General features: G+C 47.8%; 2 pseudogenes; both read left to right on the top strand.

Annotated features, from left to right (window-relative positions):
• The first annotated feature begins 39,553 nt into the window (after positions 1-39,553).
• On the top strand, positions 39,554-40,321 carry LOC122475796 (annotated as a pseudogene).
• An 8,907-nt stretch (positions 40,322-49,228) lies between these two features.
• Positions 49,229-50,164, top strand: LOC122475793 (annotated as a pseudogene).
• The last annotated feature ends 21,925 nt before the right edge of the window (positions 50,165-72,089 follow it).

Below are 72,089 nucleotides of genomic sequence, written 5' to 3'. Positions count from 1 at the left end.
TGGACAAGAAACCTGCTGAAACCATGCCAAGGAGGCCACTTAGAAGTACAGGTGAAAAGCAGGGGCGCCTGGGTGGCGCAGTCGGTTAAGCGTCCGACTTCAGCCAGGTCACGATCTCGCGGTCCGTGAGTTCGAGCCCCGCGTCGGGCTCTGGGCTGATGGCTCGGAGCCTGGAGCCTGTTTCCGATTCTGTGTCTCCCTCTGTCTCTGCCCCTCCCCCGTTCATGCTCTGTCTCTCTCTGTCCCAAAAATAAATAAGAACGTTGAAAAATAAATAAATAAATAAAAAATAAAAATAAAAAGAAGTACAGGTGAAAAGCATAGCACGATGTAATGAAAACACAAGGCTCCAGAAACTAGATCAGGTGACATAGAGAGCGGCCACTGGAGCACACAAAGATTTCCCAGGGGCTCAGAAAGAGCTGCTGCCTGGTTTTCTTCTGGGCCAGGTCCCACGAGCCTCCCCAGCGAGTGGGAAGAGAGTGGGTAGATGGACCAAGACAGCCAGGCAGGTGGCTTGTTGATAGCAAAGGGAGGCCAAACACGTCCCTTATCTCCTGACTTAACCACATACTTTCCATTCACGCTACAGCTCCATAATTTTATATTTTGAATACGAAGAAGAAAAACAGGTACGACCCTACCTATTCTATTTAAACAAACGTAATTGGTTTAGTCTATTTAAACAGATGTAATTTTGCAAACCTTAATGCATTTTTAGTTTCTCCTCTAAAGCATCTCCCCTGTGCAGCCTCCCTCCCGCTAAGCCACGTGATAGATGATTCCAGGGCAAGCGTGCTCTAGGAAGATGAGTTTAGTGGGAAGATAAAACGTTTCCTCTAAGAAGACTACCATAGATAATACGATGCTCACCTAGATCTTGCACTCCTGTTGGAAGAGCAGACTTCTGAGTCCTCTTGCCAGAAGTCAGGACCCTGCTACTAGTTCAGTGACCATGAGAAGGGTCTCATGTCACCTCCTTGCAGACATATTCAAGAGGAGGTGTGAGATCTCCAGGAATTCTCTCCCACTCCCGTGGGAAAGTCTACCAGATGCACTCTGGTGCAGCTACAAGGTGGCACCACCATCAGCCTGGATCCCTAAGTGATGACAGTGAGCCCCCCGTCTCCCAGTTTGTATTGAATATGCACTACATTATGTAGAACCTCAGAGACTCCTGGTACGATGATAAAGACCAACTGAAGACAAAGAAGAACACGTTGGATGTGTATCCTGGCCATTCACTCCGAGCTGCCTCCCTCATCGCTGGAATTGTCCCAGCAAAGTGAATCTGGTGGCTCGATCTGGTTAGGAAGACGGACCTAGAAATTTAGCTTAACTTGTGATCTTTGTTTCCAAATGAGAAAGACAAGACACAGAAGTTCCCCCCCGTCAAGGAGAAAGCAGACCCTGACAGTCATTAAAGCAGAAAATAGACCTTATTCAGAATTATTGGAATAGGGGAAAGAGAGCTCGGTCCAGAAGCGGGCTCAATTCTGAACGCAGCACGAATGAGGGAGATTTACAGCCAAGGGGCAGGGTAGCCGTGAGGGGGTGGAAAATTACCGAGCAGAAACACCAGAAGTAGGAGAGATTCTGGTGCAACCGACCTGACAGGAATCTTGCTGAAGGCAGGCCAGGGTGATCGCATACATACCAAGGGTAGAGGAGGAGGATTCCGGTCAGACATTAAGGCTAAGGGAGCCTCTCTGAACTGACTTGACAAGATTCCTTCCAGAATTGGGTGGACTGCAGGCTCTCCAAGGACTGACCCTGAAGCCCAAAGCCAAAGCCTAGTGGAGAAGAGGGCTTAGAGAAGCCAGACTCAAGTCTGCTCAAGGAGACTGCCAGTCCCTCCTGTTATTCGAGAAGACCAGAGACTCTTCCTGTGAACAACGTAAGGCCATTCTTGTTCAGTTGCCTTTTGCTCATTGGGGGCCAGCTGAACGCTCTGCGGGGACTTGGTAGAAAATATCTGCTGAATGATACATCCAGCATCAGCTTGTAGACCCTTCCTTAGCCCCAGTAAGCATCCCCCAGGGGTCAGATTCTGGCTCTCAGTGGATCCAGGTCAGGAGAGTGGAAGAAAACATGGCAACGTTGGTTTGGAGAGTTGGAGGCAGATAGTGGAGAAAACTCGAACAACTGAGAATTTGGTGAGGGCTGGAAAAATGTGGAAACTGGCTCCAGTCCATTTCACAGATAAAGCCCCAAAGACAATGAACAGGGCTAGAACCTAATAATCCATGCAAGTAAATTACAGTTTTCTATCAAAACAGAAAATTTCTCTATAGTTACCTCCCTTTTTGATTTCCTGCTTATAAAGTAAGTCTGGGTTCATTAGGTCTGGTCTCTTATTTACATAAATGCAGCAACTGACACTGACCTCATATAAGGTTGTGCGAGTTGCTTTGCTAGAACTTTCCATAAGGACTCTCAGACTTTCAAAAGCCTCAGGTCTAGGTACCTGAGCCAACAACTCACCACCTGGATTCATTTTCAGTACCTATAGATACCGATAAATTCCTCTCTTCAAGATCCTCAAAATACCCTAAGCTTGTTGAGCTTAACAGGAAGTGACCTTCCTTACTCAGGTGGTGAGGCTGGAAAGCCTATAAGCCAGATACCAAGCTGATCTTTCCAAGAGGCCTCTGTGGGCACTGGTTCCATAAGGTCAACCTTAGTCCCTTCATACTATGTGGTCATATCGGATTCTATGTGCCATTTTCAAATATGACATTCTAGCCCAAGCCTTCACATAACCAGTGTCGCCAATCACATCCTGTTATAAACAGAACATATTCTTAGTGAATTTTTGCAGAAAACATGGCCATGAAAATAAGAATACTCAGTAAGGTTTTCCAAGGTCTGGAGGGAACAGGTAGAGACAAGAGACAAAGGTTTCATTTTTGTTCACAAAATTATAGTCTGATTGTTAGAGGTCTAGGTAACTTCGGAAACAGAGAAAGGGGGTTCTAACATCTTGGAAACAGATGTTTCCAATTAAAAATCTAGCAAGGCTCCGGGGGTGCCTGGGTGGCTCAGTTGGTGAAGTGTCCAACTTCAGCTGAGGTCGTGACCTTGGGTTTGTGAGTTCGAGCCCTGCACTGGGCTCCGTGCTGATGGCTCGGAGCCTGGAGCCTGTTTCAGATTCTGTTGTCTCCCTCTCTCTCTGACCCGCCCTGCTCATGTTCCAAACTGAATGCACCATTGTCTTCCATTCGTCCATTCAGTCCTATGTAATCAATTCTTGTTCTGCTTTATCCTGCCAGTTTTACGAACCCGTCAGCTTCTCAGAGTTCTGGAAATCTTTACGCAATCGAGTAGCGTGGTCTCAATGTTATCTAAGCAATGCCATCAGAAGCCTGGAAGCCCAGAACGTCTGCCACAGTCCTTTCCACGGGTCTGAGAAGAGCAAGCATTCTGACCTACAGCTAACTGCAAATGCTTTCAGGGAAGAATCAGAGTGAAATAAAAGACATCTGTGAATAACATGGACTGGAAATAGCCATGGATAAGAATATCTGGTTGTTTCTGTGACACACATTTTAAAATAATTACTAGAATATGGCTGATAACATTCCGTTGGACATATCATGGATAGAGTACTGACCAATTTCTAGCAACTTCGTACAATGTCTGAAACATTAATATTTATACATACAAATATAACCTATGGAAAGTTAATCTCTTTCTTATTTGACAACGTCTTTCCAGGCCATCCAACATATCAAGAAAACCCAATGAGATGAACAGCTCTTTTTACAAGGTACGAGAACAAATCCATTGTGATTTTCAAATGTACCTCTGGGAAATCTCAAAGCCAGTTTGAAGCCAAGAAGATTTCATTTAGGATTTGATTTGGGGAGAGCAAAATTGTCAAAAGTGTAAAAAAAAACCTTAGCTCTAAGAAGTGATAAGACTTGGCGTTCCTACATAATCAAGAACATGCACCATAAGGTTAACGTTAGCACAGGAAGTTGGTCTGATAAGACCTAGAATCTTTGTTTCCAAGGTGAATTACTTAAGAAGTAAAGAAAAACCTCTTACAATCTACTAAGAACAGGCCAATAATGCAAGAACATTTTGTTATTTTAACAGAGAGACAGTCAAATTCTAGTTTGGGATCAGTTATGTTTGAACTCTTTTTATAACCTTACAAATAAATCCATCCAATCTCCACCAGCTTAACCCCATATAAAATTACTTTTCCTCAAAACCTTCTACAACTTGCTATATCCAGTGAGAGGGTTCTCCCTGTATTTTTCTTCTTTCTCATTCTGAACCAGTCGCTTAACCTTGAGACAAAATTAGTCTTGTTTTCCTTTAATGAAAACACGTCCTTTACACGTTGCCAATTTCCCTTTGCAAAGAGATTATTTCCCATATCCCATTTTTCTTATGCATTTTGCCCAAAAGGTTCTTTCCCTTATTTTTGGTAGTTTTGTTTTCATATATTGATTATAATTCTTTAGCCATTAACTGTTTTTTTAATGTTTTGTTTTGGTTTTTTTTAATTTTTTTTTCAATATTTTTATTTATTTTTTTGGGACAGAGAGAGACAGAGCATAAACGGGGGAGGGGCAGAGAGAGAGGGACACACAGAATCGGAAACAGGCTCCAGGCTCTGAGCCATCAGCCCAGAGCCTGACGCGGGGCTCGAACTCACGGACCGCGAGACCGTGACCTGGCTGAAGTCGGACACTTAACCGACTGCGCCACCCAGGCACCCCTTAATGTTTATTTTTGAGAGAGAGAGAGAGAGAGAGAGAGAGAGAGAGACACTGCAAGCAGGGGTGAGGCAGAGAGAGAGGGAGACACAGAATCCGAAGCAGGCTCCAGGCTCTGAGCTGTCCGCACAGAGCCCGACGTGGGGCTCAAACTCATGAACTGTGAGATCACGACCTGAGCCGAAGGCCAAAGTTGAACACTCAACCGACTGAGCCACCCAGGCGCCCCAACGATTAGTAAATTTTAGAGAAAACTAGGAAGTAGACCATTGTGAATTGTCACATATCAGCATTATAGCATGTCTTATGGATATACCATCTCAAGTCTGTAGGTACATGCTTCCTCATTTTTCAGTGTTTAACAGCCTCACGTTTTGCTTCTCTAGACCATGCAAAATTAAGGAGCCGACAGTATCTAAATTTAAGTTTATGTTCAGTAATAAATGTCTCAGCTGTTCATCTTAGAAATGATGGAAGTATTTAATGACTATTACTTAACTTAGCGTAATTTTAAGGTTGTAAGTTACCAAAAGATTTTAGGAACGGTGTTTAGGAAGACGTACCGGTAAACGAAAGCAGCCGTGGTCTCAAGTGATTTCCCTCTTAAGTATTTGTACAGAACACGCATGTTAGGGAAGCCTCACAAAAGCAAAATAAAGCAAAACACTGAAAAAAAGCCAAACACCTGTTTTGTTGCTGCGGTTGATAAAGTAATGAATACCAAGCAGGGTGCTTTGACTGCGGCTTTTCTGCCCGTACGTTTGTTTTTAAATTGAATTTATAATTTTTATAATCTTAAACATCCAGTAAATACTACCTTATTTTATTAGTATATCCACGCAGAATAAAAATGTATGCCCATTTGATACTCACTGCTGATAACTCAGACATAGCTGCTTTTATGGACTCAGTGATGAAACTGGTCGCAAAGATTTGCTCACCTCTCATGTACCTGAGAAGCATCCAGGGTAGTTTTTGTATTTCTGGAAGTTTTCGAAAGATTCATACAAATACTCGTTTATTGCTAAGCTGATTTGAGTAGAGCTCCTTTACAGGATTTTATAAACTAACTTGGTAATACCACCCAGAAGTAGAAAAATACCACACATGCGTAACATATGTACACATAGGTACGAACACACAGCCAGATGCAAACAAACTTCTACCTTTCATTCTAAAATTTTAGCCATGAGTCAGGTAAATACAGTAACACAGAAACCTCACTGGCTTATAGCTCTGCTCTTTGTTTTTATCCAAATGGTCTGACAGATGGAATAACTTAAGATTACCTCCTCAACGTGAGGCCTAACTATTTCTGCCAATATTTGCAGAGGAGGTTAAAATTTTCTTTTGCCCTGATAAGTCATCTTACAGAGGCTCTGGGCTACAGTTTAGGAGAGAGACCGAGGGGACCCCAAGCAACCGTCTGGATGTCTCCAAAGTCTGAGTGGATAAAATATCCAGTCTGTTTCCAGTCGGCCTTTTCTTTTCCACCTCATGCAATTGCTTTTAGGGGGCCCCAGAATCCCTGGAGAGTCCTCGTGGGGACAGGGAGCACAAAGTTCAAGCACCTGCGGAGTGATGGGAGCAAAGGTCCAAGTAGGGTTGGACAGAGGAGGCAGGAGGTAGGGGCTTGAAAGGGGACAGATCGAAGGGTTCAGAGGAGCTGAAGGAAATGAAGGAGAAAGGAGTGGACACAATGGGAAGGGAGAGGTCTTAGGGGAAGCAGCTTGGGGGGAATCGTAAGTTTCTCAAGGAAGCCACTGAAGTACCATACTATCCTCAGTAAAATCAAGCCGGCAAGAAAGCAAGCAGAGTTAGCAGAACACATAGTCAGCAGGTGCGAGAAGAGAGCTTCAGTCAACTGAGAGGCTCTCACAGGAAAAGCAGGATCAAAAAGAGAAAACAGAGCTCACGGAGATCCAAGGCGGGGCGGGGGGTGGGGGGGATGTCCACAGGAGTCACCGAATGAATTCTCACTTGACAAAGATCCAGGAGGAATTTCCTAACCCAGGAAGTCAGAAAGTAAGTTCCCACTCAAAACAAAGAGCCAGGAAGAATTCTCCAGCCCAAGGAGTCAGAAAGTGAATTTCCCATTCAAAGCAAAGAACAAAGCTCAGGCGTCAGGGAGTGAATCTCTATTCAAAATAGAGAGTCAGTAAGAAAGACATCCTGGTAGGTGCCTTGCAGACAAAGGAGACTAGGCCCTTTAACACAGCTTCTTGACTACACTCCGAATCCGAAGAATCGAAATTTGTCAATGGGCTGTCATCTGGAGCACTGGCTCAGAGGCTAGACTCACCAACGAACCGCTGATCAATCAGACAGGAATAAAGGCGATGCTTCAAAGGTATGCAGGTAGGGCTCGAGTGAGAGGTCCTGGGGTCCAATAATGAATCCAAGCGTATTCAAGTCACAGCACCATGAATGTCAACAACAACAACAAAAAGAAAAGAAAAGAAAAGAAAAGAAAAGAAAAGAAAAGAAAAGAAAAGAAAAGAAAAGAAAAGAAAAGAAAAGAAGAAAAAAAACAGTGCCAGACTGTTCTCAAAGGAATAAAAGCAGACCTTATTTAGAACTACTGGAATAGGAGAAAGAGACCTCAGTATAGAACTGGCTCAGTTCCTAATACAGCATGGACAAGATGGGGGGATTTATAACCAAGGAGCAGGGTGGGAATCAGAGGGTGGAAAATTCAGGAAACACCAGGGGAGATTCTGGCTAGACGGACTTGACAGGATTCTTGATGAAGGCATCCCAGAATGAGCAGATATCAAGGGTGGGGAATTCTTTTCAGATGGACTTAATAGGATCCTTTTTTTTTTTTTATGTTTATTTTTGAGAGAGAGACGGAGAGACAGAGCATGAGCAGGGGAAGGGCAGAGAGGGGGGGGAGACACAGAATCCGAAGCAGGTCCAGACTCTGAGCTGTCAGCACAGAGCCCGACGCAGGACTCGAACGCGAGATCATGACCTGAGCCAAAGTCGGACACTCAGCCCACTGAGCCACCCAGGTGCCCCTGGACTTAGTAGGATTCTTGTCAAAACTGGGTGATGCAGGTCTGACAAGGACAGACAATGAAGCCCAAGGTCAAAGCCTACTGCAGCAGAGGGCTTAGAGGAACCTGACCCAAGTCTGGTCAGGGAGAGTCTTTGTCAGCCTGGAGCCTAAGACAAGTTCAGAAGGCAGGTGTACTCATCAGTAAGCTTCTATGGGACCTTCCTGGAGGGAGGAGGGACGACACCACGAGGAACTGAGGAATCTACTAACGTTCCCTTTTCACACCTGGCACTATCCTTGGCAAGCCCAGGGAAGAGGATGGAACCAGACACTGACTGATTATCCCAAAAGCCTACTGGGAACTTACAGAAATGTGTATGGACAAGGATTTTTTGAGAACAGGAAAGGCTGTTTTTTGTTTTACAGACCCGTCTCTGCAAAACACAGGGACGTTCTCAGGGTGGGTCATAGAATTTTGAGATCACATAATCGTTTCATTCATTCATTCATTCATTCATTCATTCATTCATTCATCTAATCAACTTCCTATCTCCTATGTGGCAGGCTCCGTGCCGGGCACAGGGGATACAATGCTGAGCAACACAGACGAACACCTACCCCAAGGAGTCTGGTCACTGGAACAGACTCCTCTGGGTCAGCAATTAACGAAGAAGCTAAATAATGGCTTCCGAGTTTTTACTTGTCTCCAACTTCCAGCTAATGCTGCGCCTTTCCTCCCAACCTCTCTAGCTGGAGAGGAGATTAACCTTTTTCAACAGTGTTAATTCCCACTGGGAATGTCTATAAGTGAAAATAGTCACATTTTTTTCTCAGCCAACCTGGCGGTGTTAATTGAAATGAAACATCTGGTAATCTTCCGTGGGTGCCTTTTCTAACGGTCAGATACACGGACAGCACGAGCAAAGGAAGAAAATCTCAACTGGAGGGAACACTTGCGCCATTAACAATCTGCCAGAAAGACGGAAGGATCCGGACAGCACAGAGGCCCAGAAACACAACTGGAGAAAGATCTAGGTTAAGGATCAGGCTAATTTCTCACTCTTCCCATTGACCTGGGGCCAATAAAGACCTAGAGAACAGGGGCGCCTGGGTGGCTCAGTCTGTTGAGCGTTCGGCTCAGGCTGTGATCTTGTGGTTGGCGAGTTTGAGCCCCGCACTGGGCTCTGTTCTGACAGCTCAGAGCCCGGAGCCTGCTTTGGAGTCTGTGTCTCCCTCTCTCTCTGCCCCTCCCCCACTCGTGCTCGCTGTCAAAAATGAATAAACATTAAAAAAAATTTTTTTAATAATAAAAGAAAAAGACCTAGAGAACAGATATACTCATGTTGCATGATAAATGTCCGGTGGACAGAGTTGCGATTACTAACATCAAAGTCTTTTTTTTTTTTTTTTTTTGGTCATCTGCTACATTCACAGAGGGATCTACTTCCTGTACAGGGGCCAACCTGGCTCCAGAATAAACTCCTTCTGTGGAACCCACTGAGGAATGTTCCAAGATAAAATCCCATGCAACACTACTCCACCCCCTACCACTGTATCCACAGTTTACTTAGGTATATTCAGCATAAATCCCTGAGCACGAAGTAGTTTACTTCAGCCTCCTGTAAAACTTAGCTTCAGATTGAGTTGGGGTGAAAGCATGGGAAAGATGTGGCCTGGAAGGGCTAACGGTTAGTTCCTTTGGAGTGTGAGCCTGAGCCTTTCACACGGCCCAAAGGGATAGCCAAAGATGGCCTCAAAAGAGAAAGCAGACCAGGATCACTTTTAACCATCAACTTGGTAAAGGTAACGGCCCACTTCATTGAGGTTCAGAATAGTCTAATACCCTCCAAGGCTACGCATCTGAGGTGGCACCACGTGAACTTACTCTTTGCAGTTAACACGCCCAAGTATTAGCCACTTCATGTGGTTCTACGCAGATGCCCAGAGAAACAGTGTCACAGTTGGGATGGTATTTGTATTCAGAAAATATAAATTAGGAAATGCTAACTCCCTGTAGCAGAAATGCTACAGCCCTGTAGCATTAGGGTTGACTGATACATTGCATGGAGCCCGTGGGCTACAAAAGGCGCATCCAGCATTACAGAGTGAGAAAGGGGTCAAACAAGAAGACATAACATTTGTAAATATATATACACCTAACAGGAGCACCAAAATATATAAAGGAAATGTTACCAGACCTGAAGAGGGAAATTGACAGCAATAGCAGGGACCTTAATACCCTCTTTGTGTCAACAGATAACATCATCCAGACAAAAATCAGTAGAGAAACATCAGCTTCAAATGACATTAGACCAGATGGATTTAATAGATATACACAGAATGGTCCATCCAAAAGCAGAATATACACTGTTCAAGTGTACATGGAACATTTTCCAGGATGGATTGCATGTAAGGCCATAAAACGAGTCTCAATAAATTTAAGATTGAAATTGTATCAAATATATTTTTCAGCCATATTGGTATGAAACCAGCAATCAGTTACAAGAAGAAAAGTGTAAAAATCACAAATACATGGAAATCAAACAACATGCTACTGGGTCAACAAATAAATCAAAGGGGAAATTTAAAACAAAACAAAACAACCCTTGAGACAAATGAAAAGGGATATACAACATTCCATAATCTATGGGATACAGCAGAAGTGGTTCTAAAAGAGGAAAGTTCAGAGTGATGCAGGCCTACCTCAAGAAACAAGAAAAGTCTCCATCTAGCTTTATATCTAGAGAAATTATGAAAAGAAGAACAGAGCCCAAAGCTAGAAGGAAGGAAATGAGAGCAGAAATAAATGAAATAGAGACTAGAAAGAAAGACAGCGAAACTAAGAGCCAGTTCTTTGAAAAGATAAACAAAATCGACAAATCTTTAGCTAGACTCACCAAGAAAAAAAGAGCACTCAAAATCAGAAATGAAAGAAGTTACAACCAACGCCACAGAAATACAAAGGATCCTAACAGACTATTGTGAACAATTATATGCCAATAAACTGAACAACCTAGAAGAAATGGATAAATTCACAGAAACAATCTTCTAAGACTGAAGCATGAAGTAGTTAGAAATCTGAATAGATCAATCGATAGTAATCATAAACTCCCAACACACACGTCTAGGATCAGATGGCTTCATTGGTGAATTCTCCCAAATGTTCAAAAAAGATTTAATACCTATCCTTCTCTAGCTCTTCCAAAAACTGAAAAGGAAAGGTTGCTTCCAAACTCATTTTAGGAGGCGGCATTACCCTCATACCAAAACCAGACAAGGACATCAACCCCTCGCCCCAAGAAAATTACAGGCCAGGATCCCTGATGAATTTAGGTACAAAAATCTCAACAAAATGTTAGCACAACAAACCTAACACTACATTAGAAGGATCATATACCACGATCCTATGGGATTTATTCCAGATATGCAAGGATGGTTCGACATACACAAAAATCAACATGATATACCATGTCCACAAAATAGGGATAAAAGTCCTATTATTTCAACAGATGCAGGAAAAGCATTTGACAAAACAACATCCACTCATGATAAAAGCTTTGAACAAAGTGGGTAGAGAGGAAACGCACCTCAACATAACAAAGACCATATATGTTAAGTCCACAGCCAACATCATTACTCAGTTGTGAAAAACTTAAAAGTTTTCCCTCTAAGATTAGAAACGCGATAAGGATGCCCACTCTGACCACTTTTATTCAACATAGTGTTGGAAGTCTAAGCCAGAGTAATTAGGCAAGAGAAAGAAATAAAAGGCATCCAAAGTGGAAAGGAAGAAATAAAACTGTCACTATTTAAGGAAACGATTTCATACACAGAAAACCCTAAAGACTCTACCAAAACACTTCAAATAAACAAATCCAGTCAAGGTACAGAGTATAAAATCAATACACAAAATTTGCTTGTGTTTCTATATACTGGCAAACTGTGGGGAAGAGAAATGAAGAAAAAAAATCCCATTTATAAGTTTATCAAAAAGAAAAAGAACGTACTTAAGGATTAATTTAATAAGACCAAAGAGCTATACACCGAAAACTTTAAGACACTAATGAAAGAAAGTGATGACAAATGAAAAGATAATCCATGCTCGTGGATTGGAAGAATATTGTTAAAATGTCCCTCTTGCCCAAAGCAACATATAAATTCAATGCAATCCCTATCAAAATTCTAATGGCATTTTTCACAGCAATAGAAAAAACATCCTAAAACTGGTACGGAACCACAAAAGACCTCCCAAATAGCCAAAGCAATCTTAAGAACAAATTTGTAGACATCGTGCTCCCTGATTTCAAACTGTGTTACAAAGCTATAGTAATCAAACCAATTTGGTACTGGCATAAAAACAGACTCACAGCCAATGGAACAGAATAGTGCCCCCAAAATGAACCTACGCATAGTCCATTTATGAAAAAAGAAGTCAAAATGCACATTTGGGAAAGGATGGTCTCTCCAACAAATGGTGCTGGGAAAACTGGACAGCCACGTGCAAAAGAATGCAACTAGACCCTACCTTACATCATACACAGAAATTAACTCAAAATGAATTAAAGACTTGAGTACCTGAAGCCATAAAACCGCCTGAAAGAAAACATAGGTGGTGAGCCACTTGACTTCGGTCCAACTCCAAACTCAAAGGCAACAGAAACAAAAACAAACGGTACTGTTAACATGAAACTAAAAACTCCTGCACAGCAAAGGAAACCACCAAAAACATGAAAAGGCAACCTTCTGAATGAGACCCAGCAATTCTGAGTATTTATCTGAATAACACAAAACCGCTAATTTGAAAAGATGCACACATCCCTAAGTTCACGGCGGCTTTATTCACAATACCCAAGGTGTGGACACAACCCAAGTGTCCGTCAATGGATGAATGGGAAAAGATGCGGTGTATACACACAATGGAATATTCCTCAGCCATAAAGAATGAGATCTTGCCATCTGCAACAACATGAAGGGACCTGGAGGGAATGGCGGGAAGAAAAAGAAGTCAGCCAGAAAACAAACACTGTATGCTTTCACTTCCACTTAGATGTAGAATCTAAGAGACAAATCAACGAAACAAAACTCAGATACAGGAAACAGAATGGTGGTTGCCGGGGCACAAAGCCAGTGATAGTGGTCAACAGGGTAAAAACTTCTAGTTAGAAGTCACATGGACGTCATCTACGGCAGGGGGACCACAAGAATATTGTAGAGCATGCTTGAGAGTTGTTCACAGTAAATCCTGAAAGCTAACTTTCCATAGGGATGGATGGGTGATCACCTGGCAGTGTGTACAAATATTGAACCATTATGTTGTACACCGGGAATCGAGGTTATAGGTCAGTTATAGCTCCAAATTTGAAGAAGTTTAAAACGTTTTTAACAAAACAAACCCAAAAAAGGCCCATTCGGCTATGTCCGACATTAATCGACTAGATTAATGTCCTCCAATAGGCCTCAGCACTGTCTTCTGTCGGTGTGGCCTTTTGGGTACCGTCCACCCCATCCCACAAGCTTGGACAGAAGAAGACGTTCCTAAACAAAGAGGAGAGAGGGAGAGAAAAAAATGGGTTAGGGAGGGGAAAGATGTTATGCAAATTTAGAGTGCTTTCATCTGCCCAGACCAGAACTCCTGCTGGACCAACAGCGGCTTAACAGATATTATTTCTAATGTCTCTCATTCCAAAAAGTTCAGAGTAGACAGTCCAGGAAGAAGTATTTTTAAGGATTCTTCCAAAGCCTGTTGGCTGTAACCTCACAGGTCAAAAATGGCTTCTGCGGCTCCAACCACCACGTTCATGCTCAAGGTAGGGAGAAGGGGAAAGAGCCAGCCCCCCAAAGGTCTATCGCATTCTTCAAAAAAGCAAGTTTCCCTGGCGTCCCTGCATGCCACCCTGGCCACGCAGACATCAACACGCCTCCTTGGCCAGAACTGCCCCGTGGACGCCTACACTAAAAGGATGCTGGACCCGCAGGTGTTTGGTGGTGAGCCGGGTTGGAGCAAGGCCGAGTTTCCTGAAGCAGCACCCTAGTCTCCAGGGACAGCTTCCTGGGTTTCAGGAGACCACTGTGGTGGCAGCTGGCAGGGAGGAAAAGGTATTCTAGAGTCCAGCCAGTAGCCACGCCGCTGCTCAAGAGTCCTTGCCCGGTTGCATCGACGGCTTCCGAGTCCTCACCGCTATCCGAGTGGCCTGCTCCCTCAACCGCCACCTTTTTAAGTAGGTTTTTGGTTTCCGTTTCTTGCAACGGGGCCCTAACGGACACACGAGTCTGCTGTCCTGCCACAGGTGGGGACGCGGGGAGCCGGGGACATGGGGAGCCAGCTCCGTGGGGCCGCAGCCCATGCCCAGGCCTGTTAAGATGACCCATGGGAGCCCACTCCCCTCGGCTACCCCACCTTCCGCAAGAACTCCTTACCTCTGCAGCCCAGCTTTAATCACCAACATTCGAATCTAAATATCCATGTGGTGGTGTTTTTTTCCCCATGAACAAATGATACTTCATGCACATCCTTCGGTTTGGGGTTTCTCTATTTTTGCCTCTGTTACGAAATGACTTCAGGACTAGTACTCTGAGGCATAGCTACAACACAGGGTATTCCTCCCCTGTAATTTATATGGAGTTTCGGAAGTTCTGTCTCTACAAAACACAACTTACGAGGACTTCACGGATTTCTCCTTCCGCAGAGTTAGAAGAGAGATTACAGGGAAAGACAGACGCCTAACGATTCTCCGCCGCAAGCGTGTGTTGACTCTGACCAGGACACAAGGACCGACCTGAACTCAGGGCCCCCAGAGCATGAGCTCCCGGAGGTACGGGAGTCTGTGTTTACCACTGTGCTTAGCACCTTCAGCAGGGGCAGGCACGTTGCGGGGTCGATAAGTGCTGAGTTACTGAGTGTGCGATGACAGGCCGGAACGCACTCCCCATCCTGCCTCCAGCACCAGACACCAGAGCAAAGTCACCAGAAATACCACCCTTGCTCACGTAGGTCTCCATGCTGCCCTGCCTCCCCTTACCTGGTGGACGTGCTTTGCTCTGGACGAGATGATCTGACCGTAAAGAAAGCAAAGGCCGTGGCTGAGCCCAGGACCCACAGGGGTCCCCGCATCCGCTGCTTCCCAGAGTCCGTCTCTGACCTCAGCGAACAGAGCCCTGAACCCCATTATGAAGACTTGCCTAGGACTGCTTTCCCCCACCCCCACCCCCAAAGGGAGGCAGATCAAGGCCTGGATTACCCAGGCAATTTTCCAGACTGCCAGCTCGAAATGGCACTTAAATAGCACTAACATGTGATGAGATGGGCAAAATTATAACATTTAAGCAAGTAGATAGGAAGACATATTCTGGAAGCCAGCGGAGGAACATGTGTGCCCCAGCCCACGTGTGCGTGATGAGCGGGAGGGCACGGCTGCTAAGGGACATGCTTAAGGAACAATAGATATTCTCTGAATAGCTGCATCAGTCGCCAGTTTAACACACAAACATTGATTATCTCGCATCGTATCTGAAGTCAAGAACCCGAGAGCAGCTTGACCGGCTGGTTCTGGTCCAGGGTGTCATGAGGTTCCCAACAAGGCATCACCCAGCACCGCTGCCTCGGGAGGCCCGGTTGGCTTTGGTGGGTCCACACTCCAGGGCAGTGCAGGAAGTCCCGCCCTCCAGAAGAACCCAAGAAGTTGTGGACATTTTAGAAGTGCCTTCTAAGGAAGGTGGACCTGGTTAGCTATGGGAGCAGGAGGTGGGGGGGGGGGGGGGTCTCCTAAATTTAGCGTGAAATTTTAGGGCCAGGGGTGAAATGCTCAGAGGACTGAAAAATTCCCCCCCATCCCTCCCCAAATGTGTCTCAATTTTCCTCCACACAAACGAGTGAGGACTCCTTCAAGAATGCTCCCTAGCTTGTGAAAGAAAGCACTCAAAAATGAGAAGAGAAGGCGATTACACAACTCAACCCCCTCTGGTGGTCCTTTCTCGCATTAGGAGAGAAAAAAAAATTTTTTTTTTCTGAAGGTCAGAGTCCACAAAACAAAACAGAAGGTTGATCATAGGAAGACAGAACAACTCTCCTCTCCAAAACATTGCCCCCACATCTGAGACCCAGCATCACCCTGGCTTGCGAGTAAGAAAACCCCAAGACACGCCTCGGTTCAGGAAGGAGTTTCTAGAGAAATCCAAAGACAACGCGGATGAAAACAAGGACATTAGGGGAGACACGCAGCTACAGCTACCAGGAAACACAGCCTAACTTCAGCCAGATAAATGTATCTGAAACCTCACCCTGAATATACTTCGGTTCCTATTACCTAATACATTATGTCCAGCTTACAAGAAAAAAAAACAAAGCGTGATAAAAGAGGAAATAAGTCTGAAGAGACAACATAGGCCTCAGAACCACAAGGATATGGCAGAGATTTTGCTATATTCTCAGACTGGGAATCTAAAATAACTGATAAGGGGCACCTGGGTGGCCCAGTCAGTAAAGTGTCTGACTTCGGCTCAGGTCATGATCTCGTGGTTTGTGAGTTCGAGCCCCGCGTCGGGCTCTGTGCTGATGGCTCAGAGCCTGGAGCCTGCTTGCGATTCTGTGTCTCCTCCTCTCTCTGCCCCTCCCCTGCTCATGCTCTGTCTCTCTGTCTCAAAAGTAAATAAAATAAAATACAATAAAGAAGAAGAAGAAGAAGAGGGGCACCTGGGTGGCTCAGTCAGCTGACCGCCCGACTTCAGCTCAGGTCACGATCTCACGGTTCGTGGGTTCGAGCCCCGCGTCGGGCTCCATGCTGACAGCTCGGAGCCTGGAGCCTGCTTCGGATTCTGTGTCTCCCTCTCTCTCTGCCCCTCCCCTGCTCATGCTCTGTCTCTCAATAATAAATAAACGTTTTTAAAAAAAAATTTTTAAATAACTGATTAATATATCAGTACTAATGACAAAGTGGAAAACATGCAAGAATAGATGGGTAACAGAAGCTGAGAGGTGGAAATAAAAAAACCAAAGGGAAAGGTTAAAGATGAGAAGCATTTTCACAGAAATGAAGAATGCCTTTGGCAAACTCCTCAGTAGACCGAACCTGGTCAAGGAAAGAATCAACCAGCTTGAAGAGGCATCACAGAAACTTCCAAAAGTGAAATCCAAAAAAATACATAAACTAAGTAAAAGAGAACATCCGAGTACCGTGGGACAATCACAAAGGGCATAATACATATAAGGGGGGACCAGAAGGAGACAAGTGAAAGGAGAAATATTCAAATAATGCCAGAGTTTTCCAAAACTATGACAGACACAAAACCACAGATCTGGGAGATGCAGAGAACACACACAAAAAAATAATAATACCAAAAACACTACACCCAGTCAGGGGCGCCTGGGTGGCTCAATCGGTTGAGTGTCTGACTTCGGCTCAGGTCGTGATCTCATAGCTTGTAGGTTCAAGCCCCACGTCAGGCTCTGTGCTCACAGCTCGGAGCCTGGAGCTTGCTTTGGTTCTGTGTCTCCCTCTCTCTCTGCCCCTAACCCACTCACATTCTGTCTCTGTCTCTCTCAAAAATAAATAAACATTAAAAAAAAATCTACACCCAGGCTATTATATTAAAACTGAAGAATATCAGAGGCAAAGAGAAAAATCTTCAAAGAAGCCAAAGGGAAGAAAAATTCCTTTCTTAGAGAGAAACAAGAAGACTCACATCGGACTTGACTTCGGAAGCCATGCAAGAAACTAGTCATATAGTATTAGGGGAAAAGACACCACCAACCTAGAATTCTGCATCCAGTGAAATTATCCTACAAAAGTGAAGGAGAAATACTTTCTTAGACAAAGAAAAACTGAATTTGCCATCAGACCTATCTTCCAAGATTATGCTAACTTTCTTCAAAAAGGAAAATGATAGAGGTCAGAAACCCCCATCTACATAAATAAAGGAGAAAGAGGGGCGCCTGGGTGGCGCAGTCGGTTGAGCGTCCGACTTCAGCCAGGTCACGATCTCGCGGTCCGTGAGTTCGAGCCCCGCGTCGGGCTCTGGGCTGATGGCTCAGAGCCTGGAGCCTGTTTCCGATGCTGTGTCTCCCTCTCTCTCTGCCCCTCCCCCGTTCATGCTCTGTTTCTCTCTGTCCCAAAAATAATAAAAAAAAAAAAACGTTGAAAAAAAAATAAATAAAGGAGAAAGAATAAATGAAGGTCGAATAAAATATTTTTCTTATTCTTTATTGATTTAACAGATAACTTCTGGGGTGCCTGAGTGGCTGTCGGTTAAGTGTCTGACTTGATTTTGGCCCTGGTGATGATCTTGTGGTCATGAGATAGAGCCCGGCATGGGGCTCTGTGTTGACAATGTGGAGCCTGCTTGGGACTTTTTCTCTCCCTCTTTCTCTGCCCCTCCCCCACTTGCACGGTCTTTGTCTCTCTCAAAATAAATAACTTAAAATTTTTTTTAAATACATAACTTTCTTCAATATAATGGTAACCACACATTACGTGACCAGAGCTTATGGATGGGTGAAGTGAACAGCAGCAATGTGACAAGGGACTTGAGAAAATGGGAACATGGCTATAAAGTACCTGAACTGCTCATGAAGTCGTACAGCATTATTTGAAAGTGGACCTAAGTTATTTGTAAATAGATACCGCACACTGTTCGATAACCACTAACAAAACCTTTTTATAAGTACAATTGAGGGGTGTCTGGGTGGCTCAGTCGGCTAGGTGTCCGACTTCAGCTCAGGTCAAGATCCCACAGTTTGTGGGGTCGAGCCCCACATCAGGCTCTGTGCTGACAGCTCGGAGCCTGGAGCCTGCTTTGGATTCTGCGTGTCTCTCTCTGCCCCTACCTGCTCGCTCGTTCTCAAAAATAAAATTAAAAAATAATTTTTTAAAAAAGAAGTACGATCGACAGGCTGATGGAACAGAAATGTCGTCACATAAAATGCTCAGTTAAAACCAATGAAGGATGGTTAGCAGAGGGGAGGTGGGGAGGTGGATGGGTGTGATGCGTGATAAGGACGAAGGGGTGCATGTGCTTTGACGAGCACCGAGCATTGTACAGAAATGTCGCATCACTGAACTGTCCACCTGAAACTAGCATTACGCTGGACGTTAACTGGAATTTACATCTAAAGTTAAAAAACAAAACCAGGGGCGCCTGGGTGGTGCAGTCGGTTAAGCGTCCGACTTCAGCCAGGTCACGATCTCGCGGTCTGGGAGTTCAAGCCCCGCGTCGGGCTCTGGGCTGACGGCTCAGAGCCTGGAGCCTGTTTCCAATTCTGTGTCTCCCTCTCTCTCTGCCCCTCCCCCGTTCATGCTCTGTCTCTCTCTGTCCCAAAAATAAATAAAAAACGTTGAAAAAAAAATTAAAAAAAAAAAAAACCAATGGAGAACAAAAAGAGGAAACTGTTCAAAGAATTGATGCAATGGATAAAAAATCCTTACCAGTATGGCAGACAGTAATCCGACTATACCAATAATCATTTCAAATGTGAATGGTCTAAATATACCAACTAAAGAAACAGTTGATCAGAAAAAAAAAAAAAAAAAAAACCAAACAAGAGATCAACTGTAAGTTGTCTACCAGACACCAACTATAAATAGATTAAAAGGAAAGGGATGTAGAAAAATATGCCAGGCTGACAATAATCCAAAGAAGGCTGGAGTCGCTTGATTAACTGGATACATGTAGACCTTCAAAGCAAAGAAAATTAACTAGGATGAGGAAGAGCATTACGTGATGATAAAAGGGCTGATTCTCCAAGAAGATACAACAACCATTAATGTGTATATGCCTAACGACAGAGCATCAAACGAAAGGAGGCCAAATCCGTTAGAACTAAAAGGGTAAAGAGACAAATCCAGGATTAACCCCCCCTCCATCAGTAAACCCATAGATCCAGCAGGCAGAAAATCAGTCAGGACATAGTTGAACTGACCAGCACCATCAATCAACTGGAAGTAACTGGCATTTATAGCCTGGTTCATGCAAGAGCAGAATATACAGCCTTTTCACACTCAACGGACTGAATACATTTTGGGCCATAAAAAACACATGTAAAATAATAAAAGTCATACAAAGCACGCTCTCAGACCACAACAGAATTAAACTAGAAGTAAGATAGCTGGAAAGTTCCCAGATACACACTTCTAAAAAAACAAAACAAAACTGAGTCAGAGAATGCTCAAGGGGAATTTTTTTTTTTAATAAAAACTCCAGTTATCAAATTTGGTAAGATAAGGTAAAAGCTATATTTCGGGGGAAATTTGTAGCATTCGATGCATGTATTAAAAAAGATGATCCAGGGGCGCCTGGGTGGCGCAGTCGGTTAAGCGTCCAACTTCAGCCAGGTCACGATCTCACGGTCCGTGAGTTCGAGCCCCGCGAGTTCGAGCCCCGAGTCGGGCTCTGGGCTGATGGCTCAGAGCCTGGAGCCTGTTTCCGATTCTGTGCCTCCCTCTCTCTCTGCCCCTCCCCCGTTCATGCTCTGTCTCTCTCTGTCCCAAAAATAAATAAATGTTGAAAAAAAAAATTAAAAAAAAAAAGATGATCCAGAATCCGTAAACCAAGCTTCCACATCAGGAAACGAGTAAGGATGCCAATAATAACCTACAGAAGATAGAATAAAAGTTAGAGAAGAAATCAATAAAATTGAAAACAGTGAAACAGAGAAAGTCCATAAAACCCAAAAGCTAGTTCTTTGATCAATAAAAGTGATAAATCTCTATCCAAGCTAACCAAAAAAAAAGTCAAAAATTACCAATACAGTGAAACCTTGGATTGCAAGTAACTTGTTCTGCGAGTGTTCCACAAGACGAGCAAATTTCTAATTTCTATACATTTTAAGTTGATAAATGAGCAATGTCTTGCAATGTAAGTAGTACGTGACACCGAATGTCATGTGATCCCAACTGAGCCAGTGGTTCTTCTCTCTCTCTCTCTGCAGGATTGTGAGTGATAGTCTCCCATGCTCAGATGCTGGGTCTCAGGCCACAGTGTTTGGTAGAAATCAGTGAATTTCCAGAATTTTGGAAAGAGCCCCCCAACTGGCACTCGTGTATTCTTTGTCATTTCAAAGCACCTATGGACAGTCCTTTCCTTTTCTATACAACAGTAAATCTAGGAATGCTTTGCTTCATTCTAGGTCATTGGATAGGTTCCTTGTTAAAGTTGCATGAAAAGAAATAGTTTCAAACACAGAGAGAGCAAGAGTTTCAAGTGATGATTGTAGGGCCGCCTGGGTGGTTCAATCAGCTGAGCATCTGACCCGATTTGGGCTCAGGTCGTGATCTCAGGGTAGTGGGATTGAGCTCTGTGTCTGGCTCGAGCTTAGCGTGGAGCCTGCTTAAGCTTCTCTCTCTCCCTCTCCCTCTGCCCTTTCCCAACTTGCATGCCTGCTCTCAAAACAAAGGAAGAAAAAAATAAGCCTCAACCTTTTAAATTAAACAACAGCCTCCCAGAAAAGAAAGCAGGAGGCCTAGAAGGTTTCACTGGTGAATTATACAAAACGTTTAAGGAAGAAATGATACCAATTATCTACAAGGTCATCCAGAGAATAGAAAAAGAAATACTCCCTAAGTCGTTCTTTGGGAATGGCATTAAACTAATACCAAAATTGTATAAAAATGTTACAAAAAAGGCAAGCATCAGAATAGTAGCTCCCATACACAGATTCAAAAATCCTCAAAACCTTAGCAAAATCAACAATGCGCTAAAAGAATTTAACACCGGGGCACCTGGGTGGCTCAGTCGGTTAAGCCTCTGACATCGGCTCAGGTCATGACCTCAGAGTTTGTGGGTTCGAGCCCCGCGTCAGGCTCTGTGCTAACAGCTCAGAGCCTGGAGCCTGCTTCGGATTCTGTGTCTCCCTCTCTCTCTGCCTGTCCCCTGCTCACACTCTGTCTCTCTCGGTCTCTCAAAAATAAATAAATGTTAAAAAACAAAAAAACAAAAAAACGTTTTTTTAAAAAGAATTTAATACCACGAAACTAGACAAGCTAAGTTTATTTCATATGCTGGAAGATATGTTTAATGAAACTTACCTAAATACCAATTCTAATAAGTTCTTAGATCTAAGTGCAGGAAACTCAGTATTGCTCTAAAGACAGTAGGACCCTACGGCAGAAACCTCCATCTAGCTGTCCACCAGGGATCAGTGTCCCCTTCCCGGAGAGTGGCGTGGCGGCTGGAAAGCAGTCGCCCAGCTCACAACTACGTTTCCCGGCCTCCTCGCTTCTAAGCGTGGCCACGAGAACGACTCACGCCAACGGAAAGTGCGTAGAAATGACAGGTACCACTTTCCAAGCAGAGTTAAGAAGCAGGGGGAGATTTTGTTTCATTGCCTCGTCTTCACCTTCACCCGGAGGCAGAAAACGGAGCATGGGACGGAGACACCCTGTGGATGGCAGAGTCGTACCAGGCAGGGCCCTCAAACCGGGAGGGAGGAGAGCCTGTTTTGCCAATCAAGAACGCACACTTCTGATTTTACATGCGCCCAAAACTAATTGCCACAATAGTATGCCATGGGGTTTTGTCACAAGTCTGTTCCAGCACAGGGTCGTCCTTTACTAGGGCTGGTGCTTTCTAATCTTCAAGCGTTTAGGTCTCCTCTGCTTCTTGGAAAGCAAAACTCAAAGATGACTAGAAGAGAGTGTTCCCACAAGACAGGTGATTAGTAAGTGCTACACAAATGTCCTCAAGTTCAGAAACCTATTTCTTCTTTAGCAACTTTTTTTTATGCTTACTTTTGAGAAAGAGAGAGACACAGAGTGCCAGCGGGGGAGAGGCAGAGAGAGACAGACAGACAGACAGACTCCGAAGCAGGCTCCAGGCTCCGAGCTGTCAGCACAGAGCCCGATGCGGGACTCGAACCCACGAACCGTGAGATCATGACTGGAGCCAAAGTTGGACCCTCAACCGACTCAGCCACCCAGATGCCCCTTTGGCAACTTTTTAAATGGAAAGATACATTCGGCTGGCACATACAGAACTTTCTGGAAAACCTATGAGGACTGCTCACACACAAAAAAAATGGTAGGAACTCTGAAAAACACTGCTCTTTTTCCTCCCTTTCTTTCCCCACGCTGCCAGATCTCCTGCTACAGCTATTCTGCCATGAGACACTGTCTTCGGGAAAGTCATGGTGGTAAGATCCCAAGGAAACTTCTGCCTCTAAAATTGCCTGAAATCTCTAGCTTGCTTCCGTGAGTAAAGATCTCCATTTAAATGCCACTTCCTCGGAGAGACGGGTTTTTTACCGCCCACTGGCTACTTGGTTGCCCAAAACATTAACCTAAGATCACCTTCTCTGTCTCTCACCCAGATTTTTACAGAGAAAATGGAATATTAAAAGCTAAAAGGTGAGAGGAGTCGTGGCATGTACTAGAAACAAAGCAGCACTCGAGCAGAGAATGTAGGAGAGACTTTGTTGAGGAATGAAGCCTTGTACGTTGACACAGCCTCCTAAGTGAGTGTCCTTGATTGGTCTCACGCCTGACAGCTATTTGATGTGAACCTCTCATCTCCCTCCTCTAAAACCCTTCACAAATATTCCTACACCAACAAGGATAAAATCCAAAGTGCGGGGAGGGGCAGGCATAAGATTGACGGTGTTTAAGGGTACGGACTTGTCATGAGTAGTAAACAAACCACAAAGATCAAATGCACAGCATACTGAATACAGAAAATACAGTACTGTAATTACCTAGCATAATATTGCTACCTTAGCAGTCACATTACAGTATCTAAATGTATCAAAATAATACACTGTACACCTTAAATCTATTACAATGGCCTATGGCAAATGTTTTCAATGAAATATTTTTTAAATCCAAAGTGCTTCCCATGGCTTAAAATATTCTATAATTTCTATATCATCTGCATGGTCCTGAACACAGCAACTGACTTCCTGTACCCTCCAACTGTCTATAAAACCTTCTTTTTCCTGTCAAAAAGCAGACTTTCATTCATCTTTCCAGACCCAATTCAAATGCTGCCTCTTTGTACAAAGCTCACCTCCGGGGAGAATCCAGGCCCTTCGTCCACTGTGTTTGCAGTACTCTGTGATGCACCCTTTCCTGCCCCTATGGTACCGTCACGTAAGGGACAGTGATTCGATTGTTACCTTTCCAAGGACCAGTGCTGGGGACTCATCTCTGCGTCCCTAGTGCCACACCCAGTGTCTGACACTTAAATACGTGTTAATTGATATCATTATGGTAAAAAAAAAAAAAAAAAAAAAAAAAAAGCAAAACGTAAGCATCAAGACTCAGGGAATAGAATCATGAGCAGCTCAACAAAACCACTCACTTGCAGACATAACTATTCAACTGGTCAAAATCATCAAAGAATCATTTTTGAGTCTCCGGCTTACAACACACTGAAGCATTCACTGGGCACCATCTACGGAAACTTGACAAGAATGGACTTGGTACAAACGGGGAGACTGGCAGGTGATTGTGCCTATACCATCACTCCCCCACCCGCCTCCCCACCCCCCAACCCACCCTGCCAGCAGTGCTGTGGAAGAGCTACTGCAGGTGAATTGGGCAGCTGGGGAACATGAGCAGAGTCCATCTCCTCCAGCTCACTGCTGCAGAGGATCTGCACTGCCTAGCAGCCGCTGCGCCCTCTCCGAGTCCCCAGCTCCTTCCTGGGAAGTTCTGGGTGGGTCAGCCAGAAACCAGCAAGCCACGCCCACCCCCGCCCCATTGGGTCAGCCAGGGATGACCTGGCCACGCCCACCCACGCCCCATTGGGTCAGCCAGGGACAAGCTGGCCACGCCCACCCCCGCCCCATTGGGTCAGTCAGGGATGAGCTGGCTACGCCCACCCCTGCCCCATTGGGTCAGCCAAGGAAAGCTAGCCACGCCCACCCCCGCCCCATTGGGTCAGCCAGGGACAGGCTGGCCACGCCCACCCCTGCCCCATTGGGTCAGCCAAGGACAGCTAGCCACGCCCACCCCGCCCCATTGGGTCAGTCAGGGATGAGCTGGCCACACCCACCCCCCGCCCCATTGGGTCAGCCAGGGAGAGGCTGGCCACGCCCACCCCCGCCCCATTGGATCAGCCAAGGACAGCTAGCCACGCCCACCCCGCCCCATTGGGTCAGTCAGGGATGAGCTGGCCACACCCACTCCCGCCGCATTGGGTCAGCCAGGGACAAGCTGGCCATGCCTACCCCGGCCCCATTGGGTCAGCCAAGGACAGCTAGCCACACCCACCCCTGCCCTATTGGGTCAGCCAAGGACAAGCTAGCCATGACCACCCACCCCCCCCCAACCCCATCCCATCCCATCCCACAGAGCTTCAATTCTGACCAATTGGTGGCTCAGCACTGAACCGTACGGATCAAAAGGTAACCAGCCTTAAATAAATGGAAAAAATTTGAGTGGAGAATCTGGAGGCTTCACACTGGGTAGGGGTGGGGTGGATGTCACAGTATTAGTCCAGCCAAGTCACTAAACAAATAAGCAACCCGGTGAGAGCAACAAGTTCTGAAAGGAGGGATCAGTAGCCAGGGTTGCTACAATACGTTTTCCAAAATATTTCAACACAGGCAGCACCTGGGTGGCTCAGTCGGTTGAGCATCCCACTCTGGATTTCTGCTCAGCTCATGATCTCACGGTTTGCGAGTTTGGGCGCTGCATGGGGCTCTGCACTGACAGTGTGGAGCCTTCTTAGGATTCTCTCTGCCCCTCTCCATCTCACTCTCTCTTTTAAAGTAAATAAATAAACACTTAAAGAATTTCTAAAATATTTCAACACAGAATTGTGAGACCTAAAGAAATAAGTGTGACACAAACAGGAAAAAAAAAAATGCAGAGATGCTGTTAAGAGTCCCACCGGTTGGACTTACAAGACTTCAAAGCAGCTGTTACTAACATGCTAAAAGAACCAAAGAAACCATGTTTAAAGAATTACAAGGTGTAATGGCTCAACAAATTAAAAATGGCAACAAACTCAGAAATGCTAAAAAGCAGCTGAGGTTTCTAGAGTTGAGCAGCTCTATTACCGAGTGACAAACTTACCGCGGGGGCTCAGTCACAGCCCTGAGCTTGTACAACAAGTTACAAACCTTGGGACAGATCAACACACATCATTCAATCTGAAAAATAAAATAAATAAAACATAAAAATAAAGAGTGCCTCTGTGAAATGTGGCACGCCAGTATGCGTGATGGTATGATCAGAGGAGTGGAAAAAATCGTAAAGGCATGTGAATATTTCCCGAATTTGAGGAAAACCATTCGTCTGCAGTCAAAAGGCTCAACAAACTCCAAGGCAAAGACAAGGATATTCGCGCTTAGATTCATCGCTGCCTAGAGGTCGAAAGCCAGAGATGGCAAATAAAGTCTTGAAAGCAGCAAGAGGAAAACGGTGCGCTTACATCCAAGAGAATCCCAAGGAGATTAACTACTGACTTCTCGTGCGAAATAACAGAGGCCAGAGGCAGCGGGGACAGCACATCCAAAGTCCCGAAGGGGCAAATGTCACCCCGGATTCCTACTTGCATCAAGACTACCTTTCAGGCTGAACGCAAAATTAACACACACCTGGGTAAGCAGACACAGAACGTGTTGCTGGAAGACCTGCCATAGAACAAATAGAGAAGGAAGTTACTCAGGCTGAAAGCCAGTACCACCACATAGAATTTATGTACATAAGGTCAAAAATAGCTCCATAAAGGTAATTAGATGGGGACCTATTAAAGGACAGCATAATTACATGGTACTTCTCCTTCTCCATATTTAGTAAAGGAGAAGTTGCACAGACTGCCCAAGATTTCCGCCTCCAGGAAGACGAAGTACCTTTTCCTATTTTCGAGGTGCAGTGAAAAACCCTGGATGCTGTATATGAAATGCAAACAGACTGATGTTTCATATACACGAACACCAGGGGGAGAGGAGGAGAGAGACCAGACAGAGCCCACAGGACCTGAGGAACGGCACGGCAGGGAGTCCATTCGGCTCTCTTTTGGCTCCTAGGTCCCCAACCAGAAGCTGGAAAAGTCCCTGGGTGCAGACGAGAAGTCCCCGCGAGAAGTTTGTTACCTCTAGACAAGAGACCAGGAGAGGGTATCCTAACAGGACAGAAAACGTTGTAGTAACAACGACCCTATTCCAACAAAACACCACAGAAAAAAAACGCCTCCCCAAACGCGTTCCTGCCAAAGGCCACGTGGAGAGCCTGCGTTTCACCCTTGCCAGTAATGAGACGCTCAACCCCCCACCCGAATGGTGTCAAAGAAGACCGAATGCATGAGCGGGAGCTTCCTCTCTGCCAGGCAGTGAGTGACAGACAAGAGCCTGCTAGTGGCCTCGGGGGACCAGGCAGGGAGCTTGTGCTTCTGCCTCATGCAGTGCTGGTAAGGTGCCTGCACCCCTCCCTACAGGGCTGGGATCCAAGGAGCCCTAACAGAAGGTCCCCAGTTGTACCACTTTCTGCAGGAACAAGGCCACGTGCTACCATGTCAGTGGAAGCCCCTGGAAGGCAGCGGAGCCGTGCCCCCTCTCTCCCCCCACAAGGTGATAACAGCTCAGGTCTAGTGTGGAGCCTGAGCTCTCACCGCCACCCCACCCCCCAGCAGTGACAATGACCCATCACTGCTTTGTCAACAGAGGCTGCACAGGGGACCTGGGCTCCTACCCCCACCCCGCAGTGAACAGGTGGGGCCTCCTTTCCTTCAGAGGAGCCTCACGGGAGACCCACGGAAACAGGTTTTAAATCAGATCCAGAGTCTTACAATGTAATACTCAAAATACCTAAGTTTCAATCCAAAATTCATCATATAAAGACACAGGAAGACTTCCAGCTGAATGAAAAAAAAAAAAAAAAAAAGAGTGAGAGAGAGAGAGTGCGCAGAGAGAATCAACAGATGCTAACCCAACACGACACGGGTTAGAATTATCAGACGCAAATTTTTTAAAGGAGCTACCACAAAAATGTTTCCACGGGCAATTATGAACATGCTCAAAACACGTGAACAAGTCTCAGCAGCAAAGTACTAGGGAAAGAAAAAAAAGCAACCACTGCCAAACAAATTGAGAATTAAATAACCAAAATACACGCAAAGGATACGCTCAACAGAAGAATGGAAAGAACAGAGAAGAACCGGTGAACTGGGAAAACAGAGAGAAGGTCTCCGATCTGAACCAAGAGAACATCAACCGAAGACAGAGTCTGAGGAACAAGACTGTAATAAAAGATCTATGGCTCACGTCAGAGAGCTGGGGAAGGAGGAGAAAGGGCAGGACTCAAAATGCCTGCAAAACCCAGGACTGAAAGTTTTCCACGTTTGTCAAAAGACTTAAACGTGCAGACTCAATCTAGGGGGGAACCCCAAACAGAATAAAGCAAAAAATATCCACCCTGAGACCCGGCATGGACTTTCGAAAACAAAAGGGAAAGAAATATATTTGGAAGAAGCCAGAGAGAACGTTTCTCCAAAGGAGGAAGGGGTGCGAGGTGTTTCTAGGGCTGAAAGAAACCAGCGGCCAAGCCAGACTTCTGTATCGGGGAAAATAGTTCTTCAGGAATGAGAGAGGCATCAAGACATATTCCGAGAAGGGAAAGGAACGAACTGTCACCAGCAGATCTACCCTAAAAGATTGGCTTAAAGAAGTCCTCTAAATTGAAAGGAGATAAGAATCATTGGAACATTAGGAAGGATGACCACGGTAGGCAAAAATAGAGATGAGTGTAATTCACTCCCCTTCTCTGGAGTTTTCCAAATTATGTTTGATCATTGAAGCAAAAATTATAATCCTGTCTAATAGGATTCTTGATGTAGGCAGATGTTTAAGGCCTATATTATGAATGGAAGGGTAGAGGGCTCTCCAGCACTGTGGCATACTAGGAGTCTGGAGTTCTCTCTTGTCCGGCAAGAGAGCGGATGTTGAATTGAATACAAGAGAGGCTAATGCCCAGGAGGAGACAAGAGCCCCAAACAGAGGTTTCGTCTCCGTACTTATTGAGCTCACAAGATATTATCCCCGTGGTGAACGTGAAGAAAACAAGATCTTACCCACGTGAACGTGGAGAAAACAATCAGACAAGAATCATTAACTCGTGTGCCTAAGAAGTAAAGGGTCTGGGGGGCAAGTGGAGTCTGTGATCAAAGTACATTAGTAAATCGGCATCAGATATAAAGTAATTTCCTGCAGGTGATACAACAATTTACTAGTGATCCCATTACAATATCTCACTAGCTAACCTCAGGCGCTTTCGCCCCACGGTGGCGGCTTTCTGCCCTAAGCTTATTTCTATTCCATTTATGTAAGTAGAACCTATTTCTTTCCCCACACAGCACGGGTCCATGAATCCATGCAGGCGATAAAATGACAGAACCGTGCGCGCGCGCACACACACACACAGTACCTACACGTCAGGTCCCTGATTCTGATACTGCACGATAATCACGTAAGATGTAAACACTGGGGGAAACTGGGCGAAAGGCACACGGGATTTCTTGCACCATCTGCAACATGCACCCATCTTTACCAACTCAGACCCGTATCCTATGAACAGAGATGCAAACGTCCCCAAACACCAGCACACGGATTCCAGCCAATATAAAAAGGATTATACACTACAGCCAAGTGGGAATTATCCCACGAATGTAAGGTCGACTTAATCAGAAATCAATTATTGCGGTGTATTCACACAACAGAGTATTCCGTAGCCATCAGAAGGAATGGCATCCTGACACCAGCGGCAGCACTGGGTGAGCTTTGAAAATGCTGAATGAGAGAAGCCACACAGAAGACCACCCATTGGATGATTCTGCTTACGTGAAATGTCAAGAAAGGGCAAATCTATCAAGACGAATCCATGGAAGAGTGGTTGCCCAGGGCTGCGAGGAATGAGAGCTAGTATGTACAGGTTTCTTTTTCAGGGTGAAGATGAGGCCACAAGATCAGATTATGGTGATGGAAGTACAACCCCACAAGTAAACTAAAGAGTTACATACTCAGACGGTAAGTTTTACGGATAAGTTAGATCTCAAAGTTCTTTTTCCAGAAAAAATCGCAAAAATGCCCTGCAATCTGTTGATAATCTAACACAGAGGCAACACCTCCCATGCGTCTCAAATTCCTGAGCTCAAGACATAGTAAACATTTGAGGAAGCTGGTAAGTGTGCATCCTTTGTTTACAAAGACAAAGAGAAGACCTTCGAGAAATCTCTAAGCAGTGCTTGAATGGAGACACGTTTGGGCCCAAAAGGATGTGCCCAGTTAACTGAAGCCGCGCATCCTGTCCTTACCCTGTGAGGACGGATAGATGAGGGGTGGTGATAAGTCTGTATTTGGAACTCAGAGTCGGTCCTACGGGTCCAAGGCCCCATCGTGTCACATACTATGAGCTGTGGGGACCCTCTCCATCTGTGGTCAGGCGTGTGGGCCACGTGGTCAGACAGCCTGAGTTCTGGTCCCCAGACCCCCTCCCCCCACCGTGGGATCTAGGGCAAGTCACAGAGAACCTGAAATGCAAAGTATACAACCACCTCGTGTTTGCCTTGAGGGCTAGAAGAATGGAGCCTGGCAATCAATCAGCCTAGGACAGTGTGGCTCGGAAATTAGTTCTATCACCAGCGACAACAGACGTGGGGCGGCAGTGGTGGTGAAGTGGGAAAAACCGTGCCTGCAGAAGTGTTACAAATCTCAAATGCGAAAAAAACGAAGTGTTCTTTGTAAATTGCTGTGTAATCTTGGGGAATTAAGTGATGTGATTTCCTGCTATAGAGCTGGTCACATCCTCGACCTTCGAATATCGGTTCCCTTCCCCCAACCCAACACACACACACACACACACACACACACACACACACACACACACACAGAGGCAGTGGCACACTGGGTGGGTGTCTGGCACTTTCTGGATCTGGTTTCTAAGAATCTGGCCTGTGTGCCAGGCTCATCCTCTGGTCCTTCGCGGAGACCCCTCTCTCCCGCCACCTTCTTTTCTTCTGAAGGCTCAGCGCCCTTCACCAAGACTTGACTTGTCACCAGGCTTACTGTGCTATTTTCTCCTCCAGCCCGTTTCTAACAGGCTGAGAAAAGGGAAGGTGGGGAAGAGAGGGGAGGACCCGGCGGAAGACACAGAAGGATCGGATGGAAGGAAAAGCCCCATGGACGTCTACTTTCCTAGCAGGTGACTTCCTTTCTCCTCACCCCAGGCGAAAGGGAGACGATGAGGCGCCAAGGGTAACGTCGCCAGATGCTTCTATCAGCTATACAATGCCAGAAAGCGCACCACAGGCCTCGGTCTTTGTAAGCGCTCGCCATCTCATCCGTGCCAAGTCGTAAGAAGTGTCTGCAACGCGTCGGGCCCTGTGCCGGGCACCGGCAACACGGACAGGTTTACGTTCTGACAGCCAGGCCTCTCCACAGCTGGCCACACCTTCCCTCCCTGCCCCAATTCACCCCATCAGATACCCTGACCTTCCACTCTGGCTTCATCCTCGTTCTGGAACACCCCAAGGAGAACACAGTGCCCGTTCCTCTGTGACCAAAAGGCCCGACGGCCCCGCCCACCGCCCCGCTCAGGCTGTGCACCTATCCAGCTCCTGCTCAAGATCCTGAGCTCCTTAAGGCTACAGGCTCCACCCGGCTTAGGACAGGAACGGTACGTTATACTCAGAACACGTACTCTGAAAGCGTGACGGTTTTCTCTTGGAAGATGCACCTTTTCTGAAAAAGGAAATACACCATGATACAGGTGTAATGTGACGGGGTTGCTCCGTGATAACTAATGTTACCTGGGTGAAGGAGGAGGCAGGAGGAGCTGTTGGGGAGGAGGCCCATGAGGGGGGAGGAGGCCCGGGAGGAGGCCCAAGTGGAGGGAGGAGGGAGGAGGCCCCTACAACAGACCTTCTCTCACTCCTGTCTGCCACACAGGCCTTGTCATTTCTCAAACATTCTGCGATTTTTCTGACTTAAGCCTTCGTAGTGAGGGTAATTTTGATATATATATATATAAACGCTGCATTTGCGTGCGTACGGCATTGCAGGAGAAAATGTATTTCTCACTGTGGGTTTCAGTTGAAATAGTCTCACAAAATCCTAGTCTACATGAATAGCTTTTTATCTTTGGCAGATCAGACGTCTTTGAAGATCTGATTTAAAAATGCACATGTGCCCACACTCACACAACTCTGCGCACAATTTCAGACCGTTCGCAAATCTGCTGAAACCCAATCAAGACCCACGGACCTCGCCTTCAGAACTGCCCGACCGTCCGTCAGGTGCTGAACCTCACAAAGACACTGGCATCACCTGTGGACTCACCCAGTCTCCCATGGGAGACAAGAGATTCCAGGAGAAGGCACCCGACAGGCTCGGGCCCCTCGACCTTCGGCGATCTGTTGAAGGGAGAGGCGATCGCAGGTGACCAATACTAATTTTATGGTTAAAAACATGACAAAAAGAAGGTGGGACATGGAAAGACTGACCTTGGCATTGAGACAGTAATGAGTCACTTATTTCCAAACTGTAGGAGCATATCAGGTAGGTGTTATTCCACTGAGGCTCTTCCAATGTATTTGCAACCTCGAACAGGAGCTACAAGAGAATTCCTTCATTAAACACATAACTGTCTAACCAAGGATAAGGGGGAGACGTGAGCAGAGAAGAGCTGGTCACAAGAACTCTGATAGGAAAAGACACGGGAGACAACTAACCCCTCAGCACCCACCCCCCCACCCGGGAAAGCCGGCACTGTGGGCCTTGCTGTATGGAAACCTGCAGCTTGCCCTCAAAGAGCAAGCAAAGCCGCTTGCCCAGACTTAGCCGCCACCACGGAATTAATTCTCAAAGGCTTTCGAGAAACAAGACACATTTTTCAGAAGAAGAGTCCTCCATGGAAGGCACCGTTCCTACAGAAGAGACCCCTGTCTGTTCCCCCTCTGCTCCGTTTCCAGGCCTGCCACAAGAACATAGTTTAAAAAGACTTTGGTTTTGAGGGCGCCTGGGTGGGTCAGTCGGTTAAGCATCGGACTCTCGACTTCCACTCAGGCCATGATCTCATGGTTCATGAGTTCAAGCCCCGCGTTGGGCTCTGCACTGAGGGCACGGAGCCTGCTTGGGATTCTCTCTCTCTCTCTCTCTCTCTCTCTCTCTCTCTGCTTGGGATTCATTCTCTCTCTCTCTCTCTCTCTCTCTCTCTCTCTCTCTCTCTCTCTCATCCTTCCCCATTTGCACTCACTCTCAAAATAAACTTAAAAAAAGATCTTGGTTTTCTCGTACAAAAGTAAAGGGTACTCTGCTTGAATACGCACTATTTAAGTGGCCAGCGGGGATAAATTCATGCAAACAAGGGTCTCTCTTTGGGGCAACTATTTATTTTTCAACCAACAAATGGTAAGGAGTGTCTTTTTGAAGCACTTGTATTAAGGATCCTGTAACTAAATCACACAAGCAGAGAAGTCTCAGGTGGGCCCTGGGATTCTTCAACTGAAGTCACGCTGTCCTAGGGCTGATTCACCCTCTGACAAAAGCCCAGCGCCAAATGGCCAGGGGAAGTGGGAGCCACGATGTCACTGCAAACACTCGTGCATGAGAACAGGCCATCTATGTGTCCTGGGGGGCAGGGGGGGGGGGGCTGCCCATCCCTGGAGGAACATGCATCCTGAGCCGAAGTCCTAGCTTCTGCCTTCTTCCTAAAGCGTGAAAGCAGGATTCATGCCAAAAGTAGTTCGCGGCATAGTTTTTCATCTGGTCTGCTCGTGAGATGTAAAATGTTTGTAAGCAGGGAGGGAAAAATGGCCAGGACTAAAGGAGTCCATCCGTAAAGAAACGCTTTTGTCCACAGCTCTCTACATGGTACCCTTGACCTCCAGGAACCTCTGACTGTAAACAGGGGCCAACAGGAGAGCGGTGTTGATGTCGGTCTCTGGGAGATGGTGTATTTTCTATTGAATTCACCAGCTTGGGCTTGTGGTCGGCAAGAGACGTGCCATCCTGAATGTGACCCGAGTGAGGTAACAGGCACACGTGGCCTACAGAGGTGGCAATCGTCAACATGGGGGGAGGCCAGGAGCACACTGGTGCAGGAAACGTAAACCAAGCCCAAGCATGCCTTAACATACGTGTGGGGAATAAAAAATCTTTGACTTCATGCCCAGCAGTGTCCGTGCAGGAACATCGCGTGGCCGGAAGGAGATCACAGAAGAAATGGGCCACCGCAGGGTCACCAAAGGACAAGTGGCACATGGATGCCATCTGGACACAAAGCTTTGACCGGGCCAATACAGAAGGCCTCACCAGCCAGCTGGGCACCCACCTTCCTGTTCATCAAGACTGTCCCCAGGCCCCATGCCAAGCCGAGGGAGCAGCCTAGACTCGAGAGAGACAGGCCTGGCCAGCTGGGCTGACTGGGGAGAAGTGTGGACCAGGCCCAGACCCCAAGGCATCTCGGGCTCAGACAGCTTCAGATTGGAGGCAGACAGGCCGCCCAGCCCCGGCCCCCATTCGGCATCAAGAGAACAAAGCAAATTGCCTTTTTGAGGTCGGGAGTGGGGTGGGGGGAAAGACCGTACCTAGGGATTTTCAGATGAAAATGGGGGGTCAGGAAAACAAAGAACAAGACGACCGGCTGGTTCTAAGACACTAGACCAGAGGGCCCTGTGGAATGATGACCAGCATGTACAGTGTCTACACCGGCCAGCATGCTCTGGAAGCGGCTCGCGGCCAACGCAGGGGGAGCCGAAGGCAGCAGTGCCCGCCGGAGACGGACGGGCGCTCGCCACACTGGCGATGCCCCGCAGGGCGAGCCGCCAACTTCCCTAAGGTCTCGCCCCTAGGTTCTGTGGTTTGAGGGATAGGAATGAGATGGTTCGAGTGAGAAAATTCTTGCTCTGACCTGGATCTGGGTGGTGGGCAGAAACAGGGTCGGGGCAGACGAGAGAGCAAGAGCGAGACACGGCGGCCCCAGCCAAGGCCTCTTCCCACCGCCTGAACGAGGAGCCTCCCGGGCTTCGTCCCCGTGAGCGCTCGGCCTCCGAAGACGGGGAGCACGTTCCAGCACAGAGGAGGAAACTCCTCTCAATGCTCAGCACCCTTACCCTGCGTCCCCGCCACCATATTTGCTCTTCTGTTTCCATCTCCTCCCCCAGATGCCGCTTGAGTAAATCTGGTGACATCCTGGAGGAGGCGGCTTTCGGGTGCAACCCTGAATTCCAAGGTGAGATTTCATGGAGGTCGTGGGGTCCAGGTAGAGGACTGAACCCGAAAGGTGACACAGTGGTCAGGGATCGTCTTTTACAGACGAACCCGGAAACTGGGAACAGAGTGAGATCAAGGACAGACGCCGTGGTGCCCAGGCTCCTGGACAGAGGTGCACTTGGGACCCTGCCAGCGTGGGGAAGGGGACGAGGCGCCAGCCGGCAGCCTGCAGTGTGGCATTTAGAGTCTGAAATAGCTGCTGGATAGAAAGGTCAGTCGTGATCTCAGGTGGACACGGATTTTTCTCTGTCGTTGGGGGAAAATGTTACAGGGTGGGAAGCAGAGAAACAAAGGCTTCTGTCAAGAAGAGAATCTAAAACCTGTAGAGAAAAACACGCTGGCTCCTGAGTCCCTACAGCAATCCTGCTTCTTTCCTTCTGTTACTTGCCAGAATGACGGATCCTCGGGAGGGACACCTCCTTCCTTCCCCATCGGCCCCCGCGACTCGGTTTCTGCCACGCTCCCTTTAAGGAAACTGCTCTTCCAAAGGTCACCGAGGAAGGTTTTATTGCTAAATCCAGCGTCCTTTCCACTCCGATCTCGCTGACGCTCTCACTGCCACAGGACACCGCCTGCCGGTTCCTCCCGCAAACACGCTAACTCGGTTTCCATGACAGTATACACGCTACCCTTCTCTCTGCCAAGCACGGTCGCCTCCCTCCTCTTCCCTTGCCTCCAACCCCATGAATGCGAATGTTCCCTCGAGACGGGGCTGAGCCCCCCGACATTTCATTTCCTCCCCACCGGAGGAGAGAATCCGTTTGTTTCCATGTATTAGAAGTCGACTCCTCTGAAACTTGCAAGTTTTTTTTTTTTGTATTTTTATTTATTTTTTTTAATTCAAGTTAGCGAACCTACCATGTATTACCGGTGTCCGGAGTAGACCCCAGTGATTCATCACCTACATAGAACCCCCAGTGCTCATCCCCCAAGCGCCCTCCTTAATGCCCATCACCCATCTAGCCCATGCCCCCACCCACCTCCCCTCCAGCAACCCTCAGTTTCTTCTCTGTACTTCTGGTTTGCCTCCCCGTTTTTATCTTTTTCCTTCCCTTCCCCTATGTTCATCTGCGAAGCTTGTATTTTTAATCCCAAGTGGCATACACATATCACAGATGCGCCGCTGGCCTTTCCTAGGTGTAAATCCTATTATCATCTCAAATTCAGCATCGGGGTGACTAGACCTCCCCCCACCTCCTCCGAAGAAGCTCCTTCCTTCCTCTCAACTCTGCAGCATAAGCACCACAGTTTCCCAAACCACACACAATCGTTAACTTTGGAGAAAAATCTGATTCCACGTTCTGTGTATCTGTCAAAAAAAACCACCTCATCTGTGCCTGGCTGGCACGGTCAGCGGAGTGTACGACTCTTGATCTCCTGGGTTGTGAGTTCGAACCCCACGTCGGGTATAGAGATTCCTTAAAAAATTAAAATCTTTAAAAAAAATCCTTGTCCTTCTCCTCTTACCCTAAGACGCTGCCATCAGTCTAAGATCACGTGCCTTTGACTTCCACAACCGCCTATGAGACTAATTCTCCGTCTTAATGTCTCCATGGTCTTTCCGTTGCTTACAAATAAATGCTTTTAGGTTTCCTCACAGCCAACAGAACACATAGCAAATAATCCTTTATTAGCCCCAAAATGCTGGTCTAGCTCATGTTCTGCTTCAGTCTCTCCCTATCCAGTCTGTCCCGGAGGTTACCGTGACCTAAGGTCTTCCATTAACACCCAAAGCCTTGGAAAGGGTCTCGAGCATTCAGGCAATGTTCCATTCTCACACCTCTGCCTTTCTCCAGTTCTGAGTTCATGCCACACCCTTTCCTGGCACTGCCCTCTTCCCCCCGTGCCCCCTTAGGCAAACTTTACTGCCTGCCAACTGATGTAACCAGAACAAGCTGACCTGAGGCACATCGGTGGCCCCACTCCTACTCAACATCCACATAGAGCCATCTTGCCTCCCCGACCCTCAACCCTTCCAGAGCCACCCAGACGGGAACCGCCACCTCGGCCCTGAACATCCACTGGCAGGGAGGCACCAGGAGCCTCTCGGCCACCACGGGGATGGTTCACTTGGAGAACTCCACCCAGTTCTGAAGACCCAGAAGAGCCTTCCTCTCTGCACCTGGAAGGATCCCACGTCCAATTTGAGGACTCCTGAAGCTCCGACTTTTCTCTGCCAAGGGCTAAGAAACATATTCCAGAGAAGGAAACTAAAAAAGAGACTCGGCCTCCCCGCCCCCACCTTTTCCCATTTACTGGGAGACCTTCTTTCCCAGCTGGGCCAGCCTGTGTCTGAACACGGTGTATAACCTCGGCACTCGGCCCTAACGGCAGTATAAACTCGATTACCTCTGACCTCCCCAGGACCACTCACCCCCCCCACCCAGGCCAGCTCCACACCATCATGCCCCAGAGAGAAGATTCTCTCCCACATTGATCTCCAAGCCACTTGTGATGAATGGAATGATCGTTCATGACGGACACTAGGAGAGGTCGGTGAGCCCTGTATTCTTCTCTACTTCTATGGGACTCATGAGCATCGGGGAAGGGGAACCACACGGCACCGGGGCTCCTGGTAGAGGTTACTTCTGGCATCACCTGCTCCCACCACTCAACTGGATTCTCCTTTTTATTCCTGCTGTTTCATGTAAAGAGCCCTCACCCTGTTTGAATCCTTTGAAGCCACAAATATACACCAGGCTCTTTTCATGTGCAAGAGTAATTAAATCAAATGGGTCCCCTAAAAACGAGTAAGCCCTCGTGCTCGGCTTCAACGCGGAGAGGACGACAGGTAAATACACTCTTTATCCGTAATAGGAGACAGACAACGGTAATGTCCATTAAAGGACTGGAAATAAGAGCCTCCAGACGCCGCTGTGCACTCTGTGCATATTATTTTATCTCATTTAGCCTCACAAAAACACGGAGGTGTTTTTCAGAAAAGGAAACCAAGGTTCACAGAGCCCTAGTGAGTCCCAATAGTCAACCACTAGTAGATTCTATTCATGTCTTCGATCTCCACCTCATGGGAGTCAAAGGTGAAAATAACGCCTAATTGAGACATCGGGACAGCCTTTTGAGATTGTGAAGAATGTCAGAATCGTGTAAAACAGACAGATAAGGCAGAACGGAACGGAGGCAAGGACCAGGAAGAATGCAGTCAGGGGAGCCGAGCACAAGAAACAGCAAGGGGAGGAGGGGAGGATTTGACGGGGAGGTTGGAGCAGAACGTGGATGGCACTGGCTTCTGAGCTGAAGGACCTGTTAATTCAGTTAATTCAGAGGCCACAAGGTGGGGGCACCTGGGTGTGGCTCAGCCGGTTAAGTGGCCGATGGCGGCTCAGCTCATGATCTCACAGTTCATGAGTTCAAGCCCCACATCAGGCTCTGTGCTGTCACCATGGAGCCCACTTCAGATCCTCTGTCCCCCACCTGTGCACACACTCTCCCTCCCTCCCTTCCCTCCCCCCCCCCCGTCTAAAATAAGCAAACATTAAAGAAAAAAGAAAGCAATAAGGTGTATAATCCCAACTCCATCAGGGGCCCTTACTATGCAACAAGCCAGGTAAGGCTTTACAACCTGGGATCTAGCCTAGGAAGAGTCAGAGTGGGAAATGCCGAGACATAGGAAGATAATCTGAATGATGGTTAAGAGAATTCTTGGCATTTTTAGTAATAGCAGAGGGAATGGAGACAGAGGTCACACTGACGTTGTGCCACGGTAGGTCATCACTGAATCCCCAGCACCTAGTGTCGTGCGTGGGAATTCATGAATAAACACAAGTAACTCACGAATCAGGCTCTCACCAAAACTTAACGTAAATACACTCTCCACGCCAGGGACTCGAGGAAGAGAACGGAGGGCTGTGCAAACGTCTCTGCAGACAGTGGACAGATTGCCAGGAAAGTCAGTCCTAAAGAGCAATGGGAAAATCCAGCAGAAGGAAACAACCACCACACTAAGAGGAAAGTAATAGTGAAAATGTCAGCTTCGGGGAGACAAAGCGCACCCTCCAGTTCTCTTGTCCCTGACCGAGGGCACGGACCATGTTACTCAGTATTGAATTGATCAAAGGTGAAGGGACCCTTCTGGATCTGCAGAAGGTAGGATCCCAGGATATCAGGTAAACAGAAGTCCACTTTACAGACGTATGGAAAGAGGCCTCGCACGCAAAGCCGGGGAGGCCAGCGCTCAGGAGGTCTCAGCAGAGGCTCCTAAAGAGAACAGGGGTGAGCCCCCACCTCCATGGGCTGACTGGGCCCCTCCTCCCGCCCCCAGCTCCACCTCCCGCCCCCGGCCCCTCCTCCCGCCCCCGGCTCCACCTCCTGCCCCTCCCTGCCAGGAACCAGGTCACAGGGGGCGGGGCTCCCCGGAAGCCCCTGTACCTAATAAATAGCCCCGGTGATTTCCCAGCAGGGGCCCAACCCTCCTTCCATCAGGGGCTCTGACTGTTGATCCCGGGGACAGGCTGGAAAATCCCCCAAGCCCCATCCTACGGCAGCATATAAACCCCGGGGAGCCTCAGGCCTAAGAGGTGAGCCTCAGAAGCTGGGGGGTGGGGTACAAGCATGGTGCCTTCTGTACCCTCAGCCCAGTCACTCTGCTGCTGGCACAGCCCCAGGCCGAGCATGGACAAGCTGCTGCTTTGGGTCTCTGCCCTGGCCAAACTCCTGGGAGTCTTTGCTCAGACGGGTACAGTGGGGGTGGGGGGGGGGGGGCAGAGAGCACGAGATGAGACAGGGGGGTGAGTAGGTCATTTTCACCCTGCATGTGTGGTGAAGGTCATCTTCCTCTACCCCAAGGACCTCAGTGGGAAGGTGTTTGTGTTCCCTCGAGAATCTTCTATTGCCTGTGTGACCTTGACCCCAAAGCTGGAAGACCCTCTGAAGAACTCCACCTTGTGCTTCTGAGTCTAAGATGACCTGCTCCGTACCCACAGTCGCTCCTACAACGCCCCGGGCAAGGACAGTGGGCTCCTGGTCTTCAAGGACAAAGTTGAGAGTTACTCCCTGTACATCGGAAGAACCAAAGCCACCTTCAAAGTGACCGAGACGGTCCCCAGCCCCGTGCACATCTGTACCAGCTGAGAGCCCTCCACTGGCATCACCGAGTTTTGGGTCAATGGGAAGCCACTGGTGAAAAAGGGTCTGAAGCAGGGTTACACGGTAGGAGGTCACCCCAAGATGGTCCTGGATGCCTACGGACGGGGGTTTCAGAAGGCCCAGTCCTTGGTGGGGGAGATCGGGGACTCGTACACGTGGGACTCTGTGCTGTCCCCAGAGCAGATCCTACTGGTGCAACAGGGCTCCCACCTGAATCCCAACGTCCTGGGCTGGTGTGTGCTGACCGATGAGCTGAAAGGGCACGTCGTCATCAAGCCCCTGGTGTGGAGCTGAGCCCGACTCAACAAGAGCACTCGAACACGACCCAGGCGCGAGGAACCCTCTCAAGGCCGCCGCCCACGAGATCCCACTACCTGTGGTTCTTGCTTTTTTCAAATTCCCCGTCTGCACGCTGCCGAGTAAAACAAGTATGTTGCATTGTGCCGCCCGCTTCCGGGAGGTACTTGTTGCAATCTCCAGCACTCTCTTATCCGCTTGTTTGGAAGTCAGTGCGTTCTTCTGGAGCACAAGCAGGGTGCAGAGTGGGGGGAGGGGCAGCTGTGACTAAAAGGATGGGTCACCACACCCGCCCGAGGCTCAGGGAGCGGCGCAGGGGCCATCCTCACCAGCTCCGCGTCATTCTGTCAGCTCCAGATGTGTGCAAAATTCCGCCAGGAACCCAGTTTGGTTTTCCAGCAAATGCAAGAGAGATCAGAGATGCAAACGAGGTCGGAGGTCACATCAGAGAAACAACTCGAGTAAGTAAAAGCAATGCGGAACCTGACCTCAAGTAATGAGGAAAACTGGCAGGCAGGCACGAAAACTCAAAACGTAGGAAAGTCTGGGGGCGCCTGGGTGGCTCAGTCGGTTGAGCGACCGACTTCGGCTCAGGTCATGATCTCACGGTTTGTGAGTTCGAGCCCCGCGTCGGGCTCTGGGCTGACGGCTCAGAGCCTGGAGCCTGCTTCGGATTCTGTGTCTCCCTCTCTCTCTGACCCTCCCCCACTCATGCTCTGTCTCTCTCTGCCTCGGAAATAAACATTAAAAAATTAAAAAAAAAAAAAAAGTAGGAAAGTCTGGCATTCCTTGCGCAAGAATATAAACACGGCTTTTTTTCTAAAAAAAAAAAAAAAAAAAAACAAACCCAAAAAACCAAAAACGACAAAGCCCATACACTACCAGCGTATCATGCTGGATTTTTCCTCCGGTCCTCAAGTCACCAAGGATACTGCTTGGGACCTCCCAGCTCAAAGTCCTACGGATCTCCATCTTAAACCCTTTGACGTGACATTGCCCTCCGTCACTTGATCCCCTCAGGCACCACTCTCAGCACCTAGCGTTCTAACTACAATACTACAGAATGTTTGTCGGATTTTATTAGGAGTTACCGTCATTACAGAAGCCACCAGGCACACACCCCCAGCAGAAACGAGGGGCCTTCTTAGAGAAGGACCCCAAAGAGAATGAGGCTGTGTGTGAAAAATAAGGCAGGCTTTGCCCACGGATAACGGGGCGTCAGGCCGAGGGAAATCAGAAAAGACCACATCCAGGAGAGCTTCCGAATGACAGCAGTGATGACTTCAAACTCACTCACCCAGGATCCACAACGAGGCAGGCGCCAGATCCGAGGAAGGAAGACGGAACCTGTGAGCCCCATTCACGGGGCAAGAGGGTCGGGCAGACAGGAGCGGGTAGAAGCCACGGTTTGTTGGGGTGCTTGCGTGGAGTCACGGGGACTTCACAAGCACATTTCAACCTGCTCTCTGGTGAGAAGGAAATGCAACGTGGAAACATTAGTTTCCATTGGCCAGCCCTTAACTCAAGGCTCGCTGTAGAGTTGAAGGTCGACCACCCTTCCTGTCCTGTGAGCTCTGTACCCGTACTCCGTGTCCTAGCAAGACGGGTCTCTTCCTGTAGAGTATGTATCTCCACCAGGAGCACAGACACACGTTTGCCTAGACGTTGTGTTGTCCGCCATTGCTAGTTCTTTGAGAGACAGACAGACAGACACGGAGGGCAGAGACAATCCCAAGCTAACTCCACACTATCAGCACGGAGCCCGATGTGGGGGTTGAACCCACAAACCGTGAGATCATGACCTGAGCTGAAACCAAAAGTCAGACGCTTAACTGACTCAGCGCACTCCCCCCCCCCGCCCCGCCAGGTGCCCGGTTCTTAATAGTAGACACTTTTAGCTTAACAGCCCCCTCTGGCAAGGAACCTAAAACAAGTTTCAAGAAACTGAAGCCAGCGTACTTTCCAGTAGCATCATCTGTTTCTTTCTTGAGCACCTACTCTGTCCCAGACACTATGCCAGGTGAAAACACAGCACGGAGTGAAACCATCATGGGACTGGCTTTGGAGTTTACATTCTAGTAAGTCTGGGTCATCTGATACTTTCTATGTTGTGATCCATACCTCACCGCCATCAGGCTTTCCTCGATCTCAGGTTGATATCCTAACTCCCCCTCTCAACTCTGAATTACACGGATTATTTTACTCTCAGGGATCATTTGCCACTTCTCCCACGGCCAGATCTAATGCCTGTCCGGTTTCTTGCCTTTGGAGACCTTCTACCTCCTGAGATGGCTCTTATGGACAGAACACAACGCAACTCCAAGCCAGCCAGCTCTTCCTTCTAGATGACCCCCACCTCCTCCCAAAGCAACTGGATCCCTTGTCCCCATCAACTCTAGGAGGCTAGGATGAAGGGAACACAGACGACACTTCTCTGCTTCTACGATGGCCATAGCTTGCTCAAGTCTTTGGAGTCTCCCAATAGCTTGGAGCACGTCTTAAGCTTTGAGGGACGCTGTGGAAGCAACCCCCCGCCACCACTACCAGACTTGAGGTGAAGACTAGAAATCCCAGCAACCATCCTGTCGAGGTACCAGGAACATGACCTGCTCTTTTCTCGAAGCAACAGCAGTGAAGCCACGGCTCTCCCCAGCACAGCTCCCAGCCCACGTCCATCTCTCTGCACACCTTGTTCTTGCCCAATGATACAAGAGCCACTGAACTTGTCCTGAATCATTTCCTTGGCACATTCATGTAAGTGGATCCGCGTCACGTTCTTGTAATCCTCTAGCATCACATCGATGGTCCCTTCCAAACTGAAGAAGGAAGAGTTCCATTTTAACACCATTTAAAGTAGAGATGGGAGGGGCGCCTGGGTGGCTCAGTAGGTTAAGCGTCCGACTTCGGCTCAGGTCATGATCTCGCCATTTGTGAGTTCGAGCCCCGTGTTGGGCTCTGTGCTGACAGCTCAGAGCCTGGAACCTGCTTCGGATTCTGTGTCTCCCTCTCCCTCTCTCTCTCTGCCCCTCCCATACTCATGCTTTGTTTCTGTCTCTCAACAGTAAGGAAACATTACATTTCTTTTTTAAACACAATAAAATAGAGATGGGATCTCTGGCTGCTTGCTTGCGGCATTCTCTCCTCAGGTATAATGGTGGTCACAACAAGGAAAATAACAGGAAACCGCTTCAGTCCTTGAGAACCCACAAGGAAAACGGAAGGACCCGGAAGGTAGGATGGTCCAGGAGCAGGACTGGAGAGTGTGCAAAGGTGTGCAGAGAGAGGCCTAAACCTGCAGACGTTTCTAGGAAGAAAAGCAGTGTTTGAACCTCTGTCTTGTCCAAGGGTCTGGTTCTCATTTGTGAAGCTACAGGAAAACAGGTCAGAGCACTTAGCCTCACGGCTCCGGAGAAGTCTACAAAGGACTTTTCTTGGGTGAAAAAGCCTTCCTCTTACCTTCCCTCTAGGGCCCCGGCGTGCAGTCACATCCGGAGAACAATGCCGAGACGTTCTAGGTGCGCCTCGTGCTTCCTGTGCTTGACGGTAAACGGGGGTCCAAGAACGCTCAGGAACAGAAGGAAAGTGAAGCCCCACCTGAGTCACCTTTACTCCTCATCTTGCCGGGGCCGAGTAGCTAACTTCTCACCTCCACTCCACCTGTGTTCCAGAACCTGCCGTCTAGGTTTTGTCTGGCTGTGGCCACTCTTTTGAGGGTCCAACACAGGAGACGCCTGGAGGTCCCACGGCGCAGGTGGAGCGGTGGCAAAGTCACGTGCGGCACACGGCACACGGCCACCGCAGCCGGAAGCGACGGCACCAACGTCGCGGAGAAATTGCGCTGGGACCCACGGTCCCCGGGGAGCGAATCCAGCTCCGTCTGGGGAAGGCAAAGGCAGACAGGCGGCATGTCAGCCACTTCTCGTGGCTGCCTCGTGGGGGTCTGCGTGAGGTTGCGTACGGAGGACCCGCTCAGCACACGTCCTTGCATAGTACAGGTGCTCACTGTCATCAGGGGTGCTACAGAGGAGGAGAAGGACTCCAGAACCTTAAATCACCTGCCGTGACTCTCTGGAGTGTTCCTACAAATAAAAAGGACTCGCCACGCTCCCCTTCCGTCCCTGCCCCCAAACCTCATCCTTACCTACCCGAGTTGCCACCCGCCGTGAGTTTTTGCCAATAAGTCATGGCTGCCTGGTGTGCAAAGAACACGGGCAGATCCCAGACGCAAGAAGGTAGGCGGTCTCCCGGGTAGGAGGACACTCCTGTCCCAAAGAAAAGTCTCCTCTATTCAAACAGTTCACGGAAGCAGATTCTTAATTCCTCCCTGGCTGGCTCCCTGGGTCTATCTTATTTGCAATGAAAAGTAAAGGACAGGGCACAAAGTCTGGCAAAAAGGCACGGTCATTTTTTTTTTTTTAAACTCACAATTCTCTTCAGGCACACGTTTGTGTAATTACACACAAAATGTCACGGGGCTCAGCCCACTTTGCATGCTTCAGATTTTTTAAACCTAGACTCTGTTTCTAGGCACATTATTCTGCTTAGGAAGATTTAGGCATTGACAAGCACCTATGGGTTTTGTCCTAATTTCGTCCCCTTGCAAATGGTGTTTCTTTTACACCCTCGGTGTTTTCTTCCCTCTATTTTTCTTCCTCCTCTACTAGAAATCCTGGCTTCACGACTACAATTTTGATGCCTGAGCACATTTCTGTATTCTTATTCTCCCGGAGGGTTTTTTATCCTTCTGGAATGTATAAATCATTTTGAAAGCTTTCTGCACGGTACCACGCTTCCGAGATCATCTACCGGTGTGTCCCCTACACAGAAACACCCTCAGGGCTCAGCCACAGGAGGGCTCAGAATTGGGTGGGAGAAGAGCTGCTTCCACGGCTGCCGTCACTTCTGGCTGCGCAGGCCAGTGGGGGGAGGGAGGGAGGGGGGGGCCGGGCCATCTGGTGCCAAAATCGTCCTGACGGTCACCGACACACGTCCTAACTGCCCAGAGCTCATCCCAGGCAACGGGCACTGGCTGAACCCACCCACCCCCTCCACACTGTTGGCTCCGTGATGCTCCCCATGACCTCTTCTCCCTTCCCAAGGAGGGCAACTGGCGTCTCTTGCCCCGCGAGGTCTTCTCTGTAAGAACAGAAGACCAAGGAGGATGAACACGGGCATTCGGTCCCATGTCCCGAACTTCCCATCTCGCCCTCCGGGGCCACCCTCCCCTCCAGGGACAGCCACAGCCCTGCGTGGTCATTTGAGCCACGCGTCGCTCTTCAGTAATAATTTGGGATTGCTCCTACACTCCAAAGAGAGGCTACCAAGGGACCTAAGCAGGCAATTACCCTTAATCTGCACTCGCCGCCCAAATATCACTGGAAACTAACAAGGTGCGGTAAAACAGGGCTTCGGATGTGGAATATGGTTGGGAAGAATTCCAGGAAAAGTCAGCGTGAGCAGATGACACGAGCTGTAGGAAGCATAGCGGGCCACCACCGGAGAGGATGGACCACGTGGAGGGTGAATCCCAGTTAGCACAGCGCCCCGGCCCCCACACTGTGCAACTCAGGCGGGAGAGGTGGTAGCTCCCCCTAGCGGCGGCGCTTCGCCATTCCCTCACACCCGGCACACCTCTCCCCTAAGCGGATCCTAACACGGAAAGAACGCTGCGCTGTTGTGAGCTCGCACAGGTCTTCGTGCGCACCTGAACATCTGCGTTTCCTTCCACGTTTTAAGAAGGTCTTAAGATAGCCTTTCATGGTCTGTTCAATCCAATCCCGCTGTGCCCCACAGGCAAAAAAAAAAAAAAAAGTTACTTCTTTCCCCCAGAAGTCAGACACCCAGCCTATACCTTTATAATCTATTCAAAGAAAGTAAATTCGTATTTACAGGAAGCAAATTACAACAAATCTGTGGCGGGTTTGGGATGAAAGCGGCACTTTTCAGACCCTAATTTAAATAAAATACCAGGGATTTTTTCTTTCCCCCTCCTGGTTCCATTCAGTTCGGTATTTTCTCCTCTCCCCTACGACAAATGTGGGGCACCGCTTTCCTGGCTCAGTGTCTCCTTAACCACTTGTTGGCACTCGTTACAACAGGCTCATCGAGAAACAGAAAAGGCAGATACGATCTGTGCTTCTCATCCAGGACGTATTGGAGTTCTCTGTTTACTCCCTGTAACCAGGCTTCCAGCCCAAGAAACTAACCAAGAAGCTCTACGGAAACTAACCAAGAATCACCAATGACGTCCTAGCTCAATCTGATGTCCGCTCTCCGGTCTCCTCCCGGACTTCTCCTAACTTTAGGAGATGTGCTTTTATGCTCCCAAGTACTTTAAACCAAGGGTCACCGTCCTCGCTGTGAATACTTGGTCAGATGTCCTGTAATCTCACTGCCCCTGCCCCCACATAACCGTTAAGAATATCAGGTAGATATTCTTTCAGGCTTTTTCTTGGAAAAATCATTTACATGCCTTCACATGTGCATCCACAGATTTTAACCCTACTATTGTTCTTTACGTGGTTTTGTTGTTTGGTGCGGTCCCTACATCCATCCACGGTGACGACAGCAGCACCCTCCAAGAGATCTTTCTCCGAGGGAAGAAAGGCTTGAGATCGGCTGCCCAATCTAGTTGCCCCCTGTCACATGGGGTTTTTTGGCCCTGAAACGTAGCTGGCAAGACTCAGGAATCAAATGTTTACTTTTAACTTTTTTTTTATGTTTTTATTTATTTTTGAGAGAGAGACACAGCACGAGCTGGGGAGGGGCAGAGAGAGAGGGAGACACAGACTCCGAAGCGGGCTCCGGGCTCCGAGCCGCCAGCACAGAGCCGGACGCGGGGCTTGAACTCATGAACCGCAAGATCATGACCTGAGCCAAAGTCGGACACTCAGCTGACTGAGCCACCCAGGCACCCCTAAATTATAGCTCTACCTCATGCTTTCTTTTTTTTTTTTTAATTTTTTTTTCAATGTTTTTTATTTATTTTTGGGACAGAGAGAGACAGAGCATGAACGGGGGAGGGGCAGAGAGAGAGGGAGACACAGAATCGGAAACAGGCTCCAGGCTCTGAGCCATCAGCCCAGAACCCGACGCGGGGCTCGAACTCACGGACCGTGAGATCGTGACCTGGCTGAAGTCGGACGCTTAACCGACTGCGCCACCCAGGCACCCTGTCTACCTCATGCTTTCTAAAAAGCTGCCTAGAGAGTTGCACAGTCGCTCTGGAATCTACCTTTCTTTCCAGTTGGTCTTTTGAATTGTTTTGTGGCACACCCATTTTTATTTTTTTTTTTTTTCTCAAATGCTTATTTTTGAGAGAGAGAGAGAGCGCGTGAGCAGGGAGGGGGGCAGAGAGAGAGAATCCCAAACAAGCTCCACACTGTCAGGGCAGAGCCTGACACGGGGCTTGATCTCACAAACCAACAGATCATGACCTGAGCCAACATGTAAGGGTCGGGTGCTTACCCGACTGAGCCACCCAGGCGCCCCACCCGTTTCTACTTTAAACATTTGCCTCCTTATTTTCCATGATGGAGTCCTTTCCGGAAAGTTTGCAACATTTCCTAGGTTGTGTTTCCTAGATTCCTGCGAAGTTTCCTCAACGTGCCCCAAGTCTCCAGCCTGCTGCTGGCCGTGGTGATCTTGGTCTTTAGGTAAAACGGCTCAAACCATCTGACATACGGTGGCTGTCCCAGAGTCCCTCAGCAAACTCCTAGGAAAGCCCGCGTGTGCTTACAAGGGGGAGAGGCAAGACCAGAGAGGTTGGCACTGCTTCCACTCATTCCCAGCAAGCCTGTCTTCCTCACTCCATCTCCCCTCCCACACTGTGCTGTCAGCCACCTCTCTCCGTTTCCCGACACCCCTAACGCAAGACTGAACACACAGCAGCTCACACTGAAGGTCCGGGGCTCTGGAGGAACTTTACGTCACGGCACAGTTTAGCAAATTACACTCAAATATTATATTCTTCACCCCGAAAATTCCCTCTGCCCTTCCCGCCCCCAAAATCAGTTATTTCTCTTATCCTATTGCTGGTCCTTCGCTTTTCTGGTAACTTCCCCTTTTCCCTTTCGTTTACTTGCCCCTAAACCCTCAAGTCCCTGTTAGCACTTTTACGACAAAGCGATCTGCCAACGGTTTGACCGAACACCTCGGGCTGAGCCCAGAAGACCTCATCTTCACACCCGCTAAAGTGCTCCTGAAGATCCTGTCCCTGAGATTAATTCTGCAACCTGTCCCCTGTCCCACGTTCTTCCTCAGTGACAGCTACCCAGCAGTGGCTCCATCTCAGTAAGAGCCTGACTCCCTGGCACTCATTTTCTTGTCCCGGCTGCTTATACTTTCCCTGGAAGACACACAGGCAAAGCTGGGGCAGCACGGACTCAGGGCCCCTGTGGGCTGTTATTCAAGGAAAAAGCCGGGCACCTGGGTGGCTCCATCAGCTGAGCGTCCAACTTCGGCTGAGTTCGAGCCCCGCATCAGGCTCGCTGCTGTCAGCGCAGAGCCTGCTTTAGATCTTCTGTTCCCCCCTCTCTCTCTGCCTTTCCCCCCCTCAGGCTCTCTCTCAAAAATAAAACATTAAAGGGGGTGGGGAGGAAAAAGCTGCCCATCCGTGCCCTACAAAAATAGCATGCCCGAGGATACTTTGAAAAGGTCCATGTGGTGGTCTCATCAAATGCTGAGTCCTTGGCCGGAGGCTTAAGGGAAGATCAGACATCATGAACTGAAAAGGAAGGGGGGGATAAACCAGCCATAAGACCTATGCCAGCACCCTGGTTATAGACCAAAAATTAGACCGTGTGCACGTGTATGCGGACCTTACAACCCTTTCTGATCCCTGCTCTGTGCTGACTCCCCCCCCACACACACACACACATGGTTTTCGGACGCTGGAACTGAAGAATGCAGAGAAAGAACGTCACAGAAGTGACCGAGTTCGTTTTCCTGGGATTCTCCAGATTCCAGGAGCATCAGCCCACTCTGTTCGTGGTCTTTCTCATCCTGTACACATTAACCCCAGCTGGCAATGCCATCATCGTGACGGTCGTCTGCATTAGCCGTCACCTCCATAACACCCGTGTACTTCTTCCTGAGCACGCTGGGGAGTTCAGAGGCCACATACACACTGGTCACCAGGCCGCGGATGCCGGCTGGTCTCCTAGCCCAGAATCAGCCCATCTCCTCGGCAGGCTGTGCCGCCCAGACGGCTGTTCTTTGTTGCCTTAGCCAGCAGCCACTGATTTCTGCTCACGGTCACGGGCTATGACCGCCGTGTGGCCATCTGCAACCCTGAGGTACACAGTCATCATGAGCACGAGGGTGTGTGTCCACCTGATGTGCGGAGCCTTCGGCCTTGGCCTGGCCATGGTGGCCGTCCAGGTGACATCCATGTTTACCTTACCCTCCTGTCAGTGCGGTCGGACATATCTTCTGTGACATCCTCCCTGTTCTAAAAACTCTCCCGTAATGACACCACTGTCATTGAGACCAACAATTATGGTGTCAGTTCCTCTGTGATCCTGGTCCCCGTGGGCTTGAACTTCATCACCTACGTCCTCCTCGTCTCCACCAGCCTCAAGATCCCCTCCGCCCGGGGCCGGAAGAAGGCCTTTGCCACCTGCACCTCCCACCTCACGGTGGTCATCGTCCACTACGGCTGCACCTCCATCATCTACCTCAAGCCCAAGTCAGAGAACTCAATAGAAAAAGACCTTCTCTCAGTGACTTATACCATCATCACTCCTTTGTTGAGCCCTGTTGTTGAACCCTGTAGTTTACAGTCCGCGGACCAAGGAGGTCAGGGATGCTCTACGCAGAGCTGTGAGAAGAAACATTTAATATGTTGACCCTGCCCGTAAGAGACCTCTATCCCTGAGCAACACGTGTCTTCACTGCCTCCAAACTTCCAAGTCTGTCCTGTGCAGTCCTTTCGGGAATGGGATGTGCCCATCTTCCTTCAGCACCCCTACTATAAAATCTTTTGGTTCCATAGATGCCCAAGTTTGGTCCGGGTGTTTTCATCTGGGTATTTGAAAGGTCAGGGAGGATGGGCATTATGTTTAAGAAAGTGTGTCTGCATTTCTAGAGTGGGGCAGGGGACATCTTAAAAGCATATTAAATGTGGCTCCTTTATGGTTGAAAATAAAAACTTCTAGAACTTTCATAATACAACCTACGGAAAATGAAACTGGGCAAAATCTCAGCAAGGTAAGAACAGTCAATAGTGAAATTGTATCAGAACCTTTGGGAAAGGGGAGATGTGTATTAAAAAAAAAAAGATTAAGAAATTCGGAAGACACCAGTTTCGTTCTTGAAAGTGTAGCCTCTATTATTTGATTGATACCAATGGCTTTGCTTCCATTCTGTGTGGTCCCCAGAGGGGTCCACGGCTGCGAGATGCTCAACTCTCACATCACGTCTGACCGTGCTCGTCAGTCTCTCCAGTTCTCTCCATGGAGCCAGCTTCCCTCTCGCCATTCTGGAGAAAAAGAAGTTGGTCAAACAGAGCTGTGCTCTGTTGGGAGTAAGAACCATGAAAGTATGCTTTATTTGCACACACACCATGGCACTTCTTGGGTAATACGAGATAAACCACCGGCAGTCAGGAGTAGTTGCTCAATTCACCAAAAAAAGGCTGAAAACCAAAATCTCTACTCCTACCAGGCCTTGTAAGGAAACTGTCCTTTCCCCCAGAGCTTCTGGGAGCTTTTCTGGTTTCCCACCTGCACAGAACCTCTTACACTCTTACCTCCGGTGATGGTAGGGAGAGTTAGACACTTCAGGCACATGGCCTCTTTCTCCTCGGTATTGTGTTCGGAAGGCTTATCTGCCCGTTGCTTAATGACATTTGTCTTCTTAAAGGAGGGATTTCCTTTCCCTTCTCCTGAGAAAGGGATGGGGCCATCCCAGGAACTCACCCCAAGTAAGGTCTGGCCGTACAAGCGGCTGAGATTCTAAGGGGGAAAGCCAGAGTTCTTCCAAGGTCTGGTCATCTCTTTGTAGTTTCTCCCCTAGGTCTTTGAGATTTCTGCATCCTAGAAGCAAGGCTTCCTACAGAAGCTTTTGAGAGGTCAAAACTGGGCCCGAGCGCCCTTATCTGCCATAAGGTCCTCCCCGACAGTGCTCTCAGGTTCAGCCCACCATGAAACCCTCCCCCACATCCAAAGTTGGCACCGCTGAGAAGGCATCTTTCCTCCAGAAGGAAAGGGTCTCTCCGACAGCATGACAGGACCCCTCTCCCTGCCACCAAGACCACCCACAGTGCCAACTCTTACTTATTACCTCAATTCCCTCTGGACCAGAAGCCACCCAGGTCCTCAGATCTGTCCTTTTGTGTGCAGAAGGGAGGCGGTGGGCCGGGGAGGGCTGTTCTGAACAGGAAAGTGGGGCGGGGACCAAACCTGTCCTAACCCTCCCCAGACACAGCATCGCCTCACCCAGCCCCTTGCTCCCTTACTACTTCTCCACGAGGCCACTCTTCTGAGTCCGAGGACCGAAGCGGGAGGTTTCCCCCGTATTCTCCCTCCATCCACACGCCCACAACAGCCGACACACCACAAGCCACCTGTGCACTCAGGAGTTAAACGCCAGAGCCGGGCCCAAGAGCAGCGTCCAGAAGGGACCTAAACCCTGATGCCAAAACCTCTCCTCCAGACTGTTGCCTACAATCATTCGACTATGTGTCCAGGTTTTTAAATACAGGAGTTCCTGGGGCGCCTGGGTGGCTCAGTCGGTTAAGCATCCAACTTCAGCTCAGGTCACGATCTCGCGGTCCGTGAGTTCGAGCCCCGCATCGGGCTCTGGGCTGATGGCTCAGAGCCTGGAGCCTGCTTCCGATTCTGTGTCTCCCTCTCTCTCTGCCCCTCCTCCGTTCATACTCTGTCTCTCTCTGTCTCAAAAATAAAAATAATCGTTAAAATTTTTTTTTAATAAATAAATAAATATAGGAGTTCCTAAACGGTTTAGATAACCTGCCACATCATAAGATGGGAAAGGGAAGAGACCTGAAATCAGAAGCCTGGATTTGCCTCCTCGCTGTATGCTCAACAGCGCCTGTTATAAATATGATGTTTCATTCTGCCTTGCTGACCACAGAGGAAAATATTCTAAGTTTTTATTTTAATACATTAATGTACCGTGTAATAGTTTCAGGTGTACAATACGGTGATTCAACACTTCCCTACAACACCTGGTGCTCATCACAGGTGCCCTCCTTGCTCCCCATCCCTATATCACCCGTTTCCCCCCCCCAGCCTCCCTTCTGGTGACCATCACTGTGTTGTCTAGAGTCAAGAGGCTGTTTCTTGGTTGGCCTCCTGCCATATATGTAGATATATCACACAAAAACTATATATAAAAACATATATGGTTTTAGTCCCCTTACCTATATATTCCGTGCCGACTCATCTGGTCACAAAGGCTGCCTCACATGGTCTCCTGCAGCTCGATGCCCTTCACTCCAACGCAGGCAACCGTCCTTTCTACACGTCCCTCAAGTTCTTGGCATGAAATTCCATTAGTGTGGTTTTCTCATGGTGCTTTCGTTGTTTGACCGCGGGTATGTTTCTCTTGCTGGACCACAAGCGGACCGGGACCGGGAATGGTTTATCTCGTGCTTATGACCCCTCCCAGAGCAGTGCTGGGTAGAACAAGTACCCACTCAAGTATCGCACCGCACTTGGACTTCCTGGCAGGTGTTCGGCGGCTAGACACGCGGCTGCTGCAGCTGGCCCTCACCTCCAGAACAGTAATAAGCTGGGCCACAGTGGCAGGGTCCTCTGCCTCCCTGGACTTCCTGCAAGCCAGCTTCCCAGTTGCTTCAGGACCCCTCCTCTCTAATTTTGTCGCTGCACTGACCCCTTAGCAACAGAGAACCAGCTGACTTTTTCATTAAAGACCATGCCTACCCATACTAGGATATAATCTTCAAAACTTAAAGAGAAGGAAGTTTTTAAATGAGGTGACGCGCCATATAAAATTAAAGATTAGGACACTCGGCATGATGTCCTAAGTGAAAAATAGATAAATACTGTACGAGCTCACCTACATGTGGAATCTAACAAAAACTCAGATCAGATTTGTGGCTGGCAGAGGTGAGGAGTAAGGGGTGGGGGAAACCGAGTGAAGAGTATCAAAAGGTACAAACCTCCAGGGGCACCTGGGGGGTTCAGTTGCTTAAGTGTCTGACTCAGATTCCCCTCAGGTCATGATCTCATGGTTTTGTGAGAGCCCCGCGAGGGGCTCTGCGCTGACAGTGTGGAAACTGCTTAGGTTTCTCTCTCTCTCTCTCCCTCCCTCCCTCCCTCCTTGCTCACACTGTCTCTCTCTCAAAATAAAACAAATTTTTGTTAAAAAGGTACAAACCTCTAGTTATAAATAGATTCTGAAGATGGACACCATGAGGACTTTAGGTAACAACACTATATCATATATCTGAAACTTGCTAAGAGTAGATCTTAAAATTTCTCAAGAAAAAGGGGCGCCTGGGTGGCCCAGTCAGTTAAGCATCAACTTCAGCTCAGGTCGTGATCTAACGGTTCGTATCGGGTTCCACAGTGGCAGTGGAACTCGCTTTGGATCCTCTGTCCCCCCTTTTCTCTGCCTCTCCCCCTCCCCACTCACTCTCAAAAGAAACAAATTTAAAAAATAAAAAAAAAACAGTTCTCAAGGAAAAAATAATGTGTAACTACGTGTGGTGATGGATGTTAACTTATTGTGGTAATCATTTCACTGTATGTATGTATATATCTGTGTATACACACACACACACACACACACACAATTATACTGTATACCTTAAACTTATATGATATTCAAGATCAATCCTATCAATAGAACTGGGGAAAAATAATCATGACCTATCCTAATACTCTTGACAAAATTACAAATCCATCATGAGGCCAAAAAAAAAAAAAAAATCCCTCTATAATTCTAGATCTTGACTCCTCCTGGACAAAAGCTCAGGCCCCTTTGTTCCTGGGACCAGAGCCCTCAGTTTCTCCCCACCTAATTTTCCTACCCCCCCCCCTCCCTTAAGAGTGATGAACCGGGGAGAAAGCCGACACAGAAATACCAGCCGTCGGCAACACAAAGCTTGGTCGTGGGAAGCAACTCGCTCTGGGAAGTAAGTGCAGAGAGGGAGGAGGCAGAGGTCACTAAGGGCTAAGCAGGGCACGCCGTGTGGATCCCTTTAGCAACTCATCTCCGAGGGGAACCGGAATTGCAAACCCAGGAAAGCAGCGCGGTCTATGGCGAAGCAGCTTCCATTCGCTGAGGGTTTACTGCACAGCAGGCCCCACGCCATCGGTCGTCTCCATTATTTCCTTGAAGACCGAACTTCGAAGCTTTGTAGTGCTTTGCACGTCATGACAACCTTCAGGTACCTTCTTTGATCCTTATAATAACCTTACGAAGTGGGAGTTGTTATGCCCGCTTTTTAGGTTAGCGGAAGCAGTAGGAACCGACTGGCTTCCCGCCATGCCCGGTGGTAAGGAACAGAGCTGATGCCAACACGAGCCAGCTAACGTCAAAGTAGGTCTTTGCCGCTCTGTCTCTGCCATTTCGTACCTTTAATCTTTCTGGAAGACCTTAGACCCTCCTCTCTGAGAGGTGGAATATTCACGGAGTCCCTCTGGTCTCGGCCTGGACGTCACTTCTACCGGGAAGCCTTCCCGAAACAAATTTGGAGATGTTCCCCGTGAGCCCCCACACCACTCGATGTGAGTCTCTTTTTAATTTTTTTTTAAGGTTTGTTCATTTTTGAGAGAGAGAGTCAGTGTGAGCGGGGGAGGGGCAGAGAGAGAGGAGACACAGAATCGGAAGCAGGCTCCAGGCTCTGAGCCATCAGCCCAGAGCCCGACGTGGGGCTCGAACCCATGAACACTGAGATCATGACCTGAGCCAAAGTCGGATGCTTAATGGACTGAGCCACCCAGGTGCCCCTACACTTTTTTTAATAAAAAATGTTTTTTGATATTTATATATTTTTGAGAGACAGCAGGGGAGGGGCAGAGAGAGAGGGAGACAAAGAATCCGAAGCAGGCTCCAGGCTCCGAGCCGTCCACACAGAGCCTGATGCGGGGCCTGAACTCATGAGCCGTGAGATCATGACCTGAGCTGAAGTCGGACGCTTAACCGACTGGGCCCCCCAGGCGCCCCTCGATGCGAGTCTCTTTGTTGGCCGTGTGTTAAAACATCCCGTCTCCTCGCCTGCCTCCCACACCTCACAGCAAACCTCTGGGCATGAGAACTGCTTCTGGATCCTCACCGCCCAGCAAGGTTCTCGGCGTAAGGATCTCAATGACCATCATATAAAATTGGAACGTGCAGCGAACGCATCTGAAACTGCGTCTCGATGGCCAGATGTACGGACAGCGTGTGTCCGTCCCTCACGCTCCCGTGCCGTGAAACGTCCAGGTCTTCAGGAGGGCAGTTTTTGCCTCTGTTCTAGTCTCCCTGCTTCAGAAATGTCGTGTTTCCCTTTTGTGACCTGGTTAGGACGGGAGGGGTCACATTTCTGAGCTGTCAGTGTCCTGGACTATGGCGGCAACCCTTTCTTGTATTCGGTTTCCAAACTGCGGTAGGTTAGAAAAAGCGGGTGGACCCCAGAAGGACCTGCATGAGGGCTCATAAGGGGTGTCAGCACAGAAACTGAAACAGAGCTTTCTGAACTATCCCAGCCCTGTGGAGAGGCTGAGAACACGGCTTGAAGGGTGCGGAGGAAGGGGTCACACTACCCTTCCCCTCCAAGTGACACGGGAGGCCTCTCCCTTCCCCGGGCCCAGCTGCCTTTGGAGGAGTCTTGCCAGAAGGCAGCCAACCCTTCAAGGAACAGGTGTAGGGGGCGCCTGGGTGGCGCAGTCGGTGGAGCGTCCGACTTCAGCCAGGTCACGATCTCGCGGTCCGTGAGTTCGAGCCCCGCGTCAGGCTCTGGGCTGATGGCTCAGAGCCTGGAGCCTGTTTCCGATTCTGTGTCTCTCTCTCTCTCTCTCTGCCCCTCCCCCGTTCATGCTCTGTCTCTCTCTGTCCCAAAAAAATAAATAAACGTTGAAAAAAAAAAAAAAAAAAGGAACAGGTGTAGGAGTGTTTTACTCTCCCAGATTTAAAACTCTATCTGAAGGGAAGATACTTTTTAAAGATGGTCACTAATGGTCACTAATATTTGGGGCTCCTCAAGGGACTCTAGATCCAGCCTTACCCCCCCCCCCAATCAGAACCACAGCCCTGTCTTCCTTCAGCACCTCCCCCCTCCACTGAGTCCAACAAAGGATCACCCCGGGGAATGTGGGGATCGGGGATTCCCACCTATCCTATCCGTCTCATCCTCCTGGGACCCAGAATCCCTCAGAAACAGGGCAATGCTTCCAGAAGGGCTTACTGACATCTCATTCCCTCACTGGATGTCTTCATGGACAGCGAACTCAATGATCTGTGCCTGGATCCAGAAGGCGAACAGAAAAGGGAATCAGAGGGCAGGATATACTCATTCTAAGACCTGAACCTCCACACCCTGCCCTGATGTCTTTGAGCCATTCAGAGCCCTAGAGACATAACCAGGGGTTCCTCCCACCCCCCACCCCCCATCCAGTGAGAAAGGCTCCTTGCCCGGCTAGTTTCCCTATTAGCTGGACCGGCTACATCCCACTGGGCCCTCAACCTAACCAATTTCACCTACCCACCAACTGGTGGAATTTTTCAGACCGGCCGATTATTTTCCCGTGGAAAGCCAGGGCCACCGCATCTGGTCACTGCAGAGCAAGCCTGCCTCCTACAGCCCTTCCGGTTCACTCTGCTCCCTAGTACAGCCCCCACAGCTCTGCACGGGACTCCTCCAGACCTGCATGGGACTCATCAACCACTGCCAATCTCCTCGAACATCAGCTGTCATGCGTTTGGCCACCTTGTGCCATCTGCAGCCAGGAATCCCTCTTTCCCCCCACAGGGTAAATAGGTGATCAGACAGGACAGGGCATGACAAAAATGTACAAGTTTCTTAAGATCAAATGGACTCCACTGAGTGGGCGAGGCTGGAGGTAACTGGCGGGTCCCCATGTGAGAGAAGTGCCCTGCAGGTGGGGTCTCAGAGGGAAGGGACTCTGCATTCCCGTGTCCAGAAAGTTCTATAGCCCCCCCCCCCCCAAAGAGCTCCTGCCTATGCCAGAGCTCTCATTCAGAGGTCTACTACACCCCAAAATCCGTCAGCAGCAGCCATAGAAACCATGATAACCACTCACGGGGGATGCCAACAAGGCTGTCAACAGAATTCACAGCCACAGGTCTCTGTCTCTCTCCTTACCCACCTTGATGCCTTGAAGAGGCCTTGAAGCGGTGGAGAAATTTCAGAACCCGGCTGGTAATTCCCCCAACCACAATTTCCGAGGCTGCTAAAGTAGAAGAGAAACTGCAAACCCTGCCTTTTCTAACACTCGATCCCCAACACGAACAGCTGGAGGAAGAGGCCAATCAAAAGAACAAACCACTGACCCTACAGATCTCTCTGCCTTCCGAACCACACGTCTGCCCATGGACAGGGCCAGCAGAGTTCGGGGAGGGGATCTCAACTCTTAATAATTGAAAGAGGAGGAAACATAGACTCTGCCCAAAATAGCATTAAAAGACAGGAAATAGAAATTCTACAGAGCCTGGTTGGAAACAGAAGCTGGAGAGGAAAAAAAAAAAACCAAACTGTTTATACCCAACCAACTGTGTTCAAAGTGATCAATAAACTGATTACACATAAATAGAATTTTGTAAAAGTGTTTAGCGCTCAGTGGAATCCATCTAGTAACGGGATTTTGTTCAACCTTCAGAAGTGAGAACTTTGTACACATTTTCAAAATTGTATTATGCAGGTATGCAGGGGACTGTACCTGCCATTTTATAGGAGCTCAATAAGCCTTTGTTGAAGGAGAACAAATGTGCGGATGAGGTTGGCCTTGGCTGCAAAGAACAGAGGCAAACTCTGAAATGAGGCCAGGGTCTCAACTGGCCGCAGACAAAGCTTTGCCTCTGGAGGCGAGAATTCCTTGCTCTCGCTTCGGTAAGACAAGACTTCCCCGGCCACGTCTAAGAAAGAGGGGGCAGAGACAAGATACTAAATTTCTTTGCTTATTCAGATGTGTTCCTTCTCAGGCACCTGTATGATCAGGAGAATAAACAAACCACTGAACGAGGCTTCCTATTCCTTTCATGGCACCTCTCTCCCATCCCCAACCCAATATTGTCCCCCTTATTTAAGACACCTTGAAACATCTGGGAACGTTCTCCAACCCCTTTATCTCTGAGAAAGGTTTGCAACTCAGTGCCAAGAGCCAAAGGGTGAAGGATGACGCTTCCACGGAGGCACAGGGCCTGATGGAATCCTCGAACCTGCCCCGCCCCAGATGGAAGTAGCTTCCCAGCCCTCCCTGCCCCAGCCCTCACGGAGGCGCACAGCTTCCTGCCCTCAGCCCCTCGATCAGGCTGCTCCCACGGGGCCTCTTTAAAGACTTGACAAGTGCGTAGTTTGAGGGCGTCCTATGGGGTTAATTAACATGCATAACCGGAAACAAACTTGACTTCTCAATTTAATCTGTAGGCATCACAGGACAGGCTGGCCCAGGGAAGGAGCACAGAGCATCGCTGGAGCACCCAGGTGCCAGAGACCCCCTATGAGTCACCCACCTGGTCACCCACCACGAGAATGAGAAATGCACGTGGCCCACAGTGGGTTCATGCTGAAGCTGAAGTCGCTAGTTTCCAACAGAAGGCCTCAGACCAGGGACAGTAGCAACTTCAGTCGGTTCCAAGTGACTTCTTGACAAGCTTCATCTGGAGAGCTACGCTGTCCCTGGCTTATGGGCGGGTTTGCCCTCCTGGATCCTGGATCTCTAATCCTACCTTCCCCAGCCTTCTCCCCGTGGGGAAGAGAAAAGGAACGGAGAAGGAAAAAACCAGATGAACGAATAGGACAGTAGGAAATCTGATTACATATCGCATATTTGAATATTCAGTCCTTTGTTTTCCATAATAGGATTAACCTATAAAGAATGAAAATTTTTTTTTGTTTTTTTTTTTTTTAAACAACTTGGGCTCTGTTTTCATAGGCTGTTGGAATTCCTCCCAGCGGAATAAAAAAGGGCAAAGTGGAGCATTCCAAAGACTGGGGTCCAGAATAAAAGAGACACTGGTGAAGAAGCACTGTCCACAAGGCGATGGCCAGGCTGGCCCAGAGAGGGGGCAGAGCATCGTTGGAGCACCCAGGTGCCCAGAGACCCCCTAGGAGTCACCACCTGGTCACCCACCACAAGAATGAGAAATGCACATGGCCCACTCAGCTTGGTGGAAAAATAGATAATAATCCCATAATCCTAAAACTTATGCACAGAGAGCCAACAAATGTCTAAGAATGTACGCAGAAAGATCTGCATTGAAAACATCAGCATGGGGCGCCTGGGTGGCTCAGTCGGTTAAGCATCCGACTTCGGCTCAGGTCATGATCTCACGGTCCGTGAGTTCGAGCCCCGCGTCGGGCTCTGGGCTGACCGCTCAGAGCCTGGAGGCTGTTTCAGATTCTGTGTCTCCTTCTCTCTCTGACCCTCCCCCATTCATTCTCTGTCTCTGCCTCAAAAATAAATAAACGTTAAAAAAATAAAAAAAACAAAAGACATCAGCATGATCGTGGCGAGGTAGAAGACTTAAATTATCTGTACTAGAACGGGAAGTTAATAGATTTCTTAAATTAGATAAATCACAGAATAGTATAGGAACAGAGAGGTAAATACCAGAAGACATCACTAAACGAATTGCTTCTGGGAATTAGGACTTAGGAGGGAGGAAGGATAAAGCAGGAAATGTTGTTTTTTTTTTTTTTCATTAGAAGCTTTTTTAGTACTGCTTGATTCTTAAGGTAATGCATGCCCATAGTTTAAGAATAAAATTTGAAAATAAAAGTCAAAACAAAAAAAAAATAGCCTTGAGGGTAAAGATATGGAGGATGATGTATTAAGATTCTGAATTTCAAGACAAAGGGAACTTTTTGAAGGTTTAAATATATACAAAATCATATTTCCCTCTAGGAAAATTACATTACCCCAGTAATAAAGGAGACTGCTCTTTTCCTCATATCCTCACTAATATTAGCAATTAACTTTTTAAAAAGTCTGCATGGTAGTGTTTTTTTTAACGTTTATTTATTTTTGAGACAGAGACAGAAACACACACAGAGTGCGAGCAGGGGAGGGGCAGAGAGAGAGAGGGAGACACAGAATCGGAAGCAGCTCCAGGCTCCGAGCTGTCAGCACAGAGCCCGACCCGGGGCTCAAACTCACAAACTGTGAGATCAGGACCTGAGCGGAAGTCGGCCACTTTAACCAACTGAGCCACCCAGGTGCCCCTACACACAGTAGGTTTTTGAAGAAAGTCAGGGAATGTTTGTGTCTTCAAAACTGTTATTTAGGCCTTTCCCTCAAACACACACACCCAGCTCAGCCACATAATCAAGTGCTGGCACGAAATCAAACTCTAGGGTCCTTTGTTCAAAGGCTACCAAAATCTCAAGGCAACACCAGAAGAGCTTTAATCCACATTCAGAGAAAGCGTCCATGCCAAGGCCATGCACCCATGCAGCCGGCCCTGCATGGATGTTTGGGTTCTATCATTCAACTCCAAGCATGAAGAACCTGGGACTTCTCACTGGTAAGAACCTCAGGTGTCTTTAATGAGAAACTACGGGAACTTCCCAGGACCCACCCATAAGGACCAGGTTAGCAGTGCACCTGCTGATGACAAAAACCAAGTTTAGCTGACTTGGAGAAAAAAAAAAAAAGGTAACTGTAGAACACCTTTCGGTCTTAATTCATACTGACATGAGATGAAGGCATCAGATTATACCCTAAAAGACAAGAACGTGCATAATTTGACAGGCAGGAGACCCTGGACCAAGGTTGAGGAGCACGAGCTTTGGTTTAAAGAGGGATACCAGCTGGCAAGGGCAAGACAGGATCCTAGTTCTAATGCCTGGAACAGACAAATCAAGTCCCTGGAACAGAAAGGGAGATCAAAGAAAAGGAATTCCTTAATGAATTGATCAACCATCATTCCCCGAGGTTTTCTGACACAAAGCCCTGCTCCAAGGAGCTCACAATCCAGGGGGCCACTCAAACAAGTGAGCAGATATTGGTTAAGTGTTCCGAAAGAGTCACGTCTAGGACACCAAGGGAGCAGCGTAGAAACCTAAGAGGAAAGAAAACAGGGTGGAGAGAGAGGGCAGGATTTCCTAAAGGATAGAGCGAGAGAGGGAAGGCAGGCAGATGAGGAAGCACAATAGAAAGTGAAAGAGGATGGTTGTTTTAGGGCAGCAAGGGGAGGCTGGGTACTGCGAAGGGTATTTCAGGCGAGACATCGAGGACCGAGGCCCTGTCGCCAAATCGCGGGCTCCGTGAAGACGCTCACCGGATTAGGGGTATCGTACGGGCGGCCAGCCCCAGGGAAACGGAATGTGGAGAAAGACTGGCAAAGAAATGCTACTCAGCTTCTTGCCTGGAGCCCACCGTCAAATTCCCGGATTCTCTGGGAACCCATCCTCAAGCCAACAGTCTAGACGGGGAATCAGATGTCAACGGTGCAATGAATCTGAACAAGGAGGGTGGGCGGGGCGGTGACCCAGAGACTGACAGCCACGTGAGAGGTCACCCAAGCAGGCCAGGATGGGCCGTACCTTGAACCCAGCCTGAGCCAGCAGCCGGAGCTCTGGTGCCCGCAACAGCACCGAAGTACCTCACCAGATAAAAACAAAGGCTGCACATTCTTCCCCTGGAAGCTCTGGCTGGCGTTTAGGCAAAGCTGTGGGGTTTTTCTTTCTAGCTGCATACTTTTTTTTTTCTTTGTGCCCGATTATCATACATGACTTAGGAGATCACTTAATCCATTACCAGCACCCTAGAACTTACTTGTTTTCAAAGACCTCGGGAGAAGCGGCCGCAGGTTATTTTCACTGCAGAGTCACTTACACATAGATCATATTTACAGAGGATCATCCTAGATCACCTATTCCAGTTTCTTTCTAGAGCAAAACAAGATTCTCGCCAGGCATGGAGTTTCTGGCAGCTCAGACTGGCAGCGCCACCCCACCCGCCCCTCTCTGGAGTTGCTCCCGTGCCATAAGTGCATCGTTATCAACATACACGCCACTTGCTGTCCTCATCCTGGCAAACATTTCTTTGGTCTCGCACTCCTGCCGAGCTTTCTTCCTCGTGGCATTTTAAGTTTGCTCCGCGCCACGCTGTTTTTTTTATTTCTGAGACTCTAACAGGGAGAAAGTTCCCCGATGGCATCCTTGCACGACCTGTGGACCTGAGAGAGAGAGAGGAGCCGAACGTTCAGAGTGCTGCTCTCAGGTCAGGAGGAGGACAGGACTGACGTAAGGGACGGCATGAGCCCCAGAAGCCTACACACACAGGGTCCCCTCCCGGCTCCCCCCAGCCCAGACTAAAGGAAAGATGGTGAGTGGCTTTTCACCCTTCCATGACACGTTAGGCTTTGATCGGATCTGCTCGTTTTCTTTGGAAGGTTGGCCTTCACGTTGTGAAGGGTACACGGTGATGGGAGTTCCCGGGAATGGAAATACACACACACAACGCCCGGCCCCAGGAAACGAACACAGGGAAGGCAGCAAAGCACCAAGCTAACGCACTGGTAGGAGAGGAACCCCCATCACCGCATGCGGCCCTTCCCCTCCCTCCTCCCCGGAGCCTTAGGAAGAGCCAGAGGGAAGGAGCCTTCCACGTCTAAACACACGGGCAGGGGACCTGCTGCTGGGCAGAGAGGGAGCTAGGAACAATACGAGCAGGTGGGAGGCAGAGCCAGACAAGGAGGGGCTTGAAGATGAGGCAGAAAGACAGTGACAGGAGCACACGGGTGTCACCAGGATGTCACCGCTTCAAAGGATCATTCAGATCCAGTAACTTGATACTCGTTTTATTCTACATGTAAGGAAACAGACCCAGGATGGTCGGAATCTGGAAACTTGCTGTTAGCAGCAAGCTCCACGCTGGCTCCTCGATACTTGGACGAGTCTGTCCTCAGGCTGACCTGGCTCAGCTCCAACAGGGGGCAAGAGAACCACAAGCAGCCAGGGGGGGCCCCAGTGGGGATGGCGAGTCCAGGGTGAGGACGGTGTAGCAGAGTCCGAGCAGATAGAATGCAAAGGAACAATCCCGAACAAGGATAATGAAGGAAAGAATGAGTAAAAACCACACATGTTCCAAACTAATGGAAGTTCTGTCTCAGCCACTTAAACATTGTGTGAATTTCTGGGTCAAGATGCAGAGCACAGAATCGGTGACCCATCTCCCTGGGGCCACTTTTTCATGTGGAAACTAGGATCACTCTGAGATATAGCAAGGTTTGTTAAGATCTAAAAGAACCCCTTTAACGAACACTTCTTGGTCATTTACTATAAAATAATGCTGGGGATATGCAATCAAGGCACTAACCCTGTCCTCGGGATGTTTGTAGTTTAGCATTATGTTTTAAAAAGCATTTTCACGTAGATAAGCCACTGTAGAAGTTATGGTAATTACAGCTGTGATGACTAGAAAAAGTGAAATGATACTCTCAAGAATGTTAGAGATGACAGCTTATCTTGGGGGATGTGAGAGTCTCTGGTAGAAACAGACGGAGAATTTGGTTTCTGGAATGCTAAGCTACAAGTGACAAGGAGGCTTACGAATGCAAATGTGGGATAGACATTCAGCAAGTATTCTTAGGCGAACGAATAAGATTAGTTTATCAAAGTGTTGAGGGGAAATATCCATGATGCATCAGGACTGAAAACAAAACAAGGGTAGATTCTGGAGTCACCATGAAAACTAACATTTATTTAATGCTTTTTACCTATCACGATTGTCCTAAGTGAACTAACCCACTTAAACCTAACAAATACTCATGTTTCCACCTTGCACATGAGGAACCTGAAACGAGGGAGAAGACCTTGCCGCCACCATCACTCACGACAGAGTCAGGATTTGGACCTTGGTCTCCAAAGTTCAAGAAACTACCTACCGAGTTACACTTTCCTGTTCTCACAACACAGAAACGACAAATGTCTACGATCAGATGACTTTATAGCAAGAATGCAGAAAACGGTCAAGAGCCCCTGCAGATTCATGACTATGAGGCAGGAATAGGGCCAGGATTTAGAAAAGCTACAAGGTCGTAGAGTGGAGGAGTAGAGGCCAGAATGGTTTATCAGTCAGAGTAACTGAGAAGAGAGTCCACTCAACATATGGAAGACACGAGGAAGGTAATACAGGAACTCCAACAGGATACAATGAGACAGACCAGGGATTAACCACATCAAAAACCTGGTAGCATCCCTACACTGGAAGGGCTAAGAGAAAGCAGTGTCTTGGCTTGTATTCCCTGCCTCCCACTGAAAATCAGAGCCTGAGACCAGAGCTTATGGGCAAATACAGCTTACAGATACCAACAATGAAAGGGTTAGGGGCACAGACATCTACCCCATGCGGTCAAAAATTCATGTATAACCTGATTCCCTAGAAACTTAACTACTCATAGCCTACTGTTGACCAAAAGCCTCACCAATAACAGAGAGTTGATTAACGCATACTTTGTATGTTTCATGTGTTATATACTGTTATCCTTCCAATAAAGCTAAAGACAATGTTAAGAAAAACCTAACAGAAAATACATCTACAGTACTAGATTTTTAAAAATCCATGTAAGTGGATCCATGCCTTTGAAATGCATGTTGTTCAAGGGTTAACTATAACTTAGGAGGTGGTTCCAAGAAGCTAGAGTGAGGTGTTAGAATAAGGGAGGAAAAAAACTCCAGCATAAGGGTGCATTGGTGAGGTCACATGCTGTGGGCAATGGAAGCCCAATCCCACCCAGGATCTTCCAAGGAACACATAGAACACACAGATTTTTCCACCTGAGGACTGAGTGGGAGAAGTATTTGTTCATCAGTTTCCATCTCTCATATATTGAGGGTAACCCTCAGGAGGTTGATATCCTACATTTCCTGGCTGTACATGCTTGCTTGCCAAGGGGGTTTTTGGAAATCTCTGCAGTGGACTAGAAACCCCAGGCGGAAGGTGAATGACACAGGAGGGCTTAAGGGAAGTGAAACTGTCTGGAGCTGTCCGGCTCAGCAGTGCTGAAATCAGGTGGGGCTGAAAAGAGGGGAATTAGGGCACTAGTGGGACCTAATACGGGAAGGGTTCTCAGAACCCAGGGGTTGTCACCAACTAGTAAAAGCAGGAATTCAAGTGGGAACCATGGAGAAGATATAGCTGCTGCCAGAAAGGCTACCCACAGCTGGGGGTGAGGTGGGGCGGGGGTGGAGCGATCCTTGCTTCTCCCTTCCTTCTGCCTTCTAACCTCCCATCGGCCAACACCAGCCAGAAGTCAGCTGACACAGCGATCTGGCAACCACCCCCAGCAAATACGTTCTCCCCCTCTGCAAGGGCTGGCTTTACCCCTTAATGGCATCTTTTGATACAAAGACATTATTTTAATGCAGTCCAATGTAGCAGCCTTTCCCTTTATGGTTAGTGCTTTGAACATCCCACTTAAGAAACTCTTCCCTTCCCAAGGCCATCAAGATGCTCTTATGTAATCTTTTAGAAGCTTTAACGTTTTATCTTACATGATTACATCTATAATTTGCCTGGATTTTATCTTTGAGTAAGGTGTGAGGCGGGGATCAGGTTTTTAATCTTTTCTGTTTGTATATTCAGCTGATCCAGAATCAGTAGGGAAAAAAATCTTTTCCACTGTTTTTCAATGCCATATTGTCAGAAGTGTCTGAGCGTGAGTCTGTTTCCGGTATGCCATTTCATCGATCTATTTGTCTTTGTGCCAATGCCACAGGTCTTAACCACTTTCACATTAATGTATCTTGAAATCCGGTAAAGTAATCCTCCAACTTCCTCGTTTAGAGTGTTCTTAGCTATTCCCGGCCTTTTGCATTTCCATGTAAATTGTAGAGTTTCTCAATTTACCTAAACTATTGGAACTTTTATTGGTATTTCATTGAACCTATTAATTTGGGAAAAGGTGATAAAAGCTTTATATCCAATGTGTGTAAAGAACTTCCTTAAGAGGGGCGCCTGGGTGGTGCAGTCGGTTAAGCGTCCGACTTCAGCCAGGTCACGATCTCGTAGTCCGGGAGTTCGAGCCCCGCGTCAGGCTCTGGGCTGATGGCTCGGAGCCTGGAGCCTGTTTCCGATTCTGTGTCTCCCTCTCTCTCTGCCCCTCCCCAGTTCATGCTCTGTCTCTCTCTGTCCCAAAAATAAATAAACGTTGAAAAAAAAAATTAAAAAAAAAAAAAAAAAAAAGAACTTCCTTAAGAAAACGTCAAAGAATCCAAAAGAAAAGTGGTCAGGAGGCTCGAGGGGACACTTCACCAAAGGTAATATCCAAATTGCAAACAAGTAAAACAAGATATATCAACCTTATTAGCAATCAGGGAAATCAGATTGAAGACCACAACATCTTAATCTTTCAGGCTGCTTATAACAAAATGCCACAGACTAGGTGGATTATAGCATTTCTCACAGTTCTAGAGACTGGAAGTCCAAGCTCAGGGTGCCACCACAGTCAGGAGAGGGTCCTCTTCCAGATCACAGACTTTCTCACATGGTGGAAGGAACGAGGGAGCTCTCTGGGGTCTCTTTTATAAGAGCAGTAATCCCATCGGTGAGGACTCTGTCCCCATGCTCTAAGCACCTCCTGAAGGCCCCACTTCCCTGGGACCTATGTACCCTGGGACCTAGCAATTTTATTTTTAGCATATACCCAAAATATGTATTTTCACCAAAAGACCCACACAATAGTGTTCACGAAAACAATACTCATGATAGACCAGTGGCAGCAACTTTGTGCATGCCTATTAGGAGTACTGGGGATAAACAGAGCTCGATTCACACATTAAAATGCTACGACAAGGATAAATAACTTGCTACTACATGAACAACGAGAATGAATCCCACAAATAAGGTGGAGGAAACGGAGCCAGACACAACGCAAACTGCTAGATTCCACTTCACGTAAAGTTCGGGTGTTAGAGGTAAGGATTTCGGAGAGAAGAGAGTGTAGTCCCTGGGAGGAGTACAGGGAATGCTTCTGGGGTCCTAAGGCATATTCTCCCTTGATCTAAGTGGTAATTCCACAAGTGTGTTTATGATCATGCATAACATACTCCCCTGTGTCCCTATATAATATGGACGTAATGCTTCCATTTTGAAACCTTAACACATGCAAACCACTAGACATCGTGGCTGACATGTGTTGGGCACTTAATATCAGCCGTAACAAAATGATGGAAGCTGAACAATATGCATTTGTCGGATTTCAAAGCATCTGTTAATTCCCCTATTAATACCCTGGAGCCAAGGCCAGACTAGAGAAAACGTATAGTGGGAGAGATCCAGAGGAAAGCCTGTTCTGGCAAACATGTGATTTGGAACAGCAGGGTAAGTCCCCACTCCCATTACCTCTGTCCCCGAGGCTATAGGGGCGCTTCTGTCACTTCCTCATCGGATGTAGAGGGGGAATCGTGCCTTGGATGGTTAATACCAAGCCCTTTGGGACACACATAGCCTTCTAAATAGACCTCTTTCTTTTCTCCACTTCACATCAATTAACACTTACCACCCTATGCATAATTAAGACCCATTTAATTATAAATGTTAAAAGGAGTCCTGCTCCCCGTGAACATGCCTCTTTTTGACAAAGAGGATTCCCACACGCTCTACAGGACCTGCTGCGCAGGAAGTTCTGCGTCTCCTTTAATTTTAGGATTCCTGAGATCACACCCTCGCCTGAGCTCACCTTTGGGGTTGTCTGCAGTCAGTCTGCAGAACTCAGGGGAGAATCCCCTGTGATACAACTCTTCCCTCGCAGCCGATCCGGGATCCACAGCCGGCCTCTCCTTACAGCTTCTCCTTGGGCAATGAACCCAGGTTTGCCTCCCTGGTCACCCTTCCTCCCTTACGTGGCGAGACTTCCTGGGCCAGCAGCTGGCACACCTGCTTCGCTTCACCAAACACGTTCCTTACTCAGGGGCACGCTTGAGCCACCTCTCGGCCCTAAATGAAAGCCTCCTGCCAGGCAACAGGGGCCACCCTCCCTGGGCAGTACTTTCCCGGCTTAATACCATCACCCCCACTCCATCCAACAGCAAAGCCCTCCCTTGTCAACAGCTGCGTCTCTAGTTCTGCACCTTAGCCAGCAACCAATTCGTGTTTGCTTTTGAATTAACACTCTGAGGCTGGGACAGAAGAGGTCTTTGGCATGACGTCACTGCACAGCGTCACCTTACCGGAGGCAGGATGGACAATGGGCTGAGCAAGTACAAAGACCCAGCGCCCTGGCTCACCGGGCCGGAGGTCAAGTACAAAGACCCAGCGCCCTGGTGCACCAGACCGGAGGTAGAGTAGTCAGGTCAACACTGGAGAGTGACAGCAAGCCTGTGCCTATGCTGTGTAGGTCAAGACGAGCTGCACCTCAAGCAAGGATTAGAAGTACGGGTGCAGAGTAGAAGAGCTCCCAGGATTTAGCACAGTGAATACTTAGCACGGAGAGAATCAGGGCTTTCACGGGAAAGAATTGAAAGCCTAGGGCACAAGTCCCAGCAGGCAATTTCAGACTGCAGTTGTGTGGTGGGGACTCTACACCCCACTGCACGTTACGATCACGGCACACCAACGGCGGAGAAGGACTAAGCTACGAGGCACAGTTGCGGAACCCGATGTCCTTTATATCCTGAAAGCTGGACTCCTCTCCAACCATTCCCCTGCAAATGTAGTCACAAAATCTGGCGAAACACAAGCCCAACGGCCACACAGAGTGTAGCAATTAGCTCTCCCACAGCAATAAAAGAGTGCCGCTTTCCCACACGCTTGCCAACACACAGCGTTTCCAAACTTTTTCATCTTTGTCCATCTGACTGATGAAAATTAGCATATCCGTGAAGTTTTAATTTGCATTTTCCTAATTATAAAGGAGAGCGCCCATCTTTTCATGGATTTAGGAGTTGCTTGTCTGCTCTCTCCTCTGAGCTATGTATCCAAGCCTTTGCTGGGTTTTCTAGCGGGTTATTGGTCTGTTCCCAAATAATCTATAAAGGCCACTTATAGACAGTGTCCTATCACAAAGGACTGAGTTCCATACTAAGTATTTCTCCTTTGTAATTTGTCTTTTGACTTTGCTTTTGTCAAAGGATTTTTAAGATTTTTTTTTATAACTGCTATATTTGTGGCATGCTTAGATAGGCTTTCTCCTAACCAGAAGTATTTTTAAAAGACTCTCTTGGTTTTTCTCCTCATGTATAGCCTTTTCTGCAATTAAAACATTAATCCATTTTGTCTAGTATGTTAGGTGTGCACAATGCAACCTTCTTCTAGATGGCTCAATACCATGTACTGGATATGTACTGAATACTCTTCCTTTTCAGGGTTTTGAAATACCTTTATGAGAGCTTACATTCCCACATGCATTTGGGTCAATACTTAGACCTTCTAATCAATGGCCTATTTACGTGCTGGTATAAAACTATTTTAACCTGTATAATTTTATGTTCAGTGGTAGAAATTTTCCTGGCTACTCTTTTTGGTTTTTTGGGTTTTTTGGGTTTTTTTTTTTTTGTATTTTTGAGAGAGAGACAGAGCATGAGCAAGGGAGGGGCAGAGAGAAAGACATAGAATCCGAAGTAGGCTCCAGGCTCTGAGCTGTCAGCACAGAGCCCGCCCGACATGGGGCTCAAACTCATGAACCGTGAGATCATGACCTAAGCCGAAGTCAGAAGTTTAACCGACTGAGCCCCTAGGCACCCCGATTCCTGGCTATTCTTTAATTTTTCTACATGAACATTAGGGCATGATAGGCTTTCAAGGAAGAGCTCCTAAAGACAGGTCTTTGGGAACTGGTGTTCAGATTTTCTACATCTTCCAGAATTAGTTGGGATCATTATTTCTAGAAAGTTCCCTGGCTCAATGTGGAGGTTTCAGTAGGAAAAGTTTAAGAACTGCAGATCAAGGGAACTCTAACAATCACCTTTTATGAGGAACACTGCTACCTGCCCGTCTGGTTAGATTAGGGGATAGTCAACAATAGCCCCCAGTCGTTCAATCGAACACTAACCTAAAGGTATTTTATAGATGGGATCGAAGTCTTTCAACAGTGTACTTTAAGGAAGACTTTCCAGCAGAACCTGAACGAACAGGATCCGGTCAGCCAAAAGGCCTCAAGAGCAAGCAGAGAGGCTTCTCAGAAGAAAATCTGCTCACACTGCAAAACCGGCTGACCCAGAGTCCCAACCCACCCTTCTGGAGGTCGCCACATGGACCCCCAGTCAAGGAAGCCACCAAGTCTATTAGAATCCTGACCTCTGGATTCCTTGTTGGTTTTTCTGTTTTATTTTTTCCAAAGGGCCTGCCTTCATTTATTTTTTAGTCTTAGTTTCCTGTTTCCCAGATCATTCTTGCTTTTTTTCTAAACTCCTTTATTCAGTGTTTCCACAGGATTTTTTTTTTAACTGAAGATTAATACATTTATTCTCATTGACTATAAATTGAGATCAATACTTCCCTGGGCACTGCCTCAGTAGTCCACAAACCACGCTGGAGTTCTAACATTATTTCCAGGTTTTTTTCCATTATTTCCCAGGTGGGTATTCTGCTGTCATTGAGACCCGGATTTTTTTTTTTTTTTTTTGAGTTGTCTAATGTGGTTGGAGTAGGTTTTAAGAGAACCAATTTTGTGGGGAGGGTTCCTATTTCCTTTTTTCATTATCTGTTATTGACTTATCAGAAAATATTTCAGCTCCCTTTTCTAGAATGCTTTGCTTATGGATTCTTCATGGATTAATGTATGCTCAAATTTTGTGACTAGCCCATGGGAACTTGAATGAAACATGCATTCCGTTTTCAGGCTATGAAGTTTGGTATAGATCCATTTTATTTTTGAGATCAAAAGCTTGTAAGTACTTACCTTTTGTCCACTTCATCATGAGCTAAAGTAAGATTTAAAGGCCAATAACGTGTATCTATTTTCTACAATTTCTCATCTATGAGTGTTCATTATGATTCACATCCTGGAGTATTAGGAAGGGCACTTTTGTTCTTGTTTAATGCTTTTGGCTCAGAATTCAACCGTAGCAGACATTCTGTTTGAATTTGCCTGATGTGACTGCCCTTACTTGCATTTTCAAGCTTTCTGAATCACTTTTAGAACAGAGTCTTGTGATTTAATCTGACCCTTTTGAGTAAAGAAGTTTGGCTTATTTATATTTGACATAATTTGAGTTTTTATTCTGCTGTTGATCAGTAGGTGCTCCTGAAGCAAGCCATCTATGTTAAATTCTGTAGGGTTTCTTCTACCTGGACTCGGGTTTTGTTTGGGGTGTGTTTTTTAGGATTTTCAATGCTGGCATTTTTTTTTTAGTGATCCCCTTTATAACTGTTCTTTTATACAGTGTCCTTAATTATTAGATAATCTAATTTAGGACTAGTGACAGAATAGTGTATTTCCTCTTGGTCCCTTTTATTCCCCTCTCCTCCATTATCTTATTTTGGTTTATTGTATTATATTTATGTTCTTTTTATTATTTTAAGTATATTTATTTCTGAGAGAGAGAGAGAGACAGAGAATGAGCTGGGGAGGGGCAGAGAGAGGAGGGGACACAATCTGAAGCAGGCTCCAGGCTCCAAGCTGTCAGCATGGAGCCTGACGCGGGGCTCGAATCAACGAACCGCGAGAT

Source organism: Prionailurus bengalensis, chromosome E4 (assembly GCF_016509475.1).
Source record: "Prionailurus bengalensis isolate Pbe53 chromosome E4, Fcat_Pben_1.1_paternal_pri, whole genome shotgun sequence".
Lineage (NCBI taxonomy): Eukaryota > Metazoa > Chordata > Mammalia > Carnivora > Felidae > Prionailurus > Prionailurus bengalensis.
The sequence above is the reverse complement of the archived record's forward strand: the minus strand, read 5'-3'. Positions and strand labels throughout refer to the sequence as shown.